The 62,163-nt window shown below is 46.6% G+C and overlaps 1 protein-coding gene across 3 annotated transcripts; it reads left to right on the forward strand.

Annotated features, from left to right (window-relative positions):
- The first annotated feature begins 3,323 nt into the window (after window positions 1-3,323).
- PAFAH2 (platelet-activating factor acetylhydrolase 2, 40kDa) lies at window positions 3,324-35,812 on the forward strand. 3 transcript variants are annotated; one of them, XM_012646022.1, is made up of 11 exons: window positions 3,324-3,452; window positions 9,387-9,523; window positions 10,457-10,610; window positions 11,717-11,813; window positions 15,576-15,644; window positions 16,031-16,172; window positions 17,174-17,287; window positions 22,656-22,747; window positions 24,134-24,304; window positions 26,004-26,158; window positions 34,179-35,812. In XM_012646022.1, exons 2-11 carry the CDS (start codon window positions 9,434-9,436, stop codon window positions 34,271-34,273), a joined length of 1,179 nt encoding a protein of 392 aa, XP_012501476.1. In that variant the 5' UTR covers window positions 3,324-3,452; window positions 9,387-9,433; the 3' UTR covers window positions 34,274-35,812. The 3 variants fall into 3 exon arrangements, with proteins under 3 accessions (XP_012501476.1, XP_012501478.1, XP_012501477.1); XM_012646024.1 differs by lacking the exon at window positions 17,174-17,287; XM_012646023.1 differs by lacking the exon at window positions 15,576-15,644.
- Window positions 35,813-62,163: the final 26,351 nt, after the last annotated feature.

Genomic DNA, 62,163 nt, shown 5'->3' on the forward strand with positions numbered 1-62,163 from the left:
GAACTAGGTGGTAGTTACAACCCATGTTTTTCTTAAAAAAATCAAGCTGTATACTTAAGTTTAGTGCATATTACATACTTTATTGTATACCTATTATACCTTGATTAAAAAAGTGTCATCCATTAACTTCAGCAAATAGTGGGGGCACAAGGAACTCAAAGCTGGTCACACAGTCACTGAAAGTCACTGACATGAAAAAAATCTTTTAAATATATAAAAAAATAAAAAACAGAGCTAGTCACCCCAATACCAACTTAAAGTACTTTAGCAACAAGGAAAAGGCTGGAGTCAGTGTGGCAGCTGACGAGAAGGGAACCTCAGGCTATTGGAGGATGAGATCTATGATGAAGAGGCTAGAAAATCAACCACTTGCTGAAAATTTAAAGACATTTGGGTTGTTTATCCCAGAAGAGACTAGATCAGAAATGTAATTGAACTCAACTATTTTATTTTGCAATAAAATTAGGACCTAGGAAAATCTTCCTAACAGTGACAAAGGTGGTAAAGGAGGCTGTGACAGCCCCATCCCTGCGGAATTTTAAACCCAGTGGCCAGCAAATGGCTCCAGCGTGGCCTGGTCTGGGAGCAGGAGCCTGGAAGAAATAATCTTGAGCTGTCCCTCCGGTGACCAGGAGCTCTGGTTTGGCGCGGGTGCTCTGGCCAGCTGCACGGCACCAATTAATTAGCCAAAGGGAGCTGCTCTCTGATCTGCACTAAGCTTTTTATGTTCTGTGGTCACTGCCACCAACCACAGCTTTGATTAGATCTGGAGCTTAATTATCACAGTGTGGTGCTGCCATCACCTCTCCTGATGACTTTGTCTTGGCTCCTGGAAGGATGGGGTGGTGACAGTGTGCCAGGAGGACAGTGTGCAGGGGCTCCGGACACTGGCGATTTGGGGGGACATGAAGTGGGTGGGTGGAGAGAGCTGCTGTAGGACTCAGCACCTCACCTCAAGGAGCTCAGGAGTTGTTGGAGAACTGAGACCTTCAACCTAGTAAATGGCACAGGGTTGTGGGGGTAAAGCCTCCAAATGACAGGGACATACAAACGTCCCAGCAACTGAAAGTAGGCAGAGGTCCTTCAGCACTGGAGGGTTCAGGGAAGCTTCACGTAGAGGGAGGACCTAGAGGAACTTTAAAGGAAGAACAGGATTGCCCAGCCCGCCAGGCAGGGCAGAGGACCTAGCGGTTCCCTAGCGGAGGGAACGATGAGACCTGACGCATCCTGAGACGGTGAGGAGGTCCACGGAGCTGGGCGCAGGGCAGGGTCGAGGAGGGGGATTCCTGTTAGAAAGTCACACAACCAACACTCCTGCTGGGGGAGGGGGCAGGTTGGGGAGGACCTGGAATGCCAGGCTAAGAAATTGAGACCTCCTTCAGCAGGCAGTAGAGAGCCACTGAAAGTGTTTGAGCTGCCTGAATGATCCAAATTTCTTCTTTCTTTCTCTCTTCCTTTTTTCCTCCCTCCCTCCCTTCCATCCTTCCTTCCTTTCTTTCCTTTCTTTTCACATGGTGTATTAGTTTCCTATGTTTGCTGTAACAAATTACCACAAACGTGGCTTAAAACAATAGACATTTATGCTCTCAGAGCTCTGGAGTCCAGAAATCCAAAATCAAAGTGTCAGCTGGGGCACACCCCTTCCGGGCCCTCAAGGGGAGAATCTGTTCCTTGCTGAGGTTCTGGCTGCTGCCCACATTCCTTGGCTTGTGGCCACATCACTCTGATCTCTGCCTCTGTAGTCACCCCATTTCTCTTCTGTTTTGGGTTTGTTTGTTTGTTTTTGATCCAGATTTCTTATGGAAGTTTACAGGACTCTTGCGGATGGGGCCCTGCCTGCCTCCCCAGGTTTCTCTCCCTCCATTGCACCCCTCACACTCTGCTCCAGCCAGCACTTAACTTACCATACTGTGTCTGAAACATTCTGTAACTGGCTCCCTGATCAAAACGCCTTTTTGCAGTTCTCTTATGTTTCAAGTTCCCAGGCCAGTCAGATTTGCTGACCAGAACTTTGTAATTTTCTTTTTCACTAATCCCCTCCCTTTTGAGTTGTTTTTCAGAAATGGGGGACCCTCCTTGCAGTAATGAGATAATCACAAGGCTTTACACTACCCAATTGTCCAGAGAAGTCAAGATAAGTGGCATTGCACCACAAATCCTGCCCAAGGACCCGCTGAGCATCCTACTCCCTGCAACATATATGCCTACAAGAGAAAAGGGTGATCAATATTAACACCTAGCTCATTATACTACTAAAATCTCCACCCTGGGAGAGGCTTATCCACCATTTTTTGCTCATGCAATGTATGTGCCAGTATGATTTCTCACTGTAGTGATGCTCACTCACTTCATGCATTATTCATTTCACCTCTAGAAAAACCCCGGACCCCATCAGCTGGAGAGGCAGGCGGATTTGAGGTTGTCCTCCCACCTCCTGGTTGACGTTCTGCACAATAAAGCTCCTTTCCTCCTTGGCAATCCTCATTGTTTCAATAATTGGCTTTCTGTGCAGCGAGTAACACAGAGAACCTCCCTTGCGGGTTCCTTAACAATTCCACACACTCTCTGTACTCCCGGCTAAGTCGGTTCCTTCAGGTCTCAATTTTAACATCTCTTTCTCTAAGAAGCCTTGCTGACACTGCCCCACACCTGGGCAGGTGTCCCTTCCAAGGTTCCAACACTTGCTGTGTCTCCCACACTAGGTCACATATCAGTGTGTTGTAATTATTCATTCGTCTGAATTCTCTGCTAAACTGTGAATCCTGTTGAGGTTAGGGAGGGTGTCTTGTTCATCAGTGTCGCTAAGAACCAGCATCAGGCAGCAAAGCGGGGGCGTGGATGCGGATCAGCTGACCTCTCAGGTTCCTCCCTGTTCCCGGCCAGTGAGTCTTTTGCTAAGAACAATGGAAAATCACAGGTGTCAACAAGTGCAAGCTGGAAGGGCATGGGCCCTTAATTTGAATGATCAGTCTTATATTCTCACAGGAAGCAAAGTGTAGGGGAACACAAAACAAGCTCCGACCACCTCCCCATTTCCCTGAGAATAAAGTGAAGCCATTGCTAGGCACGCCCGAGAACTATTTGAGGAACACTGAGGCGGAGGGTTACTAACGAGATTGAACAGTAACCCTCCGCTCGAGACCTGTAATCGTGTCTGTTCCTCCTCAAGCCACCAGGGGGAGGAATCGCACCGCATTCCTGACCCTTGGGCGGTTTCATGCACCCACCCACGGGAGTCGCGTAGAACTCTGGGAATTGTAGTCCTAGGGTTGTGATGCACAATCTCGCACCTCGGGAGTTGTAGTTTTCGATAGAGAGGCAGAAAATGCTTTTAAGTGCTCATAGTGAGCCCCGGAAACTACAACTACCAAAGGGCCACGGGTTCTTGGGCGGTTTCTCGTTTCCGTCGAGTTAAACGTCGGGGGCTGCTTCTGAGGGATCAACTTGACTGGGTAAGTTTGACTGGAGAAAGCTCCTATCCTCAACTGAGCTGTCTGCAGACTTTTTCGTATTCCGGCCCAGTTTGGGGCCTCCTCGTCTCTCACTCGCAGGACCTGCACATTAATCTTCGTCCTTTCTGTCTGTGGAGACACCTCCAATGTCCACCCACACCCTTAACCCCCCTACTGCCGCCTCGCGCTTTCGCTCCCGGCGTCCCTGGAATCCCACCCTGGGCTCTCGTCTCAGGACCCAGCCCCCGCAGCTCCATCCCGAGCCCGCAGCCCCACGCTGGACCCCACAGCCTCACCCTGGTCGCTCTGCCCTTCCCTGATCTGCAGCCTCACCTCCCTGAACCTGGGCTTCCTTATGCTCCTCCACACCTTGTGCGCTTCCGTCTTGCTCTCATTTTCTTGTTTTTCACACCGGTGGAGGAAGGGTCCTCATTCCTTCTTCCCGATCCACGGAACAGCCGTGGACTTGAAGTCAGCAGACCCGGATCTAGTCCAGCTCTGCCTCTCACTCTGTGACCTTGGGCAAATCCTACAACTCTGGGACTCACTCTCCGTCTCTAAAATGGAGACGTCAGTTGCTCCATCAGTACTTAGGGTGAGGTTGTGTGCAGAGCCAATTAGCTAGTATGTGTGAAGGTGCTTTGTAAACTGTAAAGCCTCCACAAGTGACAGAGATTATTTTTTATTACAATTATTAACGCTCAATTATTAAGAGCCCTTACAGGGGCTCTTTTCTAGCTCTGCTACCTTGTTGCTCAAACCGATCCCTCGAGTGCTTCCTTCGCTAAGAGCAGGGTGAGATTTCCTCACTTCCTCCAGAGAACAAAAGGTCAGACCAGTGAGCTCTTAGACTCCAGAGAGCTTTGTGTGAAAGGAAGCACCGGAGAAGTGCTTATCTTGGACTCTGTCCTGAAATATCCAGTGATGAGAGGCCCATACAGCTGGCAGAGGGGCAGTCCCCTGCCCACTAGAAACAGAACCCCAGCAGGAGAGGACAGCTGCAGTGTAAGCCCCATCCATTCCCTCTGGGCTCTTCTAGGCCGGTTTAGTAGACTCTGGCTTTGGTGGGGACGCCTCAGGCCTGAAAAGGCTGGAAGGAAAGAATCCGTTTTGCCAAAGGGTTTAATCCAGAAAAAATGAAAGAGACCTTGGCTGGGTATGATGAAAGAGAGATTTAGCATTGCTAATTAGTTCCTGACATTTTCTGAGCCCTTAAAATGTACCAGACCCTAGGCAATGTCAGTTTTCTTTTTTAAATTTCACTTAGGTAGTGTCCCCATTTTACATATAAGGAACTTAAAGAGGTCATGTAGTTAGTTAAAATAATTATAGCTACCTTCTACCAAAACTGGTGCCTTCTGTGCTGCAGGTACTTTGCATACATTATTTAATCTGCATCACCAACCTCATGAGTAGTTATTTCTATCATGCGGATAAATTATCAGAGGTTTAGAATTTAAGGAACTTGCTCAAGATCACACAGCTAACGAAAGTGGCAGAGTCACTAAAGCCTTTCTCTTCCCACTATACTGTGTAGCTTTATTTTTAGATCAGAATGACAGAGACTAAATAAAAATTGAGATGGTTTAAATCAAGGCCAAATGAAGGAGCATTCGAGTCCCTACTATGTGGGGAAAGTATGTGAATAGATGGTTTGGCCTACAAAGAAGTATAAAACAATCATTACCACTGGAGTATATCTGAAGAGAAGGCATAAATGTGTAAGAAATTAAATAGTATTCATTGGATAAATTAATTATTGAGAACAACTTTATACAGAGCACTGCATTAAGTCTAGTGGCTGGGTGGCCATGGGGATCATCCCAAGTGAAATCATAATCACCATTTTCATGATTTTTAATGGCCAGAACACAGTATACACTAAGTGTTTGTTACATGCACACATGTCTGAATAAAAGTCCTTTGTACCATCTGGACCAGAGGTTCTCAAACCTTGCTGATCAGAAACACCTGGGAAACTTTTAAAAACTAATTGACCTCTGGGAATAGGGACCCTAGAATATACATTTTTGAAAAATTTCCCAGGTCGTTGTATTGATAGGTTCGGGAACCTCTGACCTAGATTCTACATGGACCACTGTTGCAGGCAAGTCACTGATTGAAAACTTCTAGAATGGGTACTAATGCAAGAGCTGCCCTAAGACAGCCTGTGATTGGTTACCAGATGAGGGATGTGGACGGTGCTCAGAGGCAGGAGGAGGAAAGGCTGGAAGGACTTGGGAAAGCTTCAAAGAGGACTAGAGGTTTCCATGGCCTCGAATGATGGAGAGGCTTCTAGGCAGGCACCACCATGAATTGTTTAGACAAAGTGAGCAGAAGAAGGTAAGACACATGGACTGATTTCCTTGGTAAATTCCATGGAATTTTCCATTAGAAATGGCTCTGGATGCTGTGTGAATGCCTCTTAGGCAAAATTTGCAAGTTAGATTGGATTTTCCCATCTTCCCATCCTACTTGAGCGTCAGTCAATGTGAGCCTAGTGAACACAGATTCATTCTTGTGTTAGCCTCACTCTGGCCAATTAGCTTCTTTAGTTTTTATTAATTTCCAAACAGAGTTTAGTGGATGACCCTCCCAGAAACTTGCCAGGGGCACCAGAGAGTTCTGCCCTCCTGTGTGGCTGTTTTCAAGTCCACTGATCCCGATTGCCATCCTGAGCACTGCTCTCTGTGCAGGGTGAGACAAAAATCTCTTCCCATGAGAAGCTTAAGGACTATTGTCTGGTTACCCGATCCCTGAAATCTGACTCATCTTTTGGCTCTTTTCTCTCTCTGGACTCTCCACGTCCACTCAGTTGCCAAATCCTGCTCCGTTGTTCCTGCTTTTCTCTCAATCAATAAATATTTCTTGGATTCTTCTTAAAAGCCTAGTACTACACTAGGTGCTTTAAATGCATCATTTCACTTTATCTCCATAGCAACCCTGTGAGGATGGATAGTATTCCCACTGTACAGATGGGGAGTCAGGCTTAGAGAGATCAGATGACTTGCCCGCGGTAAGAAAGCCAGGCAGCAAGAGCTGTGCCTCACCCAGGGTAACAAAGCCAGGCAGCAAGAGCTGGGCCTCAAGCGTGGCTCTTTCAGACTTAGTATTTCTTACCTCCATGACCTCATTTCCAGAGTAGATTCCAGCTCTTTAGCCCAGCACTTGAGGGACTGCTACCCTCCAAATCTGGTCTCCTTGTGTCCTGTTTCTCACACATGCTTTTTTGTTACTGTGCCTTTGCTCACTACTGACTTCTGCTTGCATGCATGCCGGCCTCGCTCACACCTTCCCCTGCCCTCCACCCTCAAGCTACAGGAGCACTCCTTCTCAGAACTCCTGCAGTGTTTTGTCTGCTTCTCTTTTATGACAGAACTTGCAGCTGCTTCATTGTCATGTAGGTGATGTATGCCATGTGGGTGACACATCTTGTGGCCCCAGCTGTAGGTCTTCAGTGTGTATACCCTAACAGCAAGGAGGAAAAGGTCAGGGTCGGAGGCCAAGTGGCGCTCATCCAGCTTGACTCTGGCTGGACAATCTACTGCCTGCATCAGGAGCTTAGCTTCTTTTTTGAAAAAGAATTGGCTTTGTTTTTAAATTTTGCTTCAGAGAAACAAAATGAAGAAGTTAAGTCTGTAGTAAAAAGAAAATCATTTATTATCTTCCAAAGTTAAATCGAATGACATTATGGTTATTTGGGGTTTTCCATTGGACCAGACAATTGGCAGTTGGCAATCGGGAGATCTGTGTGTTGTAATAACAGTTCTGCTTGTATCCTTGAGCAGCTCACTTAATCTCTCCGGACCTTGGTTTCTTCATCAATGAAGTGCATGTATGTACTAGGGGGAGGGGAAGGGGATTGTGGGGAGTATTGACAGAAATAGTCTCTAAGTCTCTTCTTGCCCAGACATGCTTTGACTTGAACTCCCTGATCCCTCCTGGAGAATCTTAAAGGAAGCACAATAATTTAATGATTAATAATGTGGGCCCAGGACTCAGTGTATCCATGTAGATGCTTTTGGTTATAAGCAACAGAAATCTTTTTTTTTTTTTTTTTGAGACAGAGTCTCGCTCTGTTGCCTGAGCTAGAGTGCCGTGGCGTCAGCCTAGCTCACAGCAACTTCAAACTCCTGGGCTTAAACAATCCTTCTGTCTCAGCCTCCTGAGTAGCTGGGACTACAGGCATGCACCACCATGCCCGGCTTATTTTTTCTATATATTTTTAGTTGTCCAGCTAATTTCTTTCTATTTTTAGTAGAGATAGGGTCTTGCTCTTGCTCAGGCTGGTCTCAAACTCCTGAGCTCAAGTGATCCTCCCTCCTCGGCCTCCCAGAGTGCTAGGATTACAGGCATGAGCCACTGCGCCCGGCTATAAGCAGCAGAAATCTAAATTCAGTTCATATAAACAAGGAAGGCAATGTATTGATTCATGTAACTAGAAAGTCTAAGAGTGGGTCAGATTTCAGGTATGGTCTAATCCATGGATTCTTAATGTCTTCACAAACGTGACTCCATTTCTCTGTGATTCTCCCAGCTCTGCTATCCACCATGGTGGCAAAGTTCAAGGCAATGGTTCAAAGCCACTTGACAGGTGACATCTGCACATCACACTAGTTCAAAACAAGAGAGAACTTTTCTCTCCTCCACTATCGAACCAAAGTTCTGGGCTTTACTCTTCTTGGACCAATTTAATGTCATATGTCCACTCTTCATCCAAATACTGACCAGCAGATAACAAGGACTGATTGGCTCAGGTTAATTGAGGCCCAACTCTAGAAGTTAGGGAGCGGTGAACCCCACCCAAATCACAAGGCGATGGATCCTAGGAAGTTTGACCACATTCCCCAGTTACGGTCACGTTGCCCATGATCAAATTCTGGCTGTGCTTGCTGTGTGTTCCTGGGTAAATTACTTACCTTTATCAAGCATCAGTTTCCTCATCTGTAAAATGAGATAATAATACATATCTCAGAGGATTGTTGTAAGGATTAAATTAAATAATACATGTAAAGCACTTAGAATAGTTCCTGGCACAGAGTAAGTGTGATGATGATGGTGGTGTTGGTGCTGATGAAATTGAAGAGGGCTAGGGAGCAATGACACTAGCCTCAATTTAGGAGGCAGCTAAGAGAATGGTCTAGCCAGAAGTGTGCTCACCTGTCACGTTAAGGCTCCTGTTTGATCTACTGCCCACATCATACTCTTCCCTATCTCTGCCTTTCTTTGCTCTTACGTGTTGTCTGGAAGTGCTTTCCTCTCTCTCCCCTGCCTCTCTAAACCTCCTCATCGTTCATGGCCTAGCACAAGTGCCACCTTATAATCAATGGTCTAGGTCAGTGACTTCGCATGTGTGTAACTGAGTCTCCCCATGAGCAAGATCAGTAATGGTCAAGAGCTCTCAGCTTCTGGATTAGACACACCTGGGTTTGCCACCTGTTTGCAGGGTAACTTGGGAAAGTTACTCAACCTCTCTGTCCTTAGTTTCTTCATCTGTAAAACAGGGTCTTAATAGTACCTACCTCAAAGAGCTGTTGAAAGAATGAAATGATGCAATGTATGTAGAGGGCTTAGGACAGTGCTGACAGTCACTTACAGATCTTAGTGGTTACTGTCAGCCTCACGAGGACAAGGTCTGTGTTATAGTCTCTGCAGCAGTCAGTGCTGTGCTGGGCACGTAGTGGGTGCTGATAAACACTTGTAAGTAGGTTTTAAGGAGTGTGGATGCTCTCTCCCTTCTTCACAACCATCTCCTCACCCCACCAAAAAAAAAGTCCCCTATAAACCGTGGCAAAGACAAAGTAGAGGGTGTGCAAGATTTAATGAGTGATGGACAGGGAGGATGGAGTGGTAAGGAAGGTGGACAGGGGTGGCACAAGCCACAGGAAGCCAAGAGGAAACCAGCAGGAGGCTGTTCTATGTTCTGCCCTCCAGACATCAAGTTCAGCACCGCCCAAGTCATTGGATTCACCTGTGATGAAATGGGGGTCAACCAGTCCGTGGGGTTTCCACCTGTCACAGGACCCCACCTCGTAGGCTGCGGGGATGTGATGGAGGGTCAGAGTCTCCAGGTGAGTGTCTCTACTGCTTCTGCCTGCACTGTGACTTAATGATCACAAGTCTGATTGTGCAATTCCATGTGGGGGAAACTGAGTTAGAGCTGGTCTGGATTTGGTTACCAAACCCCCACGTCTGTCTTTCCTGACCTAGTTCTTCCTCTTTCCACATACTAGAAACATCCTAATAGACAGAGATGGTGGGCACTTTTTCCAGCCACGAGGAAAGAGGGACTCTAGCTTACAAGGCAGCTCGCAGATCTTCTCACCTGGTTAAGGGCAGATGCCTGATCCTGGAAAGGTTTTCGATCTCATCCTAACCAAGTATGTGAGAGGAAGAGCATGGGCCCACATGCCATTGGCCTTGGGCTCCCCAGACTGGGTAGGAGGACAGTTCCTTTTCTCCTTTCCTGCCTCCTTCTGTTTTCCTCTCCTGCTTTGGCTTCTGGACTTGCCCTCCATCAGTTCCTAGATCTTTCTCTGCTAGCCCGTGGACTCCCCCTGGTGAGAGGCACACGCTTCCCAGTAACCCTTCACCGACTCCCATGTAAAATGGGTGTGCCGCTGCTTCCCGAGAGTCAAGCTTCGCTGAGTGGCTGGGTGAGCCTCCGATGCCACCCTGTTCGGCACAAGGGCTAATCTCTAGCTCAAGGCCAAATCTAAATCTTTCAGTGTCCCAAGCACTCAATATATTTTTGGTGCATCCCCCGGATGTAATCAAAATATAGTTGGCTATTTGACATAACATAAGCTTTACACGTATGCTTAAAAATAAAATTGCTTCTGGATTTCTGGATGTAAAATTCAGGTATGTTAATTGAAACTTAAGTTTCTCTGTCTTGGTGCCCCGTTTTGCTGGAGCCCCAATACCTGCTGAGTGTGTCTGTCGGGAAATCTGGCAGTGCTTGGGCTTCTTGCTCTGAGCAGCTGCTCTCTTCTTTCCTACAGGGGAGCTTCTTTCGACTCTTCTACCCCTGCCAAGAGGCAGAGGAGACCACGGAGCAGCCCCTGTGGATTCCCCGCTATGAGTACTGCACCGGCCTGGCCAACTACCTGCAGTTTAATAAGCGCTGGGGGGGGCTGCTGTTCAGCATGGCTGTGGGTAAGGGCTGGCCTGACCCCCAGATGCTTTCCCAGACACTCCCTTATAGCTTGCAGTGTCCAGCCCTGTTGTAGGGGGGCATCTGTCAGCTACCACGGTGTGGGGAGTTGGGAGAGAATTACATACATAAGAGCTTGGGATAGCAAGTTAGACTCTTCTGGATTTGAATCAAGACTTTATAATTTACTAGCTGTGCAGCTTGGGCAAGTTACTTAACCTGTCCGAATAACTGCCTTTGCAAGGTCGTAGTGTCGGATGTATGTAAAGCCTCTTGCCGTGCATGGGACATGGAATGTGTTCCATAAGTGGTACCTATTACTCATTTATTCAGCATGTAGTATTTCCCGCTCTGTGCCAGCTACTGTGTGTATCACAGAAAGAGTCTTAACTATCAAGGAACATTCAGTCTCCTGCTGTTCTCTCTCCGGTGCCCTCTCTTCTGGGTGTGGTAACATTGAATCATGCACTTCCCCCAAAGTCCCCGCCCCTAGGAACTCTACCCACTGCCTTGGCATCTCAGTGGTTGACCCCAGGGTCGCTCGTACTGCCCCTTTGATTTGTCCTCCCATTTTCTTTCTTTTTTTTTTTTTTTGAGACAGAGTCTCACTCTCTTGCCTGGGCCAGAGTGCCGTGGCGTCAGCCTATCTCACAGCAACCTCAGACTCCTGGGCTCAAGCGATCCTCCTGCCTCAGCCTCCTGGGTAGCTGGGACTACAGGCATGTGCCACCATGCCCAGCTAATTTTTTCTATTTTTAGTTGTTTGGCTAATTTCTTTCTATTTATAGTAGAGACGGGGTCTCGCTCTTGCTTAGGCTGGTCTCGAACTTCTGAGCTCAAGTGATTGGCCCGCCTCGGCCTCCCAGAGTGCTAGGATTACAGGCGTGAGCCACCGTGCCCAGCCTGTGCTCCCATTTTCTATTGTGTTCACTCTTTCCAGGGAAGAAAAGGGGAAAGAATGGGTGATTGATTGCCCTGGGCTGCTCAGGGGCCCATGGTGGTTCTCTAAGGGGAGGAACACATGTCCCCATGCATGCCTGTCCTCCAGCAGCCCTTGGCATTACAGCTTTGGGGCAGCTAGAGTTTCTACAGCCCACGTCTTTTCTAGGATCTTGTCGCCTGCCTGTTAGCTGGAATGGCCCATTTAAGACAAAGGACTCTGGATACCCCTTGATCATCTTCTCCCATGGCCTGGGAGCCTTCAGGTGAGAGCTTCTCTCCCCCAGACCTTGCCATATTCCTTGCCTAGTGACGGCTGTAGAGTCTTAACTTACTCTCAAAGGGCAGAAAAACAGACATCTCCATCTGCTGGCTGTCTTATCTCCCATCTGCCTCATTCCATAGCACTGGGGCCACCTTCTCCGGAAGGTCCTTCCCAAGCCACTTTCACCTGGTGGAGCCTTTCGGCAGCCTTCGCTTCCTTCCCTTCTCATGTTCCAGCATTTACATAAATACATTTTCAGCTTTCTTCCTCTGTAACAGCCCAGAAGTTTAGAAAGAGCATGAGCTTTGTAGTTGGAGAATTATCTATTCTTTTTTTTTTTTTTTTTTTAACTATCCCCTCCTCTACTCTGAAGGAAGAAAATTATCTATTCGGTGTTTGCTGAGGGCCTACTAGAGAGTAGTGAGTAAGACAGACTTGCTTCCTGCGCTTATGGAGCTAGCAACCTAACCTACAAATCTCAGACACACCGCCTGTGCTCCGTGCGAGCTTGGGAAAGTTGTATAACCCTCTGAGCCTTGATCTCATCATCTGTCGGATGGAGATGCTGCTCCCACAGGGTGGATTCAGTTCTATTGGCACCTGCTGGGTGTACACCCATGTCACTGCCCCTCTCTCTTTTTTACATAGAGGGATATAGTGATGCTAAACTGTAGAATCTCTTTTACCAGACTTTGGGAAACCTTGCCCTGAGTTGCATAATTCAGTGTCCATTCAAAATTCTTCCCATGAATTCTGATTCCTATACCTTGGCCTATTATGTAGCTTAATACCCATAGTACATGTGTTCCTACTTAAGCTTGCGAATGTTCTGTCTGTTCATCCATCAGCATATATGTCTCATTTATGTTCCAGAACGTTACACATTTCAAAAACATCTATTTTTTCCTCTCCAGCCCCCAAACCATTGTCCACACTGTAGCCAGGGAGATCTGTTTTAAAACCAAATATAATCTTGTCATTCTAGCACCTAGAGCAGTGCCTGGTATATAATAGGTACTCAATAATATTTGTTGATGAATGTCCCTCCCCTACTTAAAACTTTTAAAGTTTTTAAATTTTTTTTTTTAAGATACAAGGTCTTACTATGTTGCCCAGGCTGGAGTACAGTGGATAAAAATTTTAATAGTTCTTTGAACTTATCTTAATTCTTTTCCTGGTCATACCTGGATGCAGGTCCAAGACAAAGTTTCCAGCTTCTTTTCTTGCTACTTGCCCCACTCCAGCTCTCCAGACAGACTGACTTCCTTTCACTTAGTTACAGGCACCGTGTTATTTCCTGCCTTGAAGTCCTCATCTGTTCTCTGCTTTGTGGCTTTGTGTTCCCTTTGCCTGGAATATTCGCTCCTCTGCTCTCCTTTTCCTGCCCCCCCTCTGCTTTTGCCTAGCTAATTCCAAATTACCTTTAACGTCTCAATTTAGATATCGCTGTCTTAGGGACATGCATCCCGACCCCTATATTACATTAGATTAACTTTTCCAGTCATATGCTTTCATAGGACAGTCTGTACTTCTCAGTATTCAACGTAATAGTGATGAATTACTTATTTGTGTACTTATTCTCTAATGTCTGTCTTCCCCACTAGATTATAAGCTCCATAAAGGCAGAGACCTGTCTTCTGTTGCTCCAGTGCCTAGGACAGTGCCTGGAAAGTAGTAGTTTCCCAGTAAACATTTACCGAGTAAATACAAGGGCTGTGTTCTGCTAGGTTCTTATTCATTCAGCAGACATCTGTGGAGCACCTCCTCTGTGCCAGCCCCTTGGCAGGAGAGGAAGCCGGGACATACAGAGAGAAATAAACCAAGGAAATTACATCTGCTAGAGGAGCCAAGTGTAAATTCACATAGCTATAGCCCATGGCAGGAAGTGGAGAGTAGATGTGGAGATGAGGCTAGAAGGGCAAGTAGGTGGTTTTTCATGTTGCTTTCATATTCAGTAAATTGAGTACCTGCTGTGTGCTAGGGCTGTGTCAGGGTAGGACTTTGAGTAGTGAAGAAGATAGAGTTCCTGACTTCAGGAAGATTATAGTCTAGCAGGGAAAAGAAGCTAAGGAACATTCTCTCCTAAGCTCATAGACATTTATAGAGAGAGCAGGTGAGCACATGACTTTGGAGGTGGTCTTTTTGGTTTAAGAATCTGTATTGAGACTTCACACTTCATTAGATCTGGTGAGCCAGTTATATTCTTCATTAACCAGAGTGAAGTTCCAAGAAAAAGGGAAGGGAGAGTAAGGGATATTGTTTCCTCTTATTGCATCTATGGTTAATATGGGCTCTGGAATTCTTCCTATGGGTCATAGACCTATGACTTTCCATCCCAGGGAAGAATATGTGCATTTAAATAGTACCTAAGTGTTAGCCATATGCCATTGTCACATTTGGTTCCCACAGAGCCCTGTGAGGTAAGCAGGAGGGGCTGCATAGTTTTCAGATGAGCAAACAGGCTCTGAAACGCAGACTTTCCCAGGTCACACAGTTAGAACTGGGAAGGGGTCAGATATCTCTCTGGCTCTTCAATCCAGTTCATTGCCTCCCCTGGAAAAGTGGGAGAGGTGAAAAGAAACTTAAGAAACTGACCTTCCTGTGTCAATTAGGATTTGGGCAAGTTGTAGTTAACAGAAAACTGCCAAATAATAGTGACTTAAACATGATAAAGTCTATTTCTCTCTCAGGTAAAGATAGCTAGAAGGTGACAGTTAGGGTTGATATGGTAGTTCCATGAAGTTATCAGAGAACTAGACTTCTTTTAAAATCTTGATCTGCCATGGGTGGCTCCCATTTCTAAGGATACGTCATGACCCAGGGTAGCTGCTGTAGTTCTAGCCATTACATCCACAGTCCAGGCAATAGGAAGGGAGCACTCTTCATTTTAAGGACATTTCCTGAGAGTTCTATGTGACACAACTGCTTATATCTCATTGGCTAGAGCTGCTCTGTCCATCATAGTATCTTCTAGGTACCTGTGGCTATTGGACACTTGAACTGTGGCTGGACCAAACTGCAATACGCTGCAAGTGTTATCAAAATATACACCAATTTCAAAGACTTCATATTTTTAAAAAAGAATATAATAAAATATTTCATTAAGGTTAAAATTGATAATATATTGTAATTATATTTTAGCTATAATGGGTTAAATAAAATATAATATTAAAATTAATTTTAACTGTTTCTTTTTGTTTTTTAAAAGATGTCTACTAGAAAGTTTTAAATTACTTACAAGGGTAGCATTATATTTTTGTTGGACCGTGCTGGGCTAGAGCTTAACCACACAGACAAACCTGGCTGCAAGGGAGGCGAGGAAATGCAGCATGTCAACGGCATGACAGTGGCTTCAGCTGAAAATGCTATTGTTAAGAAGGAAGGGAAAAATAAATGTTTGGAGTAGGCAATTAGCAGTGTCTCCCGTATTCCTTTTTTTTCCTAGAAAGCTGGCAGGCAGACCAAAAAAAATCACAGATGAGTTGCTTATTAAAGAAATAGCCAGAGTCTCTGTCCTCAAGGAGATTACCAACTAAATTGGGAGGTGTACAATATATAGACAATAAAAATGCAATTGAAGTAGCCAAAATATGTTGGAGGCATGGGGCTGAGCTGACTCAGTGTTTGTATGGGGTTGGAAGACACCGCGACAGATTTGCAGATACTTCTGGCGGCTGGCTGGAGCGAGCACCTGGAGGCGGGCTGCCCTCCATGAACCTCCTCCATTCAGTCTTTTGATCCCTTCTCCCTGTTCCATCTCTAGGACATTGTATTCAGCCTTCTGCATGGAGCTGGCCTCCCATGGCTTTGTGGTTGCTGTGCTGGAGCACAGGTGAGGGATGACAGTCATCATGAACTGTCATGAATTGGGTACCTGCAGTGAGCTAGGATATAAGCTAGTTCCCTACCAATGTATTATTTCTAATCCTCCCAACAACCTTGCAAGGCAGGTAATATACCCATTTTAAGGAGGAGAAAACCAAGTTTCAAAAATGTTAAATAACTTGCCAAAAGTGACACAGCTGAGTTGGGATTCAAACCCACATATGTCTCTAAAATCCATGTTTTTCTACTCTCCTATGTATGCCACCAGACATCCTTCCCTACTGGCCAGCGGGGCAATCCAGAGTGTCTTGGCTGAAAGGGAGCAGTTGGTAAAGGGGAGAAATAAGCTCAAAAGTGTCTTCTGATTTCTCTCTGATGACGTATATATTTCAGGGACCGGTCAGCTGCAACCACCTATTTCTGCAAGCAGGCCCCAGAGGAGAACCAGCCCACCAACCAGTTGCTGGATGAGGAATGGATTCCTTACCGTCGAGTTGAGGAAGGGGAGAAGGAATTCCATGTTCGGAATCCCCAGGTAAGCTTGTGCCAATTGGGGAGGGGTAGTTAATAAGCCTGTCCTCTCTATATTATACTCACAAAGCAAGAATTTTAACTAACCCTCTCTCTTGAAATCTCAACCATACTGGGTCTGAGTTTGCCACATCAGTGCGAATGAATGGGGTATTAATTAAGACTCCTACAATTGCCGGTGACAGAAACCCAACTTGAGCTTGCTTAGGTGCAAAAGGGGATTGATTGGCTCATATAAGTAAACTGTAGGAAGAGCAAGACCACTGGAACCAGGCTCGAATGCCACCAGACCTTGCTCTTCACTCTCGTCTCTGTCTCTCTCCTGGTTGGTTGGTCTCATCTGCAAATGGGCTCACTTTCTAAGGTTAAAACCACAGCTCTTGACAGCTCTGAGCTTGCATATGTTCAGCCTTGTCATCTGAGAGAATAGGGCTGTTTTCGAGTTGCTTCCCCCAGTTCCCCAACCCAGGTATCAAGCTGCAGTTTGAAAAATCCTAGAGAGGGATCCCTGGCTTGAGGAAAAGTACCAAAATGGGAAGTTCCCACCGGAAATACATTGTTAGATTTGGAGATGGAGGGAGGGCAGTCTTCAAAAGGAAAGATTAACAGGAGAAGCAGGGGGTGGGGAGGATATAAGTGCTAGGCAGACAAAAATGATAGCTGTGTGCTTTAAATGGGCAGGTAGAATCCAGTACTGGATGGCTAATAAGAAGACTCTTAATTCCTTTTGTGTTCAACGTGCTTTCGCATCCATCATCTCATGGGATCCTCTTGACAACCCTGTGTGTAGAATATGAACAGTAGGGCTGATTCCATTATGCCGTTAGGTAGTGCTTACATGAGCTGCGAGGGAGCTGAGCCTTTCTCAGGATGTGGGGCCCACCGTGCTTGCTGAGATATGGGTGGGCAAACTATCCCTGCATTCTTCCTTGGCTCTGCAGGTGAGTGAGATTCTCACTGGGTGGTAAGGAGTGTTCTAGCTCCCACGGGGACTGTCTGTTGCAGGTGCATCAGCGGGTAAGCGAGTGCGTGCGGGTGTTGAGAATCCTGCAAAAGGCCGCTGCTGGGCAGACTGTCCTCAACATCTTGCCTGGTGGGTTGGATCTGATGACCTTGAAGGTATGGCAGCAATTGGTATGACCCAGAGCCCACTTATTCGTCAAGACTTTCTTGGTCACAAGTAACAAACCTAACTCACTAGCTTAAACCAAAAGAGAATATATTGGCTCATGTAACTAGGAAGACCAAAGGTAGACTTTAGGCTAGTGTAGTCAGATCCAGGGTCTCAGACATTATCATCAAAGCTCTGGCCCTCTTTTCTCCCTTCTCCTGCCCCAGTTTCTCTGTGCATATGTGGGCTTCATTCTCACCAGACCTTTAGGCAAGAAAGATGGTAATTAGCAGCTCAAGCTTGCATGTCAATTTACAGCTCCAGATTCAAATTTCTGTAGAGATGGGGGTCTCACTATGTTGCTCATAGGCTGGTTTTGAACTCCTGGCCTCAAGCAATCCTCCTGCCTCGGCCTCCCGAAGTGCTGGCATTACAGGCATGAGCCACCAAGCCGCCCCACAGCTCCAGATTTTTTTTTTTTATTTCAACATATTATGGGGGTACAGATGTTTAGGTTACGTATATTGCCCTTACCCACCCCTCCCCGCCTAAGTCCGAGTTTCAAATATGTCCATCCTTCGGGTGGTGCACATTGCACTCTTTGTGTATGGAAATACCCATCCCCTCCTCCCTCCCCCCTCCTCCCTCCTCCCCTCCCCCCTGCCCAACATCCAATAGATGTTATTCTTATATGTGTATTTATGTGTTGATCAGTTAATACCAGTTTGATGGTGAGTACATGTGGTGCTTGTCTTTCCATTCTTGGGATACCTCACTTAGTAGAATCACAGCTCCAGGTTTAAAAAGAAAAGAGAATTTGTTAGCTTCTACTAATCTGGGAAGGCTGTGGCCTGACTTGGGTCACATGCCCCTTCTGGGCCAGTGCCTGATTCAGAGGAAGAGCATATTCTGGTTGGCCTGCCTAGGTCATATACCCACTTCTGGGTAAGGGGATTGACGGCCCCACCAGGGCCAATGGAAAAAGGAGAGGTGCTTCATTCCACAAAGGAAGGGCTACTGAGTGGCAAACAGTCTGTGTCTACTCTAGGTGAATCCCTTCCTTTGAGGGAATCTCGAGAACCCTCCCAGAAAGATATGCAACCTTCCTGGCTATGGAATTTGGTGCCTTCAAAGGTACATTCTCCACCCCCCACTCCCACCGAATCTTTTTTCCCCATGATTTCAAAAGTAGCTCAGGCTCTGTTCAGAGAACCAAGAAATCACACAAAAGCATGAAGAAAAATGAAGCATTTGATTTTTTTCCTCCCAGTTCTTTTAAAATACATTAATAAGCCGGGCATAGTGGCACATGCCTATGGTCCCAGCTACTAGGAAGGCTCAGATGGGAGGATCACTTGAGCCTAGGAGTTCAAGGCCAGCCTGGGCAACATAGTGAGACTCCATCTCTAAAAAATTTTGATAAAATGTCTTAACATATATGTATATTTTTAAAAACAAAAATGATATGTAAGATGTTTTGTGGTCTTTTTTCACTTATCAGAACAGCATGAGTACCTTCTCATGCTAATTAATATTTTTCTGTGGCATGATTTTTAAAACTTAAAAAAAATTATTTTAGAGATGGGGTCTTACTATGTTGTTCAGGCTGGACTCAAATTCCTGGGCTCAAGTGATCCTCCTATATGGCATGATTTGTAATAGCCATGTAATATTCTATTGTCTGAGTAAGAATGGTATGTGTATGTATGTGTGTATGTGTATGTATGTGTGTGTGTGTGTGTGTGTATATATATATATATATATAATATGTACCTATATATTACTGCTTTATGGTTACTTACTATGATAAGAGCTCCTCACACAAATTTATGAAATAAGCATTATTACCCCTTTGTATAGAAAGAAACCAAGGATGAAAAAGACTAAGTGTCTACGCAAGATTAGTGAGCCAAGTAAATGGTAGAGCCAAACTTTAAACTGGGGCTTTTTGATCCTAAAGCCTGTTCTGTGTGCCCCAAAGCTGCTTTAGAAAATATCTTTTAAAGGCTTTGGCAATGTCTTTCAGGGAGAAGCATCTGCCTACATGGCCAGTAGGTAAGGTAGACCCTGCAGTCTAGAGTGCTTTACTGACTGCAGTAGGTATTTGTGTCATCCACCCCCACCAGACTAGGAGGGGGCCCTGGGCACTGAAGTCCAGGCCTAAATGCCTGTGAGCCTGAGACAGGATGGGGAACAGCAGGCTGCAGTCCAATCGAGTTAGTTAAGAGGCAGTCTTTTGGGAGAAATACAGAATAAAAAAGCTAGGTGAATTTTCATTTATCAGATTGAGTAAGATCCAAAAATTGATTACTCACTCTATTGACAAAGCTGTGGGGAAACAGATATTCTTCTACATTGCTGGTGAGAGAACAGATTGCCCCATGGAGGGCATTTGGCAATAGCTGTCAACAGTACAAATGCACATGTTATTTGACCCAGCCATTTCCAGTTTGGGGAATTTATCCCACAAATACACACATGCAGCATGACGGATATACAAGGTTATTCATTCCAGTGTTGTTATAATAGCAAAAGATTGATAGTAACTTAAATGCTCACCAATAAGGGAACTGGTTTAATAGATTATGGAACGTGTTGGTTAATGCTAAATTGCTAAACCACATAAACCCCGTATCTCAGTGGCTTAATACAATAGAAATATGTTTCTTTTTTTGGTGCTGCAATAAAATTTTATTGGTGGACACTAAATTTGAATTACACGTAATTTCCATGTGTCACAAAATATTCTTCTTTTGATTTTTTTTTTTTAAGCATTTAAAAATGTAAAAATCATTCTTGACTTGCAAGTCTTACAAAAAGGGCAATGGGCCAGATTTAGCCTGTGAGCCCTGTTTTAAGTTTTTTTATTATTTCAAAAAAATTCGTGGGATAAGTGTTTTTTGTGGCATAGATGGATTGTATCATCCTCAAGTCAGGGCTTTCAGTGTACTGGTCACCAGAATATAGTGTACATTGTACCCAATAGGTAGCTTTTTATCCCTCACTCCCCTACACACTCCCCCTTCTTAGTTTTCAATGTCCGTTACACCACTTTATGACCATATATATCCCTTATTTAGCTCCCACTTATAAGTGAGAACATGGGGTATTGCTTTTTCCATCCCTGAGATACTTCACTTAGGATAATGATCTCCAGTTCCATCCAAGTTGCAGCAAAAGACGTTATTTCATTCCTTTTTATGACTGAGTAGTACTCCATGCTATATATTAATATATACCACATTTTCTTTATCCACTCCTCAGTTGATGGGCACTTAGGTTGATTCCATATTTTTGCAATTGTGAATTGTGCTGTGATAAACATTCAGGTACAAAAGAAATATTTCTCTCCTACATAAAGTCCAAAATGAGTGCTCCTGAGCAAGAGGTCACCCAAGGATCCAGGCTCCTTTCGTATGTGGCTCCACCATCTTTCATTAATCTGCTGTTTACCTTAAGCCAATGGACTGGGAAAGGGAGTGGAGGTTTGTACAAGAGAGTTTTTATGGACCAGGCCTGGAAGCGGAGATGTCACTTTTGCTCACATTCTATTGGCCAGGACTCTGTCACAAGGCCACAGCTAGACTATTTCCCAGCAGTTAGATGTCCAGGTCCAGGAAGGAAAAGGACAGATTTGGTGATTAGCTAGCTGTCTGTATCAGGGTGAAATCAAATATAGCTGTAAAAAAGGATGAGAAAGTTCTTTATGTACTAACATTGTTATGTTAAAAAGTAAGATACAGGCCAGGTGGTGGCTCATGCCTGTAATCCTAACACTCTGGGAGGCTGAGGCGGGCAGATCGTTTGCGCTTAGGAGTTCGAGACCAGCCTGAGCAAGAGTGAGACCCCGTCTCTACTAAAAATAGAAAGAAATTGGCCAGACAACTAAAAATAGAAAAAATTAGCCAGGCATGGTGGCGCGTGCCTGTAGTCCCAGCTACCTGGGAGGCTGAGGCAGGAGGATCGCTTGAGCCCAGGAGTTTGAGGTTGCTGTGAACTAGGCTGACGCCACGGCACTCTAGCCCAGGCAAGACAGTGAAACTCTGTCCCAAAAAAAAAAAAAAAAAGTAAGATACAGAACTACTTGTTTAAAAAGAGGGGAGAGTATATATTCATGTTTGTTTATGTGTGTGTAAGCAATCTCTACAAGGACATGTAAGGAACTGTTACCTGTTTGGGAGCAGGAAGTTGGCAGCCATGTGGAAATAAATGGGGTATGTGGGAGACTTCTGTATACTTCTGATGTTAGAGGTATAAGAATATTGTCAGCTATAAAATAAAAAAGCTGACGAGGCCATCCAACCAAATTGTTGATCTGAAAGTATGAGCGGAGAGAGAAAATTTAGGTATTAATGTAAAGCCTTGGGATAGAAAGAAACAGCGTAGCAGAGAGAACAGGGCTCAGGGCAGAGGCCGGGCAGCAAGGCCTGGAGAGTTCCCAAGCCCCTTAGCCAGCAGCTCCAGTGGGTTTTTATATAACCAAGCCCTGAGGCTTCTGGGGACAAGCAGAAATAGATACTTGCAGAGCATGTTAGAGGGTGCAGACTCACTCTCTCTTCCTTTGGGCTTTGAATACAAATCAGGACAGATATCCAGAGAGGAAGTAGAGCCTTAGTTCATTTCCACACACGCAGTCCTTGCTCCAGAGCAAAGTGGATGGGCAGCAGGAGCTCCCCCATTCTACCCTCAGCTCGGCCCATGTGTCATCCCCTCCGACCAATTTATGAGGCAGGGGTTCTAGAGGATGGAGGCAGCTCTTATTTGTGACATGCTCATAGACTGATGAGTCGGTGTGGGATCTGACAATTTCTATCTATGTATCTATCTATCTATCTGTCTATCTATTTAGAGACAGGGTTTTGCTCTATTGCTCAGGCTGGAGTGCATTCGTGTGGTCGTAGCTAGGACTATAGGTGCATACTACCAGGCCCACCTAATTTTTAAAAATTTTTTGTAGAGACTGGGGTCTCACTATGCAGCCCAGGCTAGTCTTGAACTCCTGGCCTCTAGCGACCTCAGCCCCCCAAAGCACTGGGATTATAGGCTGAGCCACTGTGCCCAGTCTATCTATTTATTTATTCATAGATATTTGGATGTCTACCCCAGTCCAGGTGTTGTTAGGCAAGATTACAGAAATAAAGATGAGAAACATGGTTCTCAGAACTCCTGCCTACAGAAGGCTGTTCAGTGTAAGGGTTGCCTGACTGGCTGCTCTCCAGTAGGGATGAGGTTCTTAATAGTGTAGTTTTGGTGGGCTCACCCACTCTCTTGTGCCTGTGGCCTCATTGCTTCACTATTTCTTCCCCTTACCTCTGATGAATTCCTAAAAAAGCAGTCCCGAGTTTCTGACTTGGCTAAGTTCTCCATTTTCCTCAGGGCAGCATCGACATGAGCCGCGTGGCTGTGATGGGACATTCATTTGGGGGGGCCACAGCTATTCTGGCTTTGGCCAAGGAGACCCAATTTCGGTGAGTTTCCAGGTGATGCTGCTGCTGTTAGCCCCACACACCATCCATTCATTCAGCAAGTATTCGTCACGCAAGTGTAATGTTCTAGGCACTGTTTGCAGGGCTGGGGATTCAGCAGGGAATGAGAAAACAGGATCTCTGAGTTCATGGAATTATGTTATTGTGGGAGGAGACGGACTAGTAAACAAGCCAACAGATAATAAAATCCCCATCACCAAGCGAAATGAAGAAAATAAAACACGCTAATATGTTAGAGTATCTGGAGACTTCTCAGGGAAAGTAACTTAAGCCAAGACCAGAAAGGCAAAGAAGCAAGGCACGTAAAGGTCTTGAAGATCATTCCAGCTGCAGGAACAGCTCATGCAAAGTCCCTGAGGTGGAGAGAAGCTCACTGTGTTGGTGTGGGGGGAAGGGAGGGGGACACTTAAGATACAATCAGAGAGATAAGCAGGGGCCACATCACGGGGCCTTTTGGCCAGGGTAAGGAAGAGTAGATTTTGTTCTAAATGTAATGGGAAACCATTGAAGGATTTTAAGCAAAGAAAAATCAATCTTGTTTACATTTTAAAAGATCCCTCCGGCTACTGTGTGAGGAATGGATTATAGCAGGACAAGACTGAAAACCTGGAGGCTAGTGAGAAGGAGGCGGTTTCAGAGTCAGGTCAGAGATAATGGAATTGCATGAGGATGGAGCCAAGTGAATGAAGTCAGGATGTGTTGTACAGTTTTCAGGACTTGGTGATGTATGAGGTGAAGGAAAGAGAGGAAATCATGTTTTTCATTTGTGTATCTGTTATTTGAGTGGAAAAGGATTGCTCCTTACTGAGATGGAGAAGACTGGAGAAGCATTTTGGAGGTTGGGGGTGGGGAGGTGGCTGAAGCTTAGGGCCATAGTTTTGCCTTTATGACGTAGTTTTGCTCTTGGCAGCAACGTGGCTTTTCCTGATCTCACATAGCACCTGTGCAATCAGGGCACTGCTTATTTGTTACCTTGTCTATTCTGTCTTCCTGCTGGACTGGGAGCTCCTTGAGAGCAAGAACTCTTGTCATTTATTTCTGTATCTGAAGCACAGGGCTAAGCACATAGTAGGTACTCAGTGAATGCCAAATCAATGATTAGATGAATGAAATGCCATTCTTTGGAACTCGAGTCAGTCACCTGAGAGTAGATCCAGGAGAAGGAGGAGATCTGGTCCTTACTCTTAGGGAGTTTAAAATCTAGAAGGATCTTTGGTGACAGGTAAAAGTGATCCATATCCAAGATCTTAACGGGCTTTCTGAGCCCGTTTAGCCCACCAGAGGGAAGAACTCTGCCCTTTTCCTCCCACCCTGATTATTCTTCCTGGGTTTCTGCGTGGCAGTTCCAAATGTCTGGTCCTGTTCCAGGTGTGCTGTGGCTCTCGATGCTTGGATGTTTCCTCTGGAACGTGACTTTTACCCCAATGCCCGAGGACCTGTGTTCTTTATCAATGCTGAGAAATTCCAGACAGTGGAGAGTGTCAATTTGATGAAGAAGATATGTGCCCAGCATGAACAGTCCAGGATCATAACTGTCCTGTGAGTAAACCCCCAGGTCATAATCCCAGTGTCCTCCCCGTTTTTCTACTCAGCTGTGGCTCCCTTAATTTCTTCTGGAATATCTAGAACTTTCTATTAATAGAATAACTAAATACTTCTGAATTTCAAAATCTTAATTCCTTTAGATTTCCTATCTGTCCCTCTTCTCCACTCAGCTCCACCTACAGTGATTTCTTCAGTAGTTTATGTGACTTTATGACATGACTTACCTGGTGCTTTCTGGGAAAGGGGTATTGTAGGATTGCGTGTTGGAGAGGAAAGAGTGTGGGTCTGGGTGGGTTCAAGAGATCGCTGGCCTCATTTGGGAATTTTATTGAGTCTTTTGAACAGTGTGGATACAGTAGACCCTTGACATTCACCAGATAGATGTTTAGAGACCTTCAGGAATACCTAAATCCACAGATCATGCTAACTTATGTTTTTTCCCATGAACTATCTATATTCTGGCCAAGAGAAACCACCTTCTCTTTGCTTTCATCACCAGCACCGTTGGTTGCTTGTCTTTTGGGAGCCATTTTGCACAGAGTAAAACCATTGTTAGTGGCTTTCAGAAATGTGCCATATGTAGGCGGTTGTGGTGAGCTCCAGGCGCACAGCCGAGCTCTCACTGATTTGCCCCCACCCTGCACTCGAGCCTAAGAGCACACAGGCTTCAGGGACCCCAGCTCCTGTTTCAGCAAAATGACAAGTGACTGCATGCCATGGACCTTCACTGAGGTAGTTGAAATGCCAAATCCAGAGCCCTTGAATGCTAGGTGTCCGCTGGAAAGTGGTTCCCTCCCTCCCTCACTCATCTTGGCCCACGCCGTCCCCTCCCCTTTCGGTTTGATGTGATGGCAGCAGAGCAGGACTTGGACTTTTCCCTAGGTCCTCCTAGTTCAGGAGGGAAAGGAGGGGGGCCCAGGCAGGAAGGGGCACACAAAGGGGATTTAACTACCGGCAATGCACTACTGCAGGATACTCAAGTATCCAATATATTATTTGTATGCCTTAAATAATGCATTTTTTAAAAGTCAGTTTTTCTGCATGATATTGGACAAATACTTTAGCATTTAGATTTTCTTTCCCTCATTGAATCAGCTAGCAAATATAGTTATGAGTGATTTAGCCCAAAATGAACCTAGTGAGCTTTTCGCCTGCAAATTAAATATACTTAGTGTCAAAAGACCTAAGTTCTAGCTCAGAAATCCCCCTTTACATGCACTCACCCTCACTTTTCTGATTATTTAAGTAAAGGCAAGTTGTTCCTCTTCCCTGTTTACGGTGTGGTGCAGTTCTGAAGAAGGAGCTAATATGTTGTGTGAAAGTGCAAAAGTCACTGAGTAAAGCCAGGGCGTAACAGGTTATAATAGCCTAGGAATGGCAGGTGCTGCAGACCTCGCCTCCCGCCCCATCCCCGCTCCAGCTGGTTCAGCATTTTCCCTGCACTGTCGGGCACTGTGGTCTCTCTAGGGCTTGAGCCAGCTTTGAAGCCAGGCACATTCCGGTTCAAAAGCTGCCTTGGGCAGTACATTTCTCTCCTCAGATTCTGTCAAACGGGGAAATACTTCCCTCACAAGGTTGCCGTGAAAATGAAGGGTGATAATGCATGGAGAGCACCTTGTACATAGTAGATGCTTAACAAATACCTGTATGCCCTCGCCTCCAGACCCTACAAGTTGTTTTTCTTTTCCTCTAGTGGTTCTGTTCATCGGAGTCAAACTGACTTTGCTTTTGTGACTGGCAACTTGATCGGTAAATTCTTCTCCAGTCAGAACCGTGGGAGCCTGGACCCCTACAAAGGGCAGGAGGTTGTGGTGCAGGCCATGCTGGCCTTCCTGCAGAAGCACCTCGGTAAGGGGAGAACCAGGGCCATGGAGCAGCAGTGGGGTCCCTTAGGTTTCCCTGCAACACAGTGGTCTGCACTGACAGGTCTGGGACGTGGGAGATTTATGGCAAATGAAAACCTAAGTGAGGAGTTACATAGAATTATAGAAAAAAACACTTAATTGAAAGTGTGGAGACCCTGACTCTGTCTTACCAGCAGAATGACCTTGGCCTAGTCATTTAACCTCTCTAAACCTTGGTTTCTGTACTGTACGTGGAACATTCACCTCTCTCTACTCCACCACCTCTGTCCTAATCCAGACTCATCACTCATCTTACCTGCATTGTGGGGGAAGTTATGATGATACTGGGCTACATTATGGAAGTGTTTTAAAGAAACAAAGTGTGGAAGGATTATGACTAATATCATAAGCCACAGACTAGCTAAAGGGCAAGACCTCCAGAGGTCCCTGGTCCAGCCTCCATCCAAAGGAGATGTCCTCTGTTGCCTTCCCTGCCACACGATTAGGCCCTATCCACCACTGGAAACTTGGATGGTTTTAAGAGTTGATTTATTTATTTTTTTTATTTTTTTTTTTTATTGAGACAGAGTCTCACTCTGTTGCCCTGGCTAGAGTGCCGTGGCGTCAGCGTAGCTCACAGCAACCTCAAACTCCTGGGCTCAAGCGATCCTCCTGCCTCAGCCTCCCAAGTAGCTGGGACTACAGGCATGCGCCACCATGCCCGGCTAATTTTTTCTATATATTTTTAGTTGTCCAATTAATTTCTTTCTAATTTTAGTAGAGACGGGGTCTCGCTCTTGCTCAGGCTGGTCTCGAACTCCTGAGCTCAAACAATCCGCCCGCCTTGGCCTCCCAACATATCTCTTTCTCGTTGTTCCATTCGCCATGTTTTCTTCTGCTCTGTCTTTTCTTTCGCAGATAGCATCTGTTTATTCAGTTTCTACTTCCTCATGACATCACTTGGCTTTAACCACTCACGGCTTGTTCCCTCCACCCTGTGGCTTCCTTTCATCTTCAGCTCCCGTTGCTTGTTGCCGTATACTTTTTGGATTTCCTAGACCAAATTCCCAAGAGAGACAATTTGATTGTATCTACCCATCTTTGCCAGCACATCACAGCCCACTGCCCACCTCTCGACCAGATCTCCCTTCTTGACCCAGGGAGCATGAAGGAGGCTAGCATTATCTGCGTGAGACTGGTCCCTCAGCAGGTGCTGTGCACGGGGCACTTTCCATCAGAAGGAAGCCGGGCTTGCTGGAATGTCTAAGGTCTGACCTAACTCTAACCTAAGAGCAAGAGCTGATACTTTGTAACTCTCCCACCACTTTCCCTGGTTAACCCCTCAAGAGCTACCCAGAGAAGCCTCAGAGGGCACCTGGTAGCTCTTTACATATGTGAAGTCCCCTATGATGTCCTCTCTGAGTTTTCTGTTCATTAGGCTAAATGTCCATGGTACCTCCATGTGTTCCCTGTTCAGTTCCCTGTGTGGCCATTTGTCATCCCCTTCCTTTGGATGCCGTGTTTTTCGGTGCCCCTTTCAAAGTGTGGTGTCCTGACTTGAACATGACGTGCTGGATGGAGTACCTGGTATGGTGGGACAGTCATCTCTGTCCTCTGGACACGAGACTTCTAACCTGAGTGCGTTCACATTTCCCACAAGTACACAACAAATTTGTTTTGGATTGAGTTTGCTTTTTTTTTTTTTTTTAAGATGGGGTCTCACTGTGTTACCCAGGTTGGAGTGCAGCAGCTATTTACAGGCACAGTCATGGCTCACTACAGCTTTAAACTCCTGGGTGCAAGAGATCCTCCCACCTTAGCCTCCTGGGTAGCTGGGACTATAGGCGCACCCCCACGCCCAGCTCGAGATTGCTTTTGAAACATATCTGTCCTATAATGAATGTATTGACTTTTTGAACCTAAATTTGCATCTTTATATTTATACCTGTTTCTTTCATCTTGCATATCGTGAGCCATTATTCCAGCCTGGATTTAGAGACCTGAGGGTCAATAGAGACCTTGGGGCATCTTTCTTCTCACTTGGTAGGAGGGGAATGGATCCATGTCTTAAGACTTTAATGGGCCCGGCGCGGTGGCTCAGGCCTGTAATCCTAGCACTCTGGGAGGCCGAAGCAGGAGGATCGCTTGAGCCCAGGAGTTTGAGGTTGCTGTGAGCTAGGCTGACACCACAGCACTCTAGCTCGGGCAACAGAGTGAGACTCTGTCTCCCAAAAGAAAAAAAAAAAAAAAGACTTTAATGGCACCTGACTACATGGTCCTCGGCCCACTTTCCCTGTTTCCTCTTGGGCTCCACATCATGTAAGAGTTTAAGATTAAAGATGATAGGGGAGCCTACGATAGCATGATTGGGCTTCCTTCAATAGCAGTGCCTAATGAGCTAAAGTATTGATTGCTGGAGACCAGCAGAAGAGGACATGGAAGGTTGGAGAGACTTAGACTGTAGGAAGATTGCTGAAGACTTACTTTATGCCAAGCCTTCTGCTAAGTACTGTAGATATATTATCATATGTAATCCTAGAAACAGTCCTTTCCAGTAGGCACTCTTATTATTAACTCCATTTTATGGATGAGGATACTGAAGCTTAGAAAATTTAGGTAGTTTGTCTACGGCCATACCACCCTGAACGTGCCCGATCTTATCTGATCTTGGAAGCTAAGCAGGATCGGGCCTGGTTAGTACTTGGATGAGAGAAAATTTAGGTAATTTGATCAGGGTTGTCTGGTTATTAAGCAGCAAAGCCAATATGCAACCCAAGCTGTGCAGTTCCAAAGCCCATGAGCTTAATTGCTGTGCTATACTGTCGGTGACTCTGATGACAATTCAGAGGGATAAGTTCCATGACCACAGTATGCACTCAGTTTTAGGGAGACACAGAGGACAGGTGCTCTGACAGGAGGAGAAGAAGAGCCTGGAAAGGGGAGGCTTCCTAGACAACACTTGCCTTTAATTTTAATAGATGTGCTGGGTGTGGTGGCTCACGCCTATAATTGTAGCACTCTGGGAGGTCGAGATGGGAGGATTGCTTGAGGCCAGGAGTTCAAGACCAGCATGAATAAAAGTAAGACCTGGTCTCTATAAAAAATAGAGAAATTAGCCCAGCGTAGTAGCATATATCTGTAGTCCCAGCTACTCGGGAGGCCGAGGCAGGAGAATCACTTGAGCCCAGAAATTTGAGGTTGCTGTGAGCTATGATGATGCCACTGCACTCTAGCCAGGGCAACAGAGTGAGACTCTTTCTTAAAAAAAAAAAAAAAAAAGAATGAGGAGGGTTCACAAGCATGGAAGGGCCAAGTCTCTTCTCAACAGAAGGCACAAAGGCTCAAGTGGGCCTGGTCAGTTTTGGGAAACTGTTTAGTATATCTGGAGCTCAGGACAGTAAGTCGCTGAAAGACAAAGAAGTGGAAAAGCCAGCTGTAGAAGCCTATGTATTTGCTAAAGTAAGTTTGAATTTTGTTCCGTGGCTATAAGGAGGCCTTGGTGGGTTCTGAGCAGGAGAACGTCATGATTAGGCTTGTATTTGCAGTCTGGCTGCATGTGGAGGCAAGTAAGAGGCAGAGAGCTCAGGTAAGAGGCTCTTACAGTAAGCCAGGTTAGATAAGAGACAAGATAGTCTGAAAAAAGGCCTAATTAGCTTTTTTTTTTTTTAAGAGGCAGGTCTCGCTCTGTTACCCAGGCTGGAGTGCAGTGGCACAATCATAGCTCACTGCAGCCTCAAACTCCTGAGCTCAAACGATCCCCTTGCCTCAGTCTCCTGAGTAGCTGGGACTACAGGCGTGTGCCACCATACCGGCTAATTATTTTTTAAAATTTTTTGTAGAGACAGGGTCTTGCTGTATTACCCAGGCCGCTCTGAAACTCCTGGCCTGAAGCCATCCTCCTGCCTCGGCCTTCCAAAGGTCTGGAATTACAGGCATGAGCCACCACACCCAGCAATAATTAGCTTCATTTCTTATTTTATTTTATTTATTAATTTTTTAGAAAGAGTCTTGCTCTGCCACCCTGGGTAGAGTGCTGTAGCATCATGATAGGTCGCTGCAAACTCAAACTCCTGGACTCAAGGGATCCCTCTGCTTCAGCCTCCCGAGTAGTCAGTGCTACAGGTGGGCGCCACTGTGTCTGGCTAATTTTTCTATTTTTGGTAGAGACAGGGTCTCGCTCTTGCTCAGGCTGGTCTTGAACTCCTGAGCTCAAGCAATTCTCCCACCTCGGCCTCCCGAATGCTAGAATTACAGGCGTGAGCCACCGCGCCTGGCCCATAATTAGCTTTAAAAAGAGAGAAAAGCTTTTCCGTGGCTACATAATATATTGTCACATGGGAAACTAAAATAGACTGTGGGTGGCTCAGCTGAACCTCTACTCCTCTGAGAGTGCTTATTCTGCTGATACAGGGATAGTATCTTCTGTTAAGATTGGTGTTTGCGGCCGGGCGCAGTGGCTCACGCCTGTAATCCTAGCTCTCTGGGAGGCCGAGGCGGGCGGATTGTTTGAGCTCAGGAGTTCGAAACCAGCCTGAGCAAGAGCGAGACCCCGTCTCTACTAAAATTAGAAAGAAATTAATTGGACAACTAAGAATATATGGAAAAAATGAGCCGGGCATGGTGGCACATGCCTGTAGTCCCAGCTACTCGGGAGGCTGAGGCAGGAGGATCACTTGAGCCCAGGAGTTTGAGGTTGCTGTGAGCTAGGATGACGCCACGGGACTCTAGCCTGGGCAACACAGTGAGACTCTGGCTCAAAAAAAAAAAAAAAAAAGATTGGTGTTTGCTTAATATTAACTACATGCGGCTCCTGTCTCCACCTACGCATCTTCTCTCGAGTCTCCTCAAAAACCGTTTCACACCTTCTCCTCTCTGCTCAAACCTCTAACACCTCTTCCCTTATCCTGTCTCTCAGCTAGTTAACTTTGCCTGCCATTTTACTGAGAAGATGGAAGCCGCCAGCACTTCCTCAGATTCCCAGCACCGTGTCTCCCCTTCTCGTGTAGACAGCTTTCCCTGCAGTTTGACCAGGACCCGCCCCTCCGCGCCATCCATCCTCTCTCTGCTTGAGGTGACAGCGCCAGCGATTTTTCCTCTTCACTTTAGATCATCAGTTCTTCCCTCTCTACTGGCTCATTTCATGCTGAAGTTTCTCTTATCTTAAAAGAAAAATCTCTCTTGACCTCAGTGTTCCCTCCTTTCGGTGTTCCCGACACAGCAAAGCTGCCCAAAGGAATGTCTCTTCACTCTTTCTAACCCCTCTCTTCCCGTTCTCTCTCACTCCCCGCCAGTCAGCCTTTCGCCCACTGCTCTCCATCCAAGCTGCACCGTTGGGTCTCTGAAGCCCCTCACAACGCCAGCTCCCACAGTCAGTTCTCCGCGCTCATCTTCCTGGCACCCGCAACAGCTTCTGATGGAGTTGCCAACGCCGTCCTCTGGGAGTCCCCGTCTTCCCTTCCCAGACACCACATGGGATTTTCCCCCGCCTCGATGCCTGTTCCTCTTCCATCTGCTTTGCTCCTTCCGGGGCTCAGTGCTTGGACCTCTTTTCCTGGATCGAATGCCACCAACATCAGCTTTATCTAACCCTCTGCTAACCTACTCAGCGTCTCTACCAGGACACCTAATACAGACATTGCAAATGAAACCAATTTCTATTGCGCTCTTTCCCTGCTTAGTTGATAGCAACGCCGTCCTTCCAGTTACTCAGGTCAGTCTTCATCCTTGTCTCTTCTCCCACACTGCCCATCCATTCCGTCAGACAAGCCTATTGGCTCTGCCTTCAGAACATGTATGGAATCTAAGGCTGGACACGATAGCTCATGCCTGTAATCCCAGCACTTTGGGAGACTGAGGCAGGAGGATTGTTTGAGGCCAGGAGTTTGAGACCAGCCTGGGCAACATAGTGAGACTCTGTCTCTACGGAAAAAAAAAAAAAATTTTTTTTTAAATTAGCCAGGCATGGTGGTGCACACCTGTAGTCCCAGCTACCTGGGAGGCTGAGGTGAGGAGAGGATCGCTTGAGCCCAGGAGTTTGAGGTTGCACTGAGCTATTATGAGGTTGTACTGCACTCCAGCCTAGGTGAGAGAGTGAGATCCTATCTCAAAAAAACCACAAAAAAAAATATGGAATCTAATTACTTGTCACCACCCCCACAGCCACCATCCTGTCTGAGTCATCTCTCACCCAAATTACCGCAATAGTTTGCTAACTCGTCTCCCAGCTGCCACCTCTCTCACCTCCTCCAATGGTATTTTCTTAATAGAGCAGCCAGAGTAATCTTTTTAGGAAGTTAAGTCAGATCTTGTCACTCCTCTGCTCACAGTTCTCCAGTAGCTCCCAGTTTCCTTGAAAGTCAAAGCCAGAGTCCATTGTCCTATGTGATGTGGCCCTTCAGACCCTTCCGGCCTCCTTTCCCACTGTTCTTCCCTTGGCTCACCTCACTGTCACCAGGTGAGCTCCAGTGCTCCAGGCACACTGCTTCCTCGGCCTGCGACATTCCTCCCAGATAGTCACGTGGCTCCCTCCCACCTTCTTCAAGTCTTGGCTCAAATCTCACCTTCTCAGGGAGGCCCACCCTGACCCGCCTTTTTATTTATTCGTTTATTTATTTTTTATAGACAGAGTCTCACTCTGTCACCCAGGCTGGCATGATCATAGCTCACTGCAGCCTTGAACTCATGGGCTCAAGTGATCCTCCTGCCTCAGCCTCCTGAGTAGCTAGGACTGTAGGCATGCACCACCACGCCCAGATAATTTTTTAAATTTTTGTAGAGACAAGGTCTCTCTATGTTGCCTAAGATGGTCTTGAACTCCTGGCCTCAAGTGATCCTCCTGCCCTGGCCTCCCAAAATGCTGGGATTATAGGTGTGAGCCACCCTGTCCAGCTGACCACCCCTTTTAAAACATTGTACCCTCCTTTCCTCCCTTCACCCCACACCCAGCCACCACCACCACTTCCCTTATCCGACTCTGTTTTTTTTTTTCCTTAGCACTTATCCCCTTTTCACATCCTGTATCGTTTCTCATGTTTATTGTCTGTCTCTGCCCACTGGACTATGAGCTCTCTGAGGATAGGGGTTTCTGTTTCGTTCGTGGATATATTTTTAGCTCCAAGAACAGAGTATGGCACATAGTGAGTGTGTCCAATATTTTTTGAATTAATGACTCTGTAGTACTTATGTGTCGAGGACCTTTCCCATGCCAGGTTCCTGTCAGGGCACTGGGGACCTAAAGATCAATGAGAGTGGTCCCTGCCTTCTGTCCCAGGGTCTGTTGGTTCTGAGGAAGGACATCATTTGACTGCTTAGCTGTGCCCTACTCCCTCGGCCCAAGGGCTTAGACCCTTTCTGCCTGTTCCTGCCACCTAATTAGACCCATCTGCCCATGATGCCAGGGTCAGCTCTTGAGTCATGTCTGGTGTTATGCTGCTTCACGATGGTGCCACCTTGTTGCTTCTTCCCTTCACCAAGGTGGCACTGGATTTGCATCCACTGGCTGGGGTACCAGGGTCCTTGTCTTGCTTAGCAATCTCCTTGATCCTCCAAGTAGACTTTTCATTTTCTCTGCCTTTCTGACCTGGGTTTGATTTCTTCATTACTACTTACCAGCTGTCATGACCCAGGTAGCTTCCCTGAGCCTCAGTTTCCTCAGCTATAAAATAGAGCCAGTAACAGTACTTAGCTCATAGGGACATTGTGATAATTAAACAAAACCGTGAATGTAAAGCATCTAGCACAATCCCTAGAATTAATTCTCCTTCGATAATTGTGACTCTCTGTTATTGTTATCATTACTGAGTTGTTATGGATTAAGTCAGTCATTTGTAGTATAAAGCACGTGTATAAAGGCACTGGATAAATAGTAGTTGTCATTACTGCCACCACCATCAAAACCACTATAACCAGTCCTTTTGGTATTGCAGGTGCTCCTCTCTCTAGGTGACCCACTAAATCTCTGATAGCTACTCTTTGACCTAACCTTACAATGATTTGTCTAATTTTTCTGTTTTTTTCCCATTCAGACCTACAAGAGAACTATGATCAATGGAACAATCTCATTGAAGGCATTGGACCATCACTCACACCAGGGGCCCCACACCATCTGTCCAGCCTGTAGGCACAGCTGGGCATTTGCAAAAGGTCACTTGAGCTGAGTTTCCATCTGGGGACTGCCCAGGGGCACCCCAAACCTGCTATCAGGGCGCGGTCAACATGATACTTTTTCACAGATTAAGAGGATATAATCACACTGCTGATTGGATAACTGGGTACTTTGATCTTGGACTTGTTGATCTTAAACTAGGATCACTTAGAACTAGGATCACTTACTGATTGGTGAACTGACTTTCTGGGACTTGAGCCTGAGGGTATGGGGAACTAGCAGTGGGGTGGAGCCAGCCCTGTGAAGCCTGCATGTTGAGACCAGCATTGAGCGTTGCCTCTTTCGTGGAAGAGATGGAGGCAGAGGACGGAGCGAAAATCCCAGCCTTCAGGGACTTTAGCCCGCCTGGCACTGTCTCTCCCTACCTCTCCACCTTCTGCCTCCCCAGGGCCCCTTGGGGAAGTGTGAGCACTTTAGGTGGCTCTCCAGGATGTGGACCATTATCAGATTTTCTATTTATTTTCAGGTCTTCTAATCACATGAAACACAGTGCCATTTAGTGAGTACTAAGTTGTGAGCCCACAGGGGGCAGACAGCATGTTTCGCAGCACAGAGAGAGAAGCTGGGGTACAGAGGGGTACCTCAGACGCTCTGGATGTCTTTGGGGCTTTGCTAAAAATGTATCTTGACAGGAAACAACACAAGTAGGTTAAGGTGGGGAAGACAGAATAACAGTGTCAAACAGCCTTGTGTACAGGCCCTTGCCACAAGAGGGAGGTAGTTTGGTCAGCTAAAACCCAGGAGGCCGCCCCTAGAGAGGTCTAGGAACACCTTGGTCTTGCCTCTTACCTCAGATACTAGGAACCTCCAACTTGCTCAGAATCAGGGTGTTTTAGTTGTTTTCTGACTCTGAGGCCCTCATCCCAAATTTAAGTCAGGATACAGACCAGATTTCCATTCTGTTGCATTTATAATATGAATGCTATTAATATTTACATTTGCCTGATGTTATGTTGGAATATTCTGTCTATTAAATCTGCATTAGAACAAGCTGGGGAGCCATCTGGAAGTGACTTTTCCTTCTGTCTTTCAATGTTCATGTACCACTTGGGCCCATGTGGACAAAAAGTTGGAAAGGAAAGGAAGTCTTCCAAGGGATCTAGTTCAAAGCTGTTTGGGAACATTATCCTGAAACTCCCCTCCTCGTTACTCAAGACTTCTCACCTCAGTCCAAGTAGGGGACCCCAGAGAAGGCAAGAGCAAAAGGGAAATGCATCTGTACACCACAGGTCCAAGATCAGGGCCACCAAAGCAGGCTGGGACTGGATCTCCACCTCCCAACAGCTGGTCTTTCTAAGAGGTCAAACACCAGATCCAACTGAGGCTGTGGACTGCGGGAGGATCTATGAATTGCATGATATGGAGCATAAGAAAGATACCATTAAAGCCCTGAACTCTAGAGTTATGTAGCCTGATTTTCAGTCCTGGCTCCACTACTGCCAACTGGGTAAATTTGAGCAAATTGTATTCTCTTTTTAATCTCAGTTCCTGCATTTCTAAAATGAGGGTCTGCCTATGAATAGTTATGAGGATTAAATGAGAGGATGTATAACCCATGGGTTTTTTAAAAGTATGTTTCCTACTTTCCAAACATGAAGTTTTTCTAGTTATCTTATAGTTATTATTTTCTAGCTTAATCACTTTGTGGTCAGAGAAAATGACCCATATGGTTTCCATCCTTCGAGATTTGTTGAAACTTGCTTATTGGCCCAGTGTGAGGTCAGTGTTGTAAATGTGCCACGTATGCTTAAAAAGACTGTAGTTCTGAAGTTGTTGGCTTGCTCTTTTACTCAAGAACACATCACAGATTTCCTTCTATGAGAGCACATACAGATAGATAATGGGGCCTTCCAATCCCCACATGGGGACCAGAGCCTCCAGCACTCACAGATCCAGCCCTAGGCCAACCCCGAATGTGTGCCACCCTTGGGCTGGTTCTAGAAACGATGAGGGGCCAGTTCTGGTAGCAGTAGCATGTGAGACCCAGCTTCTACCTTAGCCCCATAAATAATGCAGGTATTATTTATTTATTTATTTTTGAGATAGAGTCTTGCTCTGTCACCCAGGTTGGAGTACAGTGGGATGATCATAGCTTGCTGCAACCTTGAACTCCCAAGCTCAAGTGATCCTTTGGCCTCAGCCTCCCAAGTAGCTGGAACTAAAGGGGCACGCCACCATGCCTGGCTACTTTTTCTTATTTTTTGTACACATGGGGTCTCGCTGTGTTGCCCAGGCTGGCCTTGAACTCCTGGCCTCAAGTGATCTTCCTGACTCAACATCCCAAAGTGCTGGGATTACAGATGTGAGCCACTGTGCCTGGCCAATGCAGGTATATTTTATAAACCACTGAATAAGGAGACCTGGAGCCTCCTTAAAGAAGACAGAAACTGGATCCCTTTCCTCCATTGAGTTATGAGCTGGTAATGACTCATTTACCCAGCAACATTGGAGCAGGTGAACTTTCCACGTAATTGAAAATTATCCTTCAAGCCACAAAGTATAATATTGACTATCATGGATGGTAATTTTCCAAAAAGTTAACACATACTTTTTAATCAAAGTGAACTGACTTCATTTAACATTTCGGGATGTTCCAGCCAGGTTAGACTAGATTATATGGTGGTAATAACCCCAAAAAGCAACAAAAATTCATTTCTTGCCCATGCTACTTGTCCTCTGTGGGTCAGTTGTAGGCTCCGCTCTGGTCATGTTTATCCTCCCTCTGGGACCCAGGCTGGTGGAGTCGCCACTGTCTCGAAGTGTTGCTGGTTACCGTGATGGAGCCAGAAGAAAGCGTGAGGAAGCTCCTACTGGCTCTGAAAGCTTCTGCCCAGAAGTGACGCTCATTATTTCTGTTCACATTTCATAAGCCAAAGTATGTCATCTGGCCATTGCTAACATCCCGTGTCATCCCAAGAGAGCCAAAATATTTGTGCCCAGGTCTCATGTCAGAGAAGCGGTGCCCTCTGGTCTGTGAAGCTGTGGACAGCTGTTCGCACCACACTGCGTGGCCCCAGCCACTACCCTTTCAGTTCTTTTGATTGCTGTGCAGAGTTTATGTTGTCTTCACTGTGGCCAGGCTGCCAGCCATCACTCTTTACTGCCTTTAATGTGCCAGCCTCTCAGCTGACCTCCCTGCTCACTTCAAGTTTGTGACTTCTGAAGTGCAATGCACTGAGAAATCAGCCACATTGTATAAAACTGTGTCTAAAGGAAAACTAGGTAGTCACTAAGAGAGGGCTTTAGGGTCTGTCCTGCAGCTAAAGTACATTGGCTTTAGTGCATGGACTTTGTAATCCTTCCTCTGACTGCTCAGGAAGGGTATCCCAAGACCTTTGGTCCTTCATTCTAGTTTTTGGTCAGTTTCCAGGGAATGGAAGGACACCAGATAAAATGCCTTTTCGATAAGCAAGGTAATTCTGATGCACACTGGCATGTGCTGATAAACTGCTGAATCTTTTCCAAAAAGAGGACATCTTGGGTCTTGGGTTTCTTCTGCATTTTCTCATTCCCCATCCCGGAGGCCTAGCGGTATATTGTGAAGTTTCTATGCGTGGGATGGTCTGTCAGGAAGGAAGGTGAGCAAATATCCCTCCCAGGTCCTGGACTTGTCAGGCTAAGGCTGGTTGGGTTCTTGCTGTGTCCCCAACACAGTCCTCGATCCCCTTTCCACTGTGGGTCCTGACACAGCTGCCCCTCTCGGCCATCATCAGAAAGACTACTGGGCTCTCAAAATGTCAAATTATGCTCTCCAACACCTCGTCTCAACCTTGTGGGGACCTTCATCTGCCCCCTTTTTCTTCTGGAGAAGTCACACAAAGCGACAGAGGGACCACAAAGGCCGTTCTCTATACTTGGGACTCCTCATTAGGAAACCCACTCTCTGTCCCACCACAGCCAGGTGCAGAGGCCAGGTGACCCTGGCCATAACTGCATGGCACAATGACAATTATGGAGGTGATAGCTGTAATAGCCAATGTTTATTGGGCCCTTACTGTGTGTCAGAGACTGAGCTCTGTGCTTCTCACAGTGACCCCAGAGGACGGGTGGCACGAGTCTCATTGTACATACGAGGAAACAGGCTTGGAGAAGTGATTTCATCAGGTTCTTGCAGCAAGAATTTGCCAAAGCTGGAACTTCAGCATCAAAAACTGTGCTGTCGTTCCTAATGTGCATACTTGGTTTTGCTCTTTCCCCCCATTTCTTCAAACTGTTAGGGTGTGGGGGCTGTAATTTCGTGATAGATTGACTCAAAAACATCAAAATCTCCAGCAGCTGCTATATGACCTGCATTGGGTTTCAGTGATCTCTTCAGCGCTATTGAGAAATGGGTTGTGGGGGAGAGCTGAGTTTCTAGGTACTTGGTCAATTTGATAAACAGGGAACGGAGGTCAGGGAGTAAGAACGTAGTCTTTGAAATGAGACAACTCCAACACAGCCCTGTGACTTTATGCTAGTTTATTAACTTCCATGACCTTCAGTTTTCTTAATCGTAAAATGGAAATTCTAATAGGATTCTAATAGCGCTTCGCACAGTGTCTATATTAAGGGCTTAGTAAACATTAGCTATTGCCGGTCTTGTTTGGTCCTTTTTATATACTTGTAGGTTAGATGTAATTTACCCTTGCACTAAATGGCCCAGTGGTCTTGGCCTAAGTTCTTATTCCATCTTCTTTTTTTTTTGAGACAGAGTCTCACTCTATTGCCTGGGCTGGAGTGCCGTGGCGTCAGCCTAGCTCACAGCAACCTCAAACTCCTGGGCTCGAGCGATCCTCCTGCCTCAGCCTCCCAAGTAGCTGGGACTACAGACATGCGCCACCGTGCCCGGCTAATTTTTTCTGTTTTTAGTTGTTTTGGCTAATTTCTTTCTATTTATAGTAGAGATGGGGTCTCACTCTTGCTCAGGCTGGTCTCCAACTCCTGAGCTCAAGCAATCCTCCCTCCTCGGCCTCCCAGAGTGCTAGGATTACAGGTGTGAGCCACCGCGCCCGACCTTATTCCATCTTCTAACGTTTCACAGTTACCACCCTCACGTGGACCCTCCTAACTGCCACCCAACTACCACCATTGTGTCTCCATGTCAAGGTGGAGCTAGGTGAGAGACAGTTTCCCATTCTCTTTGCTCCAATTTCCCTGCTCCCCACATCAAAAATCAAAATTCCCACCCTAGTTCTAGCCTTGCAGGCTCTCTTTACTACCAGAAAGAGTCCACACTCTTAGGTTCTAGTTGGGGTTTTAATTTCACACCTGATCATCCAAACACATCTATGTACCAGGTGCAAACTCAAGGTCCTAAAATATCCAGTGGGAGAAGCGAGTAGCTCTGTGTAAAGGCTGGCCACAGGGCGGGGCGGGGATGGGGGGTTGCAGGAGAGGCTGGCTCTGGCTGGGGTAGGGGGTCTAAAGTGCCAGAGACCTCAGGGGAAACCCGAGGCCTGCGAATGGCTATGAATTGCCTCTACACAGCTCTCTCCTCACTGCCTATCAGATTTCCTGCCAAGCCGTCCTGTCCTTCACTCTCTGTGGTTCTCACACCCAGCCCGTCCTTTCCCTCTGGCTCAAGTCTCTGTCAGCTCACCCCAGACTGTGATCTCTCCTTCCCTCCTGCATGCTGCTGCCAGATCTGCCTGAAATACCACGTCTGTATTCATATGCCAGCCCGGCAAGGGGGTCTGATGGAAGGAAAACCAGACTGTTGTCTGGAGCCCTGGGTTCTTTTTTTCATTTATTTTTAATTAATTTATTTATTTTTAGCACTGATTATGCAGAACAAGCCCTGGGTTCTTGACTGTCACCCTCTCTTGCTCTGTGACCTCAAATTTGTTGGGGAGGGAAGCAGGTGACGGGGGATGTTCCTCTTTTGACTCCAGCTTCAATGTTCCTTTGGTCCTGGAATTTCGTGCCTGTCATTGAGTTGTCAAGAATCTCCAGGATTCCCCTTCCCGTAGAATCTCACCTCACTCCTCATTCTGTGTGGCTTCGTCCCTCCCCTCCTGTCCTCCGCTTCCTACCGTGGGCTCTTCTTTTTCCACAGTCCCCTGTGCCCACCCTTTCCCCAGGGAGACAGTTGGGCCCTTGCTCACAGGGCTGCTCTCGCCTGCAGGGCCTCCCCGCCTAGGCTCTGCGAATCCACATCCCGCCAATGCTTTAGGCCCACCTCTCCCATAAAGCCTTCTTGATTAAATCAAATTCAACTAACATTTGATCTCTTGGCCTCCTGCTCCCCAAGAGAAATCCAGTCTGTGCTGTGTTTAGCACTGCCCTATATCACTTTATTCCGGGAGCGGGGCCCATCTGTTGGGCGGGAAAGAGCATCCTCCTGTTGAGTGACGTGGGGGGCAAGGATGCCTCCCCTCTGCCCCACACCACCTCCTGCTCCCCAGCCGGCCCCGGAACAGCTGGGGTTCGCCCAGCCCTCAGATGCCTCCAGCTGCCTCTGCTTCCTCTTCTTTTGGTTTCCCCAGATCCCAGCTGTGGGGCCAGAGCAGAGCGACAATGCAGCCACGGCAGCCGGAGCGAACTTCTGAGCCACACACACAAGTAGCACTGAGAGTTAGAAGGAGGGCAGAGCTGAGCTCAGATCACACCAATGTTGAAAACCAGGGAGAGCAGTTTGCTAGCTTATTTTTCCATCTCGCTTTCATCTAAAAAAAGAAGCTGCTCAGAAATACGGTCCTCTTCAGCCTGTTAAGCCAGATGGCCCCGAGATGTTCAGCCTGCCAAGTGTGTATATATAATTATTCATCTTCATGGAATCACACCGGAGTTTGAATCCAGACACTGACATTTTCTTGTGTTTGATCTGGAGCCAGCAAATCCCTCTGAGCCTCTGTTTCTTTTTCTGTAAAATGGGGTCAAAGCGTCTGCCTTGCCCACCTCAGGGTTTTTGGGGTGGGGTTGGGGAGTGAGTTCAATACAAGATGTAAGAGCACTTTGTAATCTACAAAGCACTGGACAAATGTGTTTCTGTTAATGATAAAAAATGCCATATTTTGTTTTTGCCATAATGTGCTACTAATTAATGAGCACTTATTCTGGCCAGATACTGTGCTAAAGGTCTTACATACATCGTATCATTTAATCCGAACGACCTTCCTCTAAGGTAGTGCAAGTTATCCTCTTTCTGCAGATCAGGAAGGTGAGATTCAGAAAGGTTTGCTAACCCAGCCAAGCCACTCAGCATGGAAGTGCTGGAGCTGGGATTTGAACCTGAAATGTTGGGCTCAAAGTCAGTGCTCTTAATTCTTGTTCATTACTATCTTCCCCGCCCCATAAAAAAAGGTTCTGGACCCTATGTCGGCTAAAATAACCCACAGCTTGATCTCCAGCTGAATGAATGCACTAAGCAGTTGGGTCAAAGACCGGGCTGGGCTGAGTCCTGGCAGTAACATGTATACCTTGATTTGCCTTTTTAGCAGTAAAGATGGGCTTCGTCCACTCATACCCCCGTATAAAGTGAATAATTCTGGAAACAAACCCATTAGTACTGTATCCTATAAACCATGGAGCCAACCAGCTGGCAGAAAATATTTTTAGAATCTCTAGTCCACATATTGTATTAGTGATTCATAGCTCTAGACGTGCATCCAAATCACTTAGGGACTATTTAAGAACACAGATACACTGGCCCTGTCTCCAGAGATCCAGAGATGCTGATTCAGAAGGTCTAGGGTGGGGCCCAGGTGCGTGCACGTGTGTGTGTCTGTGTGTGTGTGTGTGTCTGTGTGTGTGTGTGTGTGTGTGTGTGTGTGTGTGTGTGAAAGAGAGTATTCCTGATATGCAGCCAAGTTTGAGAATCCTTGCTATGCTTTAAGGCTTAAGCCTATCAGCTATTTTCTTCCCTTTTATGGAACCAGAGTAACTGCTAGCTGAAAATATAGAATCATTAAATTTTAGAATTAGAAGAGCCCTTAAGGTATTTGGTCCATGAGGAAACCAGAGCTCAGAGAAGTTCAACAGGTCGTTGGCAGACTTGAATTAAAATCCAGATCTTCTAACTTGCCATCTAGCGCTTTAAAGACATCTGTGGGTGCCAGGATTTTTGTTGGATTATTAAGAAAATCCTCAGGACCCACCCACACATCATGATATCCATGATTTCCAGCAACTGTGCCTGGGAGTTTTGTTTAAGGGAGAAGCCTGGGCTAGAAGGCCTATGAGAATTGGCTCCGAAGGCGGTTCTTGTCTGTGTTCCTTTATTCTACAAGGCTTACTGATGCCTGCGCGATGGCTGGCCCTGTCCTCATGGAACTGAATCTAGAGGGCAAGAAAGGCAATCAAAGTCAGGTCCCGTGTGACGAGTGCTGCAATAGGGGGTGTATAAGGCCCAGAAGTGGCACAGGGTGATCAACTTCGGCAGAGGAGAGGGGCTAAGAAGGCTTCCCTGAGTACCATACACCCGAGCTTGGTATTTTTCCTGGTTATCTATGGATGCATAAAGAATTATTCCAAAATTGAACAGCTTAGCACACCAAAAATTATCCCACACTTTCTATGGCTCAGGAATTCTGGAGTGGCATAGCTGGGTGGTTCTGGCTGAAGGTCTGTCATGAGGTTGCAGTCAAGACGTCAGCTGGTGTTGCCATCATCTGAAGGCTTGGCTCAGGCTCGAGAGCTCACCATGAGATGGCTCACTCACGTGGCTGTTGGCGAAAGGCCTCAATTCCGCATCACGCGGAGCTCTCCGCAGGGCTGATGCTCACGCTGACTTCTCCCAAAGCGAGTGATCCGAGAGAGAGCAACATGGAAGCCACCGCGTCCTTTGCGACCCACGCTTGGAAGTCGTGCTGCATCATCATATCCACAATACAATGTGAGTAGAGTCAGCCGTACTCAGAGCTGGAGGGGACGATACAGGCACAAGGACACCAGGAGGTAGGGCTCACGGGGACCATCGTGGAGGCTGCTGTCACAGCATCGAAGATGGAGTTTTCCAGATGGACCAGGGAGAAGCATCACAGGCAGAGGAGATAACATGCAAAGGCATGTGAAAGCAGGGTGCAGTGTGTCCAGGACACTGTAACTGGCTTGGAAAATAAGGGGTGCAGGGAGCGTGCAGAGAGCCCTCTGTGCCAGACGAAGTCAGGCCCTTGTCACATAGGCCTGTGGCTTTCAAATGTTGCTGCACATTGGAATCACCTGAGGAGACTTTATACCTCCCAATGCCAAAGCTGCACCCGTATCAATTAAACAGGAACCTCTGGGCGTGGGCCCGCACCTCAGCTGTTGTTAAAGGTGATCCAGTGGCAGCCAAGGTTGCGAACCCCCACTGTGGGCCTCAGGGAGTAACAGAGCTTGAAGCAGGGAGTCCTGTGATCAGAGATCAGATTGCCAATCTTCTCAGGGATGGGGTGCAGCCGTGCCTTTCTGCCTGCTCATCTAGAGAATTCAGTATTAGGGCCAGGAAGGCCCTGTCATCTGCGCACACCCCCTCACTCAGGTATGATACGTTTCATCATCTCTGCTACCAAAGACTAAGCATAAATAGCTAAACCGTAGCAGCCCCCGAAGTTCCCAGCATCTCGTTATTTACAAACTTCCGAAACTAATGTTGATGCCAACATCCTTCTGTTATCCTAATCACTCGAGCTTTTTTCCCATTTATCACTGTTACATATACACGCTTCTGTGTTTCTCGTGTCCCCCAGCCTGTGACAGCAGAGTGTGAGCGAAGGATGGCGCGTGGGCTTCGAGTCCTGACGTTATCACTTGTTAGCCAGTTGGGTGACTTGAGTTCTCATGGATCAGTTAACGCATCTGAAAAAAATGGTGATAATACCTAAGAAGATTCTCGAGGGTATTTAGTGAGATAATGTATGGGAAGACCTCTCTCTGCCAAGTGCCTGACATGTAGTTAGTGCTCAATAAATGCCAGTTATGCAGCACTCCAGGTGGCATTTTAATATTCTGCTGCATCAATCCCCCTCTTAGGTCTGCTTGCAGTTCTTCTCATTGCCGGGATACCCGAGCCCTTTCTGGTTGCCTGGGGGTTTTTTTGGTATTTTTTTGAGACAGGATCTTGTTCTGTCACCTGGGCTAGAGTGCAGTGGCGTCATCAGAGCTCACAAAAACCTCAAACTCCTGGGCTCAAGTGATCCACCTGGCTTAGCCCCCCAAGTAGCCAGGACTACAAGTGTGCACCACCACACCTGGCTAATGTTGTTTTTTTTTTTTTTAAAGAGACAAGGTCTCACTAGTGCCCAGGCTAGTCTTGCACTCCTGGCCTCAAGCGATCCTCCCGCCTTGGCTTCCCAAAGTGTTGGGATTACAGGTGTGAGCCACCAGCCTGGCCCTTTTTTAGTTTTTAGCTATAATATTATCCATTTCTTTGTATATATTGGTGAGGTGTTTTGTTTTGTTTTGCTAATTTCCCTAGTTTTTTAGATAGGGAAGTGAAGATTGGAGATGTGAAGTAACTTGGCAAACAAATGTCACACTGCTGTCAGTGGCAGAGCCAGGCCCAGCACGCAGAGTCTTGACCTCTTTTCCTCACCCTGCCACCCAGCCCCATGCTCACTGGGGATTTCAAGACAGGCCCTTCCTGCCTTCTCTTCGCCAGGCTGAATGATTCAGATGTCGAGTCGTATCCTCTACCATCTCTCCCACCCTTTCATCACCCTAGAGGTCCCTCGTCAATCCAGTATAATTGGAGCAGCGTCCCAGCTGGTCCCCCGGGGAGAGGGCACAGACGATGACTAATGCTTTGGAGACCTGGACTCATCTCTCGACGCTTCTGGATCTCTGTTGATGGTGTGCGGTCCGACGGGGACGGGGATCCTGCCGACTTAGCATCCCTCTCTTACCCGGAGCACTGTCTAATTTCATTGAATCCGCTCTCCTAGAACAGTAGAGCTTGAAGGGACCATTGAGACCACTCTCTGACCCAGGCCCTGTTATTTTTAAAATGGGAAACAGGCTTAGTGATGCAGGTTGATCAGTGGCAGATGTGGGACTGGACCCAAAGCTCCTGGCTCCCAGTGTGGAGCTGGGAGAGGGCGCTGGAGCCAGGCAGGGGAGCCTGGGCACTGGGTTAAAGGATGCTCAGTTTCTTCTGGGTCAAGTGGCCACGCCCGGCTCAGGGATGAGTAAGGACTAAATGAGGTAACTGCTGTAGAGGATGGAACACTGTGCTCAGTAGATGTCATCATTGTTCCCTAGAGCACAGTAGGAAAGAGCCTGGGCTTTGGGGTCAGAAAAGCCATTCGAATCCTAGACACCTGCTTACTAGCTGTGTGATCTGGGACAATTTATTTAATAAGAGCCAACACATACTGAATTTACTTGTCCCAGGCATTAAGCTAAGTGCCTCAGAGATGTTATTTCATGTAACTTCTCTAACAGCTTTATGAGTTAGGTCCTACCAGTGTCCTATTGTGTGAGTGAAGATACAGAGGCATGGGCCAATTTCATCATTGCACTTCAGCATCCCACTTTTTCCTGATAATTCTCTAGCTTGTGTCCTTTTCTGCCAAGCGCACCCATCTTCTCCCCCTCAGTGCTTAAAGATGCTCCACTGCTTTTGAGCTTTGGAACAGACTGTCATCTCTTAAATACGCTCTCACCTCTTCTCTTCACCGAGTCTGTTCCTCCTTCTGTTCCAGTGCTGCTGACTGTCCTCTAAGAAACCTGCCCTGCAGGCCCGGGCGTGCCCCTCCGGCATCCTCTCCCTCTGGTCTGCTGTAAGCGCCTGTATCTATTCCTCACATGTGTTGGTTTTACTTTTCTTTATGTGTATTTCCTATCAGGTTTCCCCTTAACACAAAGGATTTCCTAAAAGACACGTCTCCCCAGCCAATTCCATTCAGCCAACATGGCTTGGACATGCTAATCTGGCTGAGTAGAGAATTCTAGGTACAGCTGGGCGTGGTGGCTCACACCTGTAATCTCAGTGACTCAAGAGACTGAGACAGGAGGATCGCTTGAGGCCAGGAGTTCGAGACCAGCCTGGGCAACATAGTGAGACCCCATCTCTAAAAAAAAAAAAGAAGAAGAAAAAATTACCTGGGAGTGGTGGTTTGAACCCATAGTCCCTGCTACTTGGGAGGGTGAGGCAGGAGGATCACTTGAGCCAAAGTGTTCAAGGCAGCAATGAGCTGTGATTGTGCCACTGCACTTCACCCCTGGGGGACAGAGAAAGACCCTGTCTTTAAAAAAAAAAGGAATTTTATGTACAAATTCATTTTTTTCTCAGAACATTGAAGACTTCATTCCTGTGTCTTCCAGTATGCAGTTCTGTCGGTAAGAGATCTCATGCCAGTTAAGTCTTTTTTTCTTTTTATTCAGGATATTATGTGGGTACAAACATTTTGGTTACATGTAATGCTGTTTACCCCACCCAAGCCAGGGCTACAAGCACGTCCCTCCCCCATACAGTGTGTTCCGCTTTCATTAGTTGTGGGTTTACCCCCCAACCCCCACCCTGCCCGGCACCCAGTGAGTATTAGTACCACGTGAACTCCTTAGTGTTGGTCAGTTAGTACCAATTTGATGGTGAGTACATGTGGCGCATGTTTTTCCATCCTTGTGATACCTCACTTGGAAGGATGGGTTCAATCTTTATCCAGGATAATATAAGAGGTGCTAGATCATCATTGTTTTTTGTAGTTGAGTAATATTCCATGGTATACACATACCACATTTTATTAATCCACTCATGTATTGATGAGCACTTGGGTTGTTTCCACATCTTTGCAATTGTGAATTGTGCTGCTATAAACATTCAAGTGCAGATGTCTTTATTATAAGATGCCTAGTAGTGGGATTGCTGAATCAAATGGTATTTCTATTTTTAGCTCTTTGAGGCGTCTCCAAATTACTTTCCACAGGGGTTGTACTAATTTGCAGTCCCACCAGCAGTGTAAGACTGTTCCAATCTCTCCACATCCACGCCAGCATTTGTTGTTTTGGGACTTTTTGATAAGGGCCATTCTCACTGGAGTTAGGTGATATCTCATTGTGGTTCCGATTTGCATTTCCCTAATGATTAGAGATGGTGAGCGCTGTCTGATATGTTTGCTGGCCATTATTCTGTCTTCTTTTGCCAGTTGAGTCTTGGTCCATTATTTTTGGAAACTTTTGAGGCTGACCTTTATCCTTAAAGGTCAGACACTTCACCAGTGTGCGTGCCTAGATATGCATCTCTTTTTCATTGAAAGACTTTTAGGAGTAAAAGATCTGGTCGTTAGTAAGGAAAGCTACCTGGTGCTGTTTCCTCTGAAGTGTGTGAGCTCTTCTCTAGACAGAGGGCCTCTTTCCTGAGTGGAAGGTCTGACTGTGGGCTTGGGGTAAGAAGGCACAGCCTATCAATAAGTATGCTCCCCTTTAAGTGGTTGTGTCCCCATCAATGTCAAAATGAGTGAACAATGCGTTAGGCATCTATTGACAGGAAACAGACTTGATCCAGTTTAAGCAACAAGGGAATTTACTGGCTGAGGAAGTTTGAAGTGGGGTTGCTGACTGTCAACAGGGGACACCGTGGCTGCCAGCAGCCCGGGACTCCCATTGTCCTGCAGTCCACAATCCCAGAGGAAGACCTCAGAGGTGTTCTCTCCCAGGGACTGTGTTATTAGACCCCATGGCAAGAGGCCGTGCTGTGGTTTGAATGTGTCCCCGCAAACTTCATGCGTTGGAAACTTGGCTCCCAGGGCAGCATTGTCGAGAGGGGGAACCTTTGGGTGGCGACTGGGTCATGAGGGCTCTGTTCTCTTGAATGGATTCATCTACTCAGGGATTAATAGGTTAATGGATTAATGGTTTTTTGAGAGAGTGAGATAGTTATCGCGAGGGTGGGTCTGTTATAAAAGCAGTTTGGCCGTCTCTCGTGAGCACGCTCACCATGCGTTACCCTGTGCACTCCACCTTGGGATTCCACAGAGAGTCCCCACCAGCAAGAAGACCCTTACCAGATACGGCCCCTAAACCTTGGACTTCCCAGCCTCCAGAACTGTAATAAATAAATTTATTTTCTTTTAAGTTACCCAGTCTCAGATATTCAGTTATAGCAACAGGAAACAGACTAAGACAGGCCTGATCTGCTTGGATCACATACCACCTCTTGAAATGCACCCACCGTGGACAGGAGAAAGTACTGAGATGCCTGTGCCTGGCCCACCTCTTACACTGGGCAGGCATGGTGCTGTGACCACCAGAACCACGTGGGATGGCAGAAGAGCTAGCAGTCCCCCAAACGGCAGAATTCCAGGCAGACAGACTGCCCGTATCCTCACAAGGACTGTAGGGCGTTTCACTCCCGGATGGCTTGCCTTTTTGTTTCCTCCTGGGACCTCTGTTTTTTTTACTTGGAAGCCCTCTCTAAGATCCCTCACTTTGTCTAGAAAGCACTTCCAGTACCTTTAGCAGATTTTGAAGCAGCCATTCAATCGTGGATGCATTGACACAACACTATACATATGAGGGCATTTACTCTAAAAACTAAATCATTAAATCGATAACCTTTTTCAGTATCAAGTAGTATATGCAAAGCAGACATCTTCACTTCCACTCTGAGCCTCATCCAACACCAGCTCTCACCCCCAGAAATCAGGGACGATCCACAGTGGAGAGGCGATCAGAGGCATGGTGAAAATCAGGAACAGGGTCAAGGTCACTGGTGGCATGAGTAAGGCACAGAATGAGCATCAGAGAAAGTGGGGTTCGTTTGCCTTTCGTAAACTACCTGGTAATTTTTTTTTTTTTTTTTTTTTGAGTCTTGCTCTGTTGCCCATGCTAGAGTGCCGTGGCATCAGCCTAGCTCACAGCAACCTCAAACTCCTGGACTCAAGTGATCCTCCTGCCTCAGCCTCCCAAGTAGCTGGGACTACAGGCATGTGCCACCATGCCCAACCGAGATACTATTTTTATTTGTTGTTTGTTTGGATTTATCTTGGATTTTTCCCCCTTCTATTTACACCCCTAACTTTTACTTCCTCGCTCTTTGAGGAACAGGCTGCCTTAGTCTGTTGGGGCTGCCGTAACATAATACCACAGACTGAGTGGCTAAACAACAGACTTTTACTTCTCCCAGTTCTGGAGACTGGGAAGTCCAAGGTCAAGGTGCCTCTCAGTAAGGTTCCCGGTGAGTAGCCCTTTTTCTGGCTGGCAGATGGCTGCCTTGTTGCCGTGTCCTCACATAGCGTGGAGAGAGAGAGAAGCAGCACTGTGCTGGTCTTTATTCCTCTTCCTGCAAGGACGCTAATCCCATTATGAGGGCCCTACCCTCATGACCTCATCTAAACCTAATTACCTCCCAAAGGCCCCAACTTTCAACACCATCACACAAGGGGGTAGGTTTTTAGCGTATGAATTTTAGGGGGACATATTCAGTCACGAGAAATGCCTATTGTAGAAATTTTTGAAAAACACAAAAACATAAAACGAAAGCACAAACTATCCTACCATTCAAAGAAAAGCACGAACTATCCTGCCATCCTACCATCCAAAGAAACTTCTAGCATATTTTTAAGTATTTTTCAACACTTACTCTTAAAAATACATATATCATACATAAAATTTTCTCTTATAAGCATTTTTCCATATTAAACAATCTTTATAAACATTTTATGTATATTAACCATTTTAAATGATTAAGTATGTTATTCTATAACTGTAGCATAATTTATGTAACCAGTTTCCTAATGTTGGATGCTGAGGTTGTTTTTACAAAAATTGACATTATTCTTTGTGATGGAACTTTTCTGTGTCTTGACCATGATGGGCGGTCCCACACATCTATACATGATAAAATTTCATAGAACTAAGTACGCACACACGAGTCAGTACTTGTAAGTAGTGAAATTTGAATAAGGTAGGTGGATTATATGAATGTCAATTCCCCGGTTGTTATTGTGCAAGATGTTACCCTTGAGGAAAATTGGAGGAAAGGTACACAGGCTCTCTCAATATTATTTCTTACAACCGCATGTTAATCTACAAATTAATTCAAAATAAAAAGTTTTTTAAAACAACTATACTGGACATTTTTTATAAGTGCATGTGTACATCTCAACTTCTAATTATTTCTTTTGGGTAGATTCGTATGAGAGAAATTGCTCATAAGAAAATTCAGTAAGAAGTAAGAGCTCTCCATCTCAGCACATTAGGGTTTACTGGCTATCACCCAAGAAACTCTGTGGGCATAGAAAACCTGTGTGTATGCCAACAAAGCATGAGGGCTTAGCCACACTCACAGACTGTTCCACAAACCTAGAATGCCAGTTTACTAATTTACGATGAAAAGTGTAAGTGGAGGGGACCAGGACCCCCTCCCCGCTGGCCAGAGCCTCCCTCCCTGTAGCCCCTGCCCTGGTGGAGCCCTGTTCTGATCAGATGATTGGTGATGTGGACCAAGGGCAAGTAAGTAACATGACCCGAATGTTAAGGCTATCAGGCTAAACCCTGCTGTGCACATCTCCACGGGAGGACTAAACCATCGCCGCCAGGGACAGATGCATGGGCTCTTAGGCAGGGCAACCTCCCTTAGCAGTGCTTGAATGGGGACAGCCTATACTGGCCTCTGGAACTCTCCATTTCTGGGCTTCGAAGATTTACTAACCCCTGTTCCATCAGCACATTGTTTCGTTAGGTGAGTGAATATATTCTGGTGAGTTACAAGCAAATCTTGTTGGCCTGGGAGCCGATCTGTCTCGTGGCTCTTGTTTTATTTATTTATTTGTTTGTTTGTTTATTTATGAATGAGACAGAGTCTCACTGCCTCGGCTAGAGTGCTGTGGCATCAGCCTAGCTCACAGCAACCTCAAACTCCTGGACTCAAGTGATCCTCCTGCCTCAGCCTCCCGAGTAGCTGGGACTACAGGCACACGCCACCATGCTCGGCTAATTTTTTTCTATGTATTTTTTAGTTGTCCAGGTGATTTCTTTCTATTTTTTTAGTAGAGACGGGGTCTCGCTCTTGCTCAGGCTGGTCTTGAACTCCTGAGCTCAAAGGATCCGCCCACCTAGGCCTCCCAGAGTGCTAGGATTACAGGTGTGACCCACGGCGTCCTGGTGTGGCTCTTGTTTTAAATCCCAGGTTTGGTGGCCCCCTGCAGGGCGCTTATCCCCTGATAGCATATGCAAAATTTTGAGTGTATGGTCAAACGTGTATTTTTCTGGAGAGAGAATTTGTAGTGTTTACCAGATTTTCAGAAAAGAGTTTCGATTTCATAGTGACCATCACACGGCCCCGTGTTCCAGGTGAAAGGCAGAAATTGATAGTAGGAGAATGTACTTTGTTTTGTGTGGAACAGAAACTGTTTTAGATTAGAAAAATGTGTTCTCTTTGATTCTAACTAATGCCGTTTGCTTCTGTAACCGCGCTTGCTTTTAGTTGTTAGTCAAATATAGCTAATCAGAATGAAAAACAGGGCAGGAGTGACTCCATGACAGGCCGAACTTCCTAGAGTAGGCCTAAGTTTCAGTTTCCCCGAAACCGAAACGCGGACCAAAACTGGCGCCAGCGCGAAAGTTGAAAATCCCGCGGCTTGGAGCCAACCAATCAGGGGTCAAAACAATCAGCCACTTTCGAAGGAACCAATGGACTAAGGGGGGAGGGGAGATGGTGTGCCCAGCGTGTCGTGTGGAACCTGCGTGTCGTGTGCCACCGGTGTGTCGTGTGCAAAAGGAAGTATAAAAGCTTCACTTTTACCCCAGGGCAGGGTCCTGGTTCATAGAGGAGGCCACTGCGTTGGTGCTCTGGGACTTGGACCCTAGCTCAAGCTAGCCAATAAACTCCTTTGCCATTTGCAGCCTCGGTGACTCCGCCTCTCTGTTCCTGGGGCTGAGGGGAACCAGTTCTAACACAGGCTTGGTACCGAGGAGGGCTCTACATTCGTTGTTTCATTTAAGCCCCTCTTAGGTCAGGAATCTTGCCCCAAGTTACCAGCTTGGGCAAGTTAAAGAACTATTGCTTTAAAGTGACTTTGTAAATCTCTTCTCTGGTAGAGTCAGTGTTTGTACTAAGGGAAGTCTTATTAATATTTCCCTTTTATCTTTTTAGATGAAGGAAAAAATGATTGGTGACAAGCACATGATCCAAACCAAGCCGTGGCATGTTTGGTTGATTCTTCCCAGAGACTGAGCTCTGCCGTCAGTCCCAGCATCTCCAGTTACCTGTTTTCCTTTCTTATTGACAGGTCTCTGTATGTGCTCAGATTAACCTGGGAACTGGCACCCGGCGTCTGCATGGCACCAACTTTGGCGACCTGGCTACCATCTTCTCCTACACACGCTCTTCCCAAAAGCAGCCTGCTGCTTCTTTCTCCCTTTTGATCCATCAGGGTCTAGAACCTGCGAGTTTTCTAAAGCATCACTGGGTCACTTTTTATCAAAAGTGGCATGCATTTCGGTAACCTTTCCGCCAGAAAATCAGGCAAGATCCACTTATTACTGAATATTCATTAATTTTCCAGACTCTCTTCTACGTACTAGGGATACTGATAAAAATATTCATCCTCATGGAGCCCAAGTGCTAGGGGAAGAAAACAGACAATAAACAAATAAATAAGTAAAACTCCAGTAGGTCAGATGCTTTTAAGATAAGTAAAACAGCCGGGCGTGGTGGCACATAGCTATAGTCCCAGCTACTGGGGAGGATGGCTTGAGCCCAGGAGTTCGGGGCTGTAGTGAGCTATGATCATGCCACTGCACTCCAGCCTGGATGACAGAGTGAGACCCTGTCTCTAAAAAAAAGCAAAAAAGATAAATAAAATAGGGATGGGGCATCAGGAGTGCCAGGGATAGGACATGCATGGTTAAGTGGGGTAGTCAGCGAAGGCCTGAGAAGTGACAATTAAGCAAAGACCTTTGTGGTACAGTGGAGAACACCGGGTTTTTTAGAGTCAGGCCTAAATTCAATCCTGCCTTTGTAGCTTTAATTGTGTGGCCTTGGGCTAGACCCTTAACCTGACCTGCTTTAGTTCCCCATTTACACAATGTAGATAAAGGCATATATAATATAAAGCATCCGGCACCAAGTACATGAATGGGAACCACTGTCACAGCTTTCACTGGATGACCTTGAAGGTCCATCCAGTCCAGCGTTCCCTTATTTTTGGAGGGGGCCAACGGGAGGGGCTGGAGCTCTCCTTCCAAGTCCAGCCCCAAGATGAAGCCTAAACTTCTCTATTGATGATTTAGATGAAATTCACTCTGCAGCAATGTAAACACTCCTCTCTGAAAACAGAGAGTTTTCATTTTTTAAGAAAGACTCCTCATAGTTCTCTCTTCTCCTTGCCTGATAAAGGAGTGGTCTTAAATCCAGTTCACTGATTGCAAAAACCTGGCTTGATTCAACACATTTGATCTATTTTCATTTCTCTACCACTCGTTTAAAATAAGGAGCTCATTGCTATTCTGCCCACGGCTGCGTCTAAATCATAACTGAACAGGGAGTTGAATACATTTTTCTCTCTTCTGCTAAATACCGTTTTTATCTTTCCTGAGCCCACGTGTCCTCAGACGACAGTGTGTGCTGTAGCAGTCCATGCCTGGACCTGAAGGAATAGTCAGGTGACAAAGGACCCCTCCCCACCTCCCAGTGAGCTTTCCTCCCCACGACCTGTTTGCCTCCCACCAGAAAATTCTCTGCCCATGGAGCTACTTCCAGGCTGTCGCTACAATTTCTCCTTTTGTTTGCACCACCCCCATGGCTCGGTAAGGGCTGGGGAGCCTTTGTGAACATTTGAGTCTGCAATGTCTCCTGGCAAAGGCTTCAATCCAAGCACCCTCTGGACTTAAGTCCCCCCTTCTTTGACTCTTGTTATAGGAATTAGAAAATTAGCAAAACAGGGAATTCAAAGAATTCCAAAAAGCAGTTTCATAAACACGAATTAAAAGAGACTCTTGACTCCTAGAAGGAATGATGTCATGCTATACAACCAGCTTGAAAATCGTGCTTGTCATCTCCAGTCTCCCGTCCAAGCCTTCACTGCTCCCTCATATCCCTTCCCCTTCCCACGAGAAGGGCCGACATTATCATCATCCTACAGACAATCAAATGAGCCCCATCGGGAGGGAGTCCGTAGCACGGTCCAGATTAGGATGTGAGTGAGGCTCCCTCGAGGACAGCCTGGAGCCTGAGTGTCCCTCAGCTGCTTCGTTATTTTAATCATTATGATTTTTTCCTCTTCAGTCAGCCCCAGTGCACTTGTGATAAGAAATCCCTGCCACCCACCATCGCAGACATCCCCAAGAACAAGAAACAGCACTAGGGAAAAAGAATAAATGGCCTATTCTGCTGTTGGGAAAACAGAAAGGGGGAGAGCCCCAGGGAGAATTGTGAATACAGGACAGAGGATCAGAGCTGGCCTCTGCGTCTCAGCCGGAGCCACTCAGACATGGCACTACGAAGCGAAGGATTTGGGTTTCCAGCAGTGGAGGTGAATGGCATGGAGCCAACTATAAGGAATGGCAAGAAAACAGATTCTGAAGCTAGTCAGCCTCTATCCAATTCTGATTCTACCATTTACTAGCCATGGTACCCTGGACAAGTTACTTTGCTTTTCTGAGCCTTGGTTTACTGATCTATAAAATGGGAATAATAACTATTTCTACCTCATGGCATTGTTGTAAGGATTAAATGAGATGATATATAAAAAATGCCTAGCACAGCATGCAATAAACAATGCGAATAATTGTTAAATGCCTCTGGTATGCCAAGCACTGGGCCAATCACTGGAGATGCTTGTTTATATGTATAAGGTAGAGTCCTCGCCTTCGAGGAGTTTATTGGCTCGTGGCTAGGATAGGCAAGTAAACATTGACCACGCAGTACTTCGGGAGTGGTGCTTTTTGTCTGTGGCTTTGGAACAGATCTTCCCACCTCTAGATGAAGTTAATTGTGTAAGAACAGAGACTAAACCCATGACCTTTAAATAATGAGAACATTAAAAAAATAATAATAGCAGTGTAGTAACTGGCCATTTTCAGGGAGAGGGTGTAAAATGTGACAGCAACCAGCGATTTCATTTTATCCTCCTCTGGGCCTCATGAGATTTGATGACGAGTGACAGAAAAGGTCAGTGTGGCTTTCCAGGGGCCTTGATAAAAGTAACTGTGAAGGCCCTGCCCATGCCAGCCCCTGCCTGTGCTCCCTACCCTGACAAAGGCCAGCAGGGTAGGGAGTGGAGGTTATGGGCCCCTCACCTGCCTTATGGAGGGGAAACTAAGTAGCAAAATGGCCAAAGGGTGATTTGGGAAGGGGATGCTGGTCAGAACCTGGTGGGTCTAGGAGCTACCAGTAAGCAGATCATTTTTATGAGGTCAAGGAATTTAGGAAAATGCCTTCTTTCAGGTTTAGGTTGAAAGGAAACCCTCCGCCTTGCCCTGCCTCCGCTGGAAATAGGGCAGGGGCAGGAGAGGTGGGAAGGATGTGACGGACGTGGTCACCCTGTCACTGTGCCAGTGGCCTCTGCCTATAGAGGTCCCTCTAGGGCGTGCCCTGGCCCGGGTTTGGGCTCGAGGCCTGCTTCGCGTATGCCATGTCATTTTTGTCTTTCCCCTCACATGCCTACGATACTCGACAGGCGTAAATTCTCTTCAGCCCTGGAACTCGTAGGTTGCATGACAGCCCCGTGGAGCAGACACTCATCACTCCTCAGAAACTGAGGCTCAGAGAAAGCAAACATACCCAAGATCAAAGGGCTAGAAAGTGGAGATCCCAAGACTAGAGCCCAGCTCTGCTGAGCTTCCACTGTTCTAGATGCTTCCTTCCTTCCTTGTGGCTGTGAATTTGGGCTTGCTAAGAGAGGTTGCCTCAAAGGGCCAAAGGATCCCTGGCAACCGAGCTCCCTTCCTCTTCCTGACACTGCCCTTTGTATGGGAGGTTTACAGGGACGCCAGGAAGGCCATGGAGGGGGTGGAATGAGCCCCCCAGTCTCAGGTCAGGACGTCGGAGTTCCCACCGATTCTACCGCCCGCCATCTCTCCTGTGACCTTGAGCCACTGCACCTCTCAGCGTCTTGGGGTCCTTGTCTACTATAGGGAATCACATTCCTTTCCATACCTTTCGGGTATGATGAGAATCAAACTAAAAAAGCAATGTCAGAAACAATCTGAGAATGTTGAAAGTACACTACAAACGCAAGGCACGATTCTGCGCACCTGCGTATAAACGTGAGAGCTGGTGGTCCTCAGGTTGTTCCTTTCTTTCATTTATTTCATTCAATCACAAAACACTAGAAAATGTTGATTGAATACTTTCCTTGTGCCAGACACTGTGTTAGGTCCTGGGCACCCAAGGAAATCTCCAGGTTTTGAGGGATTCAAAGGAAGGAGAGACAGATTCAAACAAATAATTATGTCACATAGACATGAGGCCTTTTAAAGAAATGACCACCACTGGGGATCTCTTCATTGAGGTGTCCAGAGATGCTGTGGAATGAGGGAGTTGGGGGCAGAGTGAGCAACCCAAGGAGGATGAGTAGGAAGGTGATGGGGGCTTGGTGCTAGGGTAGAGGAAACATTGTGCACAAAAGCCCAGGAGGGTGTGTGAATACTTTAGTGTAGCTGGAGCACGGGTTGTTTGAGGGAAGTTTGGTGCCTGTTTTTTTTTTTTATTTTTTTTTCAGACAGAGTCTCACTCTGTTGCCCAGGCTAAAGTACAGTGGCATCAGCATAGCTCACAGCAACCTCAAACTCCTGGGCTCAAACAATCCTCCTGCCTCAGCCTCCTGAGTAGCTGGGACTACAGGCCTGCACCACCACACCCGGCTAATTTTTTGTATTTTTAGTAGAGACGGGGTCTCGCTCTTGCTCAGGCTAGTCTCGACCTCCTGACCTCAAGCAATCCTTCGGCCTTGGCCTCTCAGAGTGCTGGGATTATAGGTGTGAGCCACCGTGCCCAGCCTGGTGGCTGTTTCTTATCGTAGGAATGGAGCCCAGCAGTCACCCCTGGAGTTCTATGGGGGACATGTTCAGGTGTGTACATCTGTGTGTACTGGTTTGCCTCTCTGGGTTGCAAGGAAGAGGCTGTGTCAATGAAATTGAGTGATAGAGCTTTGTTGTGAGGCTCCATGGGAAGAGAGATTCTTAGGAAGCCATCTCAGCTGCTAGCAGGACATGCTCTGGGACCCGGGGCTTCTAAGTCGGTGCAACGCTGTTCAGGTTAGAACCTGAGTTCCAGGGTTCCACCTTCTCTGCGAGCCCTGGGCGTTGGTTGTTGGTGGTTCCTCAGGGTATTAGGGGCCAGTTGCACTGGTTTGCTGCTGACTGGTGTAACTCTCCCCACCAGGCAGGGCTTCAGCCAAGCCACCATGGCAGGGCTTGGTTGCCTTCAGGTCCGGCACACACCAGACCGTCTGTCCCAGGTCCGAGCAGAATGGGTTTTAGTCACAGTGCATGGCAACCGTATGTAGAGAGAACACCTGGTCTTTCCCTGGTCTCTCCTGTGGAGAGCTTTCTGGATTTCTCCCTTGAAAAGAGAGTTGGAGTTGAGGAGAAACCTCTAGAGATCACAATCCAATTTACTCACTTTACAGAGGGGGAGAGTGCAGCCCCAGAAAAGAAGATAAACTTCCTCAAAGTTGTACAGCAAGTTAGCTGCAGGGGTAGGCTTAGAACCAGCTCTCCTGACTCGGGTCAGATTTTTTTGGTTGGTACATAAAGGTGCTTCTGTGCTATTGAAGTGTTCGATGACCCCACTGACTGTGTACCAGGCAGGGGCCATGTCCTGAGAGTGGACAGGCCACGTAATCCCTGTCCTCTAGGAAGGTTATGACCAGAATATCAGAGCACGAATAGAAAAAGATAGCTGTCTGATTTGCAGTGGCCCTCGGGGAAGCCAGTCCAGTTAGGCAAATTATACTAGGTCCAAGGGAAAAATCTATAAGCCTCTGAGCATCTGCCTGACCCTCGGTGACCTGCTGAGAAAGGCGATTATCAAGATTTGTTTTTGAGAGTTTGAGTCTCGCTACGTGGCCCAGGCTGGAGTGCAGTGGCTATTCACAAGGGCCCTCACAGGGCACCACAGCCTCGAACTCCCAGGCTCAAGTGATCCTCCTGCCTCAGCCTCCCAAGTAGCTGGGACTACAGGTGCACCCTACCGCGCCTGGCTAAGATTTTTATGTTTCAGTCTTGTTAGAACCAGATAGGTCACAAGACTTCCGGACCCAGCCATAGGTGAGCAGAGAGCAGGAAGGAGCCTGAGAGAATGGATTGGGGACCTCATTGCATGTGACCTGTTCCCTAAACCATCTGCTCTTGTAAATCCCTGTTTTGCAGCCCAGAGCTGCTAGGGAAAGGGCAAGGGGTATTTGAAACACAAACCAAACCACCAGTGTGTGCAAGACCATTGGGTACGAAGCTGTCTTTTCGCTTCCCAAGTGCATGAGGTTTATAAAGAATAAATGGAGTGTTTCTCTGGCTGGCCCAGTACCTGCTGCTCGTGCAGTGGCCGGGGGATGCTGTCGGAAGCTCTTGGGAGTGGCAATGGCATGATTTCCAAAAGGACAAGTTGAAAACCCAGCTACAAGGTAAGCTCCAAAGCCTGGACCCTGGCAAATTAGTCTTTTTGGCCTGGTTGCCATGGAGACAGACAGGCAGCAGCTGCTGGGGAAGAAGAAACAGCAGCTTCCCCAACATCTAGGATTCTGAAACAGCAATGGTGGGGGAGGGGGCTTGACACCGCCCTTTGTCCCCAAGATATTGAGGCCCCTGTCTGCCCCCCAGCTCTCAGATTCATAGGATCTGGTGAGTTGCCAAGGTCACAAAACAAGACAGTGGCAGTGCTGGATCCTGAAACCTCAGTTTCCTGCTTCCAGGCCAGTGCCCCCACCCCATCCCCTACACCATGGTTGCTGCCTGCTCAGCTTTTGAAGCAAACAGATCTTCCAGCGCTGAGCTCCTGGGCCCTGGGAGGGTTCCCAACCACCTCCTTGGAGGGGATAAGTCACTGGAGGTGAATCCCAACATGTTGGCCCCTGGAGACCAATTTTTCCTCTGCTCTGTCACTATCTCTCTGGAAAACCTGGCAGAGGCTGAGTGGGTCTGTGACCAGCCATTGGCTAGGAAGGGAGCTTGAAGCTGAGCCCAGCGGGACCTCGGCAAATGATGGGCTTTATTGTTTCCTCATTTGATGCTACACTGATATCATTAATTTGTGGCTTCACCGGCCATGCTGCCTGCCTGGCCACCCTCTAAGCCCTGACCTCCCTCACCCGGTGGAAACAGTCCTCGGCTCTCCCCCTCCAGGGGTTATCTCTGGAAATTGAAGGTGGGAGAGGAGGGGCCTGGGATCCAGGTCACCTGGGTCCACTTTCTCAGCAGAGCTGCCAAGAGGTTGTGTCTCAGCATCTCGGTTTCATCCTCTTTGGTAAAAGGAGAAATGAGGCTGGTATTATCTAGGGCTTTGAGTTCCTGGGCTTTGGATGTGAGCAGAGTCCTTACGTAAGAGAACAGAGACCTAGTGTGGAGGGATAGGAGAGGGAGAGCTGCAGAAAGGCGGAGGCTACTACCTACCCACCAGCCCGCGCTTTTGGTGTTTCATTACGAAGGTTTGGTTTAATTACGAAGGTAGTTCATGTGCCGGCATTATCAAAGAAAAAAGTCAATGCCAAAGAATATAAAGAAAATTGAGAAAATAACCCATCACCTCAAGCCCCAGTCTGTAGGAACCACTGATAATTTTGTTGTGTGTATTTTCAGATCTTTCTCTACGCTTACACTGCCCCCCATATTGTTATAATTAACAAATCATATATTTAAAATTAACAAAGGATATGAGAACACATTTTTATAAAAGATCTTTCATAAAAGATTTTTATAAAAGATCTGTGGCAAACGCCACAGATAAATGTAGAACAAAAAGCAAAAGTCTCCTTTTAGTCTACTCCCTTCAACAGCCGGCTACTGTGAAGTTTCATGTCCTTCGCACATTTACGCACAAATACGAACACAGTTTCAGGCTTTCTTTCTTTAGCATAAATGCAGTCATAACATCCACATCACCCTGCAAGTTGCTTTTCCCACCGTAATAATAATTCCTAGATTTTTCCACGATAGTAGACCTACCCCATTCTATATAACTGCTGCTTAATAGTCTACATTTAGGATATTCTGTAACTTATATAAGTAATCTTCTCCAATAGACACTCGAATTGTAGTTGTTTACAACTATTTGTTAATAATGATGTTTTGAACACTTGTACAGCTATTTATGCAGGGTTTATTTCTAGAAGTAAAATTCCTGGGTTAACATGTCTGTAGATCTTTAATTTTTCTAAATACTGTACAGATTTATTTTTACATTTTTTAAAAAATTATCTTAGCCATAGATGCCCATTGCAAAAAAAAAAAAATTGAAAAGTATAGAAAGCTATAGGGGGAAAAATCACTCACAGCATTTTTCCATGTCACCGAAATATGTTTCTAAATATCCTTTTTATGATAGGTATTATATGTACAGACCATAATTTTCTGGGCTGTTCCTCCATTTTGGGGCTTTTAAGTTGCCTTTTTTTTTTTCATTATGATAACACTTCAGTGAATCTTTTTGCATAAATCTTTGTCCTAAATCCAATAATTTCTTTTTTTTTTTTCTGAGACAGAGTCTCACTCTGTTGCCCTGGCTAGAGTGAGTGCCCTGGCGTCAGCCTAGCTCACAGCAACCTCACACTCCTGGGCTCCAGCAATCCTAGTGCCTCAGCCTCCTGAGTAGCTGGGACTACAGACATGTGCCACCACGCCCGGCTAATTTTTTCCATATACATATTTTTAGTTGTCCAGATAATTTCTTTCTATCTTTAGTAGAGACGGGGTCTCGCTCTTGCTCAGGCTAGTCTCGAACTCCTGACCTCAAGCAATCCTTCGGCCTTGGCCTCTCAGAGTGCTGGGATTATAGATGTGAGCCACCGTGCCCAGCCTGGTGGCTGTTTCTTATCGTAGGAATGGAGCCCAGCAGTCACCCCTGGAGTTCTATGGGGGACATGTTCAGGTGTGTACATCTGTGTGTACTGGTTTGCCTCTCTGGGTTGCAAGGAAGAGGCTGTGTCAATGAAATTGAGTGATAGAGCTTTGTTGTGAGGCTCCATGGGAAGAGAGATTCTTAGGAAGCCATCTCAGCTGCTAGCAGGACATGCTCTGGGACCCGGGGCTTCTAAGTCGGTGCAACGCTGTTCAGGTTAGAACCTGAGTTCCAGGATTCCACCTTCTCTGCGAGCCCTGGGCGTTGGTTGTTGGTGGTTCCTCAGGGTATTAGGGGCCAGTTGCACTGGTTTGCTGCTGACTGGTGTAACTCTCCCCACCAGGCAGGGCTTCAGCCAAGCCACCATGGCAGGGCTTGGTTGCCTTCAGGTCCGGCACACACCAGACCGTCTGTCCCAGGTCCGAGCAGAATGGGTTTTAGTCACAGTGCATGGCAACCGTATGCAGAGAGAACACCTGGTCTTTCCCTGGTCTCTCCTGTGGAGAGCTTTCTGGATTTCTCCCTTGAAAAGAGAGTTGGAGTTGAGGAGAAACCTCTAGAGATCACAATCCAATTTACTCACTTTACAGAGGGGGAGAGTGCAGCCCCAGAAAAGAAGATAAACTTCCTCAAAGTTGTACAGCAAGTTAGCTGCAGGGGTAGGCTTAGAACCAGCTCTCCTGACTCGGGTCAGATTTTTTTGGTTGGTACATAAAGGTGCTTCTGTGCTATTGAAGTGTTCGATGACCCCACTGACTGTGTACCAGGCAGGGGCCATGTCCTGAGAGTGGACAGGCCACGTAATCCCTGTCCTCTAGGAAGGTTATGACCAGAATATCAGAGCACGAATAGAAAAAGATAGCTGTCTGATTTGCAGTGGCCCTCGGGGAAGCCAGTCCAGTTAGGCAAATTATACTAGGTCCAAGGGAAAAATCTATAAGCCTCTGAGCAT

Source organism: Propithecus coquereli, unplaced genomic scaffold (genome assembly GCF_000956105.1).
Source record: "Propithecus coquereli isolate 6110/MARCELLA unplaced genomic scaffold, Pcoq_1.0 Scaffold239, whole genome shotgun sequence".
In the NCBI taxonomy this organism is placed as follows: domain Eukaryota; kingdom Metazoa; phylum Chordata; class Mammalia; order Primates; family Indriidae; genus Propithecus; species Propithecus coquereli.

Coding starts and splice junctions, on each gene's coding strand:
- PAFAH2 (XM_012646022.1), top strand. CDS start 9,434: ATGGGGGTCAACCAGTCCGTGGGGTTTCCACCTGTCACAGGACCCCAC. Junction 10,611..11,716: donor GCTGTTCAGCATGGCTGTGG/GTAAGGGCTGGC, acceptor CGTCTTTTCTAG/GATCTTGTCGCCTGCCTGTT. Junction 26,159..34,178: donor CTTCCTGCAGAAGCACCTCG/GTAAGGGGAGAA, acceptor TTTCCCATTCAG/ACCTACAAGAGAACTATGAT.